Source organism: Podarcis pityusensis (assembly GCF_964106645.2).
Source record: "Podarcis pityusensis genome assembly, chromosome: 11".
Lineage (NCBI taxonomy): Eukaryota > Metazoa > Chordata > Lepidosauria > Squamata > Lacertidae > Podarcis > Podarcis pityusensis.
The window spans coordinates 38,025,113-38,097,201 of NC_138036.1; the positions used below are offsets into that span (position 1 = coordinate 38,025,113).

Here is a 72,089-nt window from a genome sequence, read left to right on the forward strand (position 1 = left end):
CTCTCCTTCTTCAAAATAAACACATAACAGCCTCTGCACACTTGAGCTTGTCATTTTCCCAATTGTTAACGCTGCTGACACAACCCAGGCGAGGTTTCATCGCTTTGGACTGAGAGCGCTAAGGGTAGATTAGTCGTGCTTTGGCAGTCCATCCAGTACAGTCAGAAATGAAGTGTCCCTGAAAAAATACAGACACCTCCCTCCCTGCGCTAGGAGTTGGAAGGCGCAAAACTCTGCATTCACAGTCCTATCGCAGTGAACTGGTAGAAACCAGCATGGACTGGCCTTTTCTTAGAGGTTTTGGGAACAGAACAGATTCACAAGGACAGCAATCCACCCCCCCCCCGCCCTTATGACAGTTTCATCTGTTGAAATGATCCTCTGAAAACGGCAGTTTGGGGTGAGGAGAAAGAGAATATTTTCAACGCTTCCTCTAATTGTCTCTTTGGTGATCTATCTGAGGTTTTATAATGAACAGGTTTTAGTGAACTGAATACATTTCTTGAAATGCAACCCCTGGGCACACTTGAAACAATTCTCTGCTTCAATCATACATGGGATGTTTCCATAACAGCAAGTAATTTGTTTTTTTAAAAATAATAATAATAAAAATAACACTGCTCTTTGTTTTTCGGCAAAATTGCCTATAGATGGCTCCCCTTTCCCTCTGTTTCTGAGATTCATTGATCCCCCAAAATGTGTACATGCTATTTTTGCTTAGAGAAGCAAAGTCGTTCCCCCCTCCCCATTTAGGAAATAGCTTTCCCTTGGAAATGGAATTAGGGGTTTGTTGTCATGGCAACAAAGATTTCAGCACTTCTGTTTCCTACAACATATATCTCTCTGGGTTGCTGCAATTCTAGTGCTTATCAGTGTTTTATCCATTGTGAGTGAGCTTGGTGGTGCTGACATGTAGAACAAACTTCAAAGCAGTGACCTAGGATATTCTCTGAGGATCAGAGCAGCTGTCACTATATCCCAATTATATGGGGTTTTTTTTTTAGCATTGTGTCCAGTTCTTGAACAAAGTATCATTAAACTATCAAGCTTGCAGTTGTTGCTTTGAAAAGTAATCTCGATGTAAAAATGAACATAATACCTTTATGTACAGAGGTGGGTAGGGAAACTGATTGGCTAGAACAACCAGTAAATATTGATAAATAGCGACACAAAGCTTACCTGGGGGGGGGGGGCGGAATAGGATAATGATGAAGACATGGGCAGCAAACTTCAAAGAATGCTAGGTGCCCACTTAAATCCTGTATTTGAAAATGTAGCAATTATATAGAGAACACAGACATAATCCATGACTACTTTCTGTGGTGTCGTCGGAGTAGTGATTCCGAAATTGTGTAGGCCATTTGACATGGCAATTGTGTTTGCCATGGTTCCATGAGTGCTTCTTGCAGTGCTTCCGTGTGCATAATTTGTCAAAGGCACATATTTGTCACAGGCCCCCTGTACATTTAAAGCAACAACATACCACTTTAAATAGCCATGGCTGCCCCACTGCAAAAATCCTGGGAACTGTAGTTTGTTAAGCGTGCTGAGAGTTGCTAGGTGATCCTTAATCCCCTCACAGAGCTACAGTTCCCAATTCCCTGGGAAGAGGGATTGACTGTCCAACTATTCTGGGAATTGTAGCTAGGAGAAGGGAATAGCAGTGGCAGAATCTAGGGTGTCTAATTTCAGCGGCACCCTGTGAAACACCAAAGTTTGGCTCTCCCTGCCTCTCATCTTCCATTCTATATCATAGCTGCAGCACCCCCCGGTGCCCGCACCCCAAAGGCCTGTGCAACCAAACCGGTCAAATTCTCCTAAATTCATCTCTGGGAATAGGGTTCTCTTAGGAGCTCTAAGCACCCTTAACTACTGTTCCCAGAATTCTTTGTGAGGGGAAGCCATGACAGTTTAAAGCAGCATGATACTGCTTAAATACATTCTGAAGATGGGGCTTTGTACACCAGGAGGTTTGTCAGGCGTCCCAGATGAGTGAGAGTTCTCTGCGGACAACTCTACAGCATATTTCATGCATTTGCCTTTCATGCTTTAGATCTCTTGAAGGAAACACCAGTTTAACACTGGTGCAGTGTGGCAAACAACCCAGTCGTTTTACATGGTGTGTGAAAAGGTCGTCTTGAGGCAGACCTTAGCCAAGTGCCAAAATTTGACAGCAGAACCACAAGCTCTTTACAGACCTCCGTGATGGTAGTGTGGAAGGATGATCCCACAGCTATCCTAGATGAGATTCTGTGTTGCTCTGCTTGCCTGCTTGCTAATATTTGAGGGAAACCTAGACCAAACTGCAACCGAGTGTTCAGAGAAAAACAAACTTCACTTGCAGAATCTTTAACCTATTTTTAGAGTTCAACCTATTAAGTGTATGAAATAATGTTATGTGATTCATCCTGAATCACATAATTCCAAAGGGCCCTGAAGTTCCATGGAGTAGCAGAGATTTGGATATATTTATCTTGTTTCATGTTGTCATGTTAGGGAATGGGCATCTATTAAAGGCCAGAAAGTAGGCAAATTCTAGTATTTCCTGCTCTTTCAACATGGCCTTTTAACTTCAAAATAACATCAACCTCTATCCAGCATTTCTTTAGCTGTGCATGCAACAATATAAAGGAGGGGAGGCTGTGTCTGTAACTATAGGACTCCAGACCACACTTTGTCGTATGGTTCCTTTTTTCTGGGTGTTCCCTCCTCCCACATTGCTCACTTGCTCCATTCCATCCTCTGGAATGGAAAAGGGTTTTAACTTGGTGGTAGAACATCTGCTTTGCATGCAGGAGGTCCCAGGTATAATCCTCTGCATCTCCAGGTAGAGAGCCACTGCCAGTCAGTTTAGACCAGAAGTGGGGAGGACCTTTGGCCATGTTTGCTGGGGCTGATTGGAGATGTAGTTCAGCAACATCTGGAAGACCAAAGGTAGACAATACTGAATCAGATGTACCAGTGGTCTAGGTCAGTGCTCTGTGTTCCTATCTAAAGCCTATTTTCTTCCTAGGTCTGTACAGACTGACATTGTTTATACATCAGGATAAACCAGAGGTAATGGCATATCATGGTTTATTGAGAATGAGCATTGTGCCCATGCAGGCTGCCTGTTTTCACTTTGCCTACTGTGAATACATACCCTCCAAGTGTCCCAATATTCCAGGGACAGTCCAAGAATTATGAAAGCCATCCTGGCTTTTGATTTGATCCTGGAGCATCCCTTTCCCCCTTACCAGCACCACTGTCAGTGAGCTTAGGGAAGAGGATGAGCTGGCGTTGTCCTGAGCAGCCCATTGCCTCTCCATAGCCACCACTGCTGGACAAGGGGACGCGGGTGGCGCTGTGCTCTAAACCACTGAGCCTTTTGGGCTTGCCAATCAGAAGGTCGGCGGTTTGAATCCCTGCAACAGGGTAAGCTCCCATTGTTTGGTCCCAGCTCCTGCCAACCTAGCAGTTCGAAAGCACACTAGTGCAAGTAGATAAACAGATACCGCTGTGGTGGGAAAGTAAACAGTGTTTCCGTGCGCTCTGGTTTCCACCACGGTGTTCCAATGCACCAGAAGTGGTTTAGTCATGCTGGCCACATGACCCGGAAAGCTGTCTGTGGACAAACACCACCTCCCTTGGCCTGAAAGCGAGATGAGCGCTGCAACCCCATAGTTGCCTTTGACTGAACTTAACCGTCCAGGGGTCCTTTTACTGCCGACCTCCTCCTCCCTTGGGCACCTTGTAGCAGCTTCAGGAGCGTGGGCAAGGAGGAGGAGAGGCTGCTCCCACCAAGGTTGACATGCCAGCTCTAAGGGACAGGCCGAGGGCAGGGCTGTCCTGGGCAAGAAGAAAGGGGGAGCAGAGCATGATGCATCTCGATTTTTAAAAAAGTGCTTTGTGCACTCATGTCTAATCTTGCTCCTTTCTAAAATCTATTTATTGGTGTATGTTTTCCTTTTTGTACATCTACCAAATAATAAAATAAAATAATATCGGGATTAAGTTGTTTTCTCAGGATGGCAAACAGTGTGTGTGTTGTGTCCTTTTGGAGTAAACGGGGGTGGCAATCGCCTTCTTGTGATAGGAAATGCTCTGCGGGCAGATGAGATGACAAAAAATGGGGGTTGGGAGTGAGAAATGCCACCATTTTCTTCTGAGGAATGTTGGATGGTACGTGAACAGGAAATACAAAACAGGAAGCCGGTTAAGCTTCCTATGACATATAAATCCAGGATCGTGGTTGTTTCTCCGTACAATCCAGGATGACTTATAAATCTGGAAGGAAGACACCAGGATCCCACATTCAGATGCTGTGAGAAGCCAAGACGTCCTGTTTTGTTTCTCCCCAACACACCAGGGAAAGAATGATGTGGGGGTGACTGGGCAGTGAACACCAACATGCTCTTTTTTCCAAATCAAACACGCTAAGCCAGCAACCGTGGCACCTTGTGACATGCAGTTGTGACCCCTAAGTTCTACAAGAACAACTAGGCTGCATCAGAATTATCTAACTTCAGCAGATATTGTTGTGATGAGGAGGCCAACAGAGACAGGACTTAATGCAGAAGAACAGAGGCTTTGATATTTTTCAAGGTATTGCATTAAATCTTAATAAGAAAATGTTTAAAGGTTATATAGTGGGTTGTTTTACAATGCCCTAGTGGTTGTGAGTTATACCTGTGCTTTTGCACTCATTGCACGAAACACTGGAAGGTGAAAGCAACTTTGCTTCTTAGCAGTCAGGTAGTCTATTTGCATCCCAGGTTATTATATGGGTTGTAAACAGCCATTTCCTTCATTCTAAAATGTGTTGCTGAGCGAGTTCCATCGTGCCCCATCACTACACTGATTCAGGTGGTTGGCGAAGACCTGGCCTTTTTTTAAAAAAGTGTCAAATTTAACAAAGAAACAACAAATAACAAAGATAGATTTTTTTAAAAAAGTTGGGGGGACGACACCCCCCCCGACAATACACACTATGAGTTCATTTGAGACTGTAATAGCCACAAGCTTTTCCTTCTAAAATTAAACATATAAATCAATATAAGCCTCCTAGATGTCCAAACAGGTATCCACACAGAATTGGTATTTATTAAAAATATATATGTTCAAATGCAGCAAGGGTGGTAAGGTCCTCAGACCATTGCATAATGGATGGTGGGTATTGATTCTTCCAGGCTCAAAGTGCAAGTCTCTTGTCAACCATAAGGGATTCCAACATCCACTTTTGTTGTGCTGCTATTAATCCCTGTACTGTAGAAATATAGTTCAAAAGTACATGAACATCTGGCAATACTGAAGATTTTGCTGGTACACAGTTCATATTGGTAACAATTTCAGGCTAGGATGAATATATCTCCAGATACATCATATGCCTCAATGAGGCCTTTTTAGCATTAGACCTTCAGCATATAATTATTAGACAGTGCCTTCCAGTACAAACACTGTGGACTCAAATTGAGACTGGTGGATCAGTATCTCATCCATCCATCCATCCATTTAATTTATATACCACCCTTCATCCATGGATCATAGGGCAGTTTACAGTATAAAAACACATAAATATTTAACATACAAACAAACAAAACGATACCCAACCCCACATTTCAACTCTAGAGAAATGTTCTGTGTAGATTCCAAAACAATTTCCCATTGTTTAGGTTGTACAGCACATTCTAATTCCCTGTTCCAGATCTCTCTGAATAAGCAGCTGTCATGGCTTTAGCTTTATTAGGATATCCAATAATTCACTTAAATAATTCAGGAGATACTGAAGCACTCAAAGCAGGTGTTCCATAAACAGACACTGTAACAGGCATTGTCATTGACAATTTTGCCATTCAGCACTTGTCAGTAAATGATATTTAAACCGCAATATGGAAAATGGCAAAAAAATTACATCTGGAACTATGAGCTGATCTAATGTATATATCCCACAATCATTCCTTCTACAAAAAGCTGCCTCCCTATCCTCAAATCTGGATTACCCCATAAAGTGAATTTTTTTCTATCATATGGGTTGAATTGTAATTGACCAGACAAGATACACTATGTCACTCTAGTTGCAAAAATTGCAGGTGGTATAGGTCCCTTCCTTTTATGTACTTAAAAGCTAGTTATCCTGGGAAGGGTGTTCATGCAACCACCTCTAAAATTACTATGCTGTGATATTAATAGAGGAAGGAACTTGCCCATTGTTTGTGTTAAAAGATATGCCTTGTGGTATAAGCTAAGATCTAGAAAATGAAATTCTTCTTGTACTGGTAGTTGCATTCTCTCTAGTGAGAAGTGAAACGGAGAGTTGTCCCACTGATCTTTGAAAAATATATTCACTACACTGAAATATCATTATACTACTTCAAATGGTTGGTGAAGAATCCCCCCCAGCCGTGTATATTTTGCTGGTTCCCTTCCATGTTAAGTTTATGCTGCTGAAATTTGTTCAACACTTTCCATATTACTTGCCTCCAGACTGCCCATATTTTGCAGGAGGGATTCAGTCGCATAGGTTTGTGCAATTAAAGTTGATTAAAGCACTCTGATGCAACAAATCCACACAAAAAAACAACAACCCAGACTGAATTTTTGTGGTTAGGAAAGTGACAGGTAAATGTACGTATAACCACCATGTAATAAAATCACAATGAACTCAGGATGAATGCTCATTGTCACATGTTTGTGAGAGCAAGCAAATCAGAGTGAATGCTCCATAAAACTGGACGTTGTCTAACCTGCTCATAAGTGTGTTGCAAGCAAATCGAGACAAATCTTCAATAAACAGGAGGAGCACATTGTTACCTTATTAGTTTCAGTGCACATTAGTTTTTGTTTCCAAGGAATTATATTTTCTTCTGTTTTCTTCTGTTTTTATTATTGTCTGTTTGGAGAAACAATTCGGATTATTTCTTTAAAATAATAATATTAATAATGGTGATGTGTTTTCTTCCAAATCATTTTTTACCAGTACGCAAAATTCTGCAGAGTCAATTGTTTCATCGGTTCACTAAGATTCCTTTAACCAAAATAAAAAATTCCTTCCAGTAGCACCTTAGAGACCAACAAACTTAGTTGGTCTCTAAGGTGCTACTGGAAGGAATTTTTTTATTTTGTTTTGACTATGGCAGACCAACACGGCTACCTACCTGTAAGTATTCCTTTAAACCAGTCCGAGTCTGCAACCCAGGCACCACTTAACTGGAGTAAGCCCCATTAAAGTCAACGAGACTTACTTCTTAGTAGACATGGTTAGGCTTGTACTGTGGTGTTTGGCTTCGTCTCTGAACATCAGTTGACCTCCGCTTTTCTTTGTTTACTGTCAATGCCTATGCTTATAATCAGTTGCCTGTTCTAAGTTTAGAATACCTGTGCCTCATTAACTGCTCTGAGTGCTTCTTGCTCATCTAATGGTGCATGAAGAACGTTTCTCCCCATGACGGAGGTGAGAGAGCATCTTGGTCTTGTTAGAGGCTGAAGTAGGTTTACAGGCTGATGATGCTTCAGTTATAATTGTGTTTGGAGCAATTTGCCCTTTAGTTCTTCCTTCTCTGAAAATGGGGGGGGGGGGCGCGCGAGAGAGAGAGAAAATACATTTTTTAAAAGGCTATAAAGAAAAACAAGTTGAGGGATGTGTATTTTCTATTTTAATACTTTCCAATCTTTGGAATGTGAAAACTGTATTATTATTATCATCGTATTTTTCGCTCTATAAGACGCACCAGACCACAAGACTTGGATGAGGAAAACAAGAAATTTTTTTTTATGAATCTCAGAAGCCAGAACAGCAAGAGGGATCGCTGTGCAGTGAAAGCAGCAATCCCTCTTGCTCTTCTGGCTTCTGGGATAGCTGCGCAGCCTGCATTCACTCCATAAGATGCACACACATTTCCCCTTACTTTTTAGGAGAGAAAAAGTGAGTCTTATAGAGCAAAAAATACGGTATTTAAAATTTATAACATGCCCTGTGAAAGCTGAATGATGATGATTTCAATTAACTCAATGCCTTTTTAAGATGTGTTGGGGGGGCGTTATTGGGTTGTTTTGTTTTTTATTATGTATTTTGTGTTTTTAATACTGCAATTCTACATTGCAACCACCCTAAGACCTGCAGGTATAGGGGCAGTATACAAATTTAATCAATAATAGCAATAATGTATACACATTTAATCAATAATAGCAATAATTTATAACTTGCCTTTCCTTCCCAAGGAGCCCAGGGCAGCAAAATGTTTAACAGCAAATATCATTTAAAAACTCCCTTAAAAAATCATTCTATCAAACCCTTTGTTTTTGTGCCTCTTTTCTTGCAGCATGTGGATTCAAATCAGAATACCAAGTCATGATATTCACAGTTTTTGCACGCACACTTTACAGGTATAAATGAATGGAAAGAAGAGATGGAAAATGTCCTGCTGGTAAGCTAGGGCAGGGGAGCAGGGGTTTGGTGAAACTTTATATAAAGACTGTAATTTGAAGACTGTAATCTGCTCCTGAACAACTTGTGACTTTACAGCCATGCAGCGTAGCCGACCAGGTGCTTGAAAACACTTGGATTTCCACTGTTTAAGGCAGAGATGAAAAACAGGAAGTTTATCAAGCCCCTACTGAGCCAGCATGTATGGATTCAAATTGGGCAGGCGTGTTGTAAATCAAGTGTATTCCAGTGTGATGCAAGAGTCCAGATGTTTGTCCTACATTTGGAGGTGTTTGTTTGCCATGAATGAAAAATCGAGTCAAATAGGAACCATTCTATTCAGTTTCCATTGGTTCTGAAATAAGAAATGGAAACTCTTTCGTCATTCACGTCTATACTAAGTTTCATATGAATGGCTGGGCTTATCTTTCTGTGGTGACACCGACTTAAAGTGAGATGTTCCAGAAGTATGACATGACAGGATACAATATGGTAGTTTGCAAACTGGAACAGTTACTTCCGGGTTTGCGGTGTTTGGGAGCCAAAACGTTCGAGAACTAAGCTGTTCGAAAACCAAGGTACAATTGTAGAGTTTTCTTGCTTCATTGGAAATGATGCACCTGGAATTGGAGTTCAGAAATGTGAAACAAAGAGTACAGAGGAAAACATGTAGGGGCAGTTTTTGTGTCAGGGATGCCTCCACCTGAATTTTGGCGACAGGAGCAAAGAGTGTTGCATAACAGCTAGATATCTTTGTGTAAGAGTATCTCATAAAAAAAGGGACGCGGGTGGCGCTGTGGGTTAAACCACAGAGCCTAGGACTTGCTGATCAGAAGTTTGGCGGTTCAAATACCCGCGACGGGGTGAGCTCCCATTGCTTGGTCCCTGCTCCTGCCAACCTAGCAGTTCAAAAGCACGTCAAAGTGCAAGTAGATAATTAGGTACCGCTCTGGCGGGAAGGTAAACGGCGTTTCTGTGCACTGCTCTGGTTCGCCAGAGGCGGCTTAGTCATGCTGGCCACATGACTCGGAAGCTGTATGCCAGCTCCCTCGGCCAGTAAAGCGAGATGAGAGTCGCAACCCCAGAGTCGGTCACGACTGGACCTAATGGTCAGGGGTCCCTTTACCTTTACCTTTATCTCATAAAAAGGAAGGTGGGGAACATGTGGCTCTCTAGATATTGTTGTATTTTAGCTCCCATCAGCCGTAACCAGCATGGCCCATGGCCAAAGGTGATAAGGGCTGTAGTCTAATAACATCTGGGAGCCATGGGTTCCCTACTCACATATTAAAACCGTTTTATTTAATGGCTTCTCACTGCAGGCTCCTGGAGTATTTTTATGGGGCTATAATAGCAATGGAATAAATAATGCATTGAGCTCATCAATAAAGCTACATATCAACCTCAGCAATTTGTAACATTGGGTATTTTTATTTATTTAAAATATTTGTATCTCCCCTACCAAGCAACAGTTCACAAGACAGCTCTGTAGAATGTCTGGCCATTGCCCGATGATAGCTATGCCTCCTGACTGCTAAACAAAATGTGTGAGTTATTTCTTACACTTAAAAAAGGCAAATTAAGAATTGTGGGGCTAGATGGGTTCTATTTCTTTACGCAACTGATTCCACGAATGAGAGTTATGCATTTTTGCTATGTAATCTTTGCATCAGCACTTGAAAAAAAGAAAACGAGAGAATTAGGATCAGATTGTGTTAACTTAAGTTTGAGTTCTGCTTTGCAACAAGTTCTGCAAGTAAAAACCAAAGAAGCTGAAAGCACAAACCAATTCACTTTGGTTTCAATTTCTGTTGCACAAAGTAAGATATCATTTGTAGCACAATGTGATGCTTCTTCTGAGCTGACAGAAGGACCAGAGGCCATTAAAAGCATATAAAATAGGTATTTCAGAGGGATCTCACTGTGTGCATTAAGTATGTTATTTAACACAATCCTGAAGGCTTCTACAATAAGGGCATTTACACAGGATGTGGTTGCCATGTTGAAGCCTCTTTAAATTGCCTCCTGCGGTAACGAGTTCTGCGTGGCAAGCTACCTGCATCCAAGCCCACCCAGGGATAGCTGTGGGTGGGATTCCTGCATTGTAGGCGGTTGGACTAAATGATCCTTAGGATCTCTTCCAACTCTACAAATCTATGATTCCATGATTCTAATGAGTTGCCATGTGATATGGTGATCTATCCCATATCTTACAGAAATGATTTGGTCTCAAAAACTACCTTCATAATTTCTTCAGCAAGTGTTAATGTCAAATATAACTTGATATATTCTGAATATTCAAGTAGTTGGGAAATCATCAGTATTTGACACCTGGTGACATTTGATTTCAGTACTTGACAGCCTTTTATCATTGACTTGCAGTGATATTTAGCACTGGACTGTGGAACAGGTGGCATGCAATGATATTTAGTATGTGACAGCCCCAGACAGACAACATGCAATGGTATATATTATTTGACAGTTGGGATATTGATAGCTACCCTATTAAGCACCTGCCAAACACAAAACAATCAAAAAGTGGCACTTCCAAAATTCAAGCTTGAAACCTAAATGCAGAAATTAGGAATTCTTTTTATAACTTGGTTAAATTATCAAACTTGGTGAAATTTGACTCCGGCTCCATTTTTTACAATATGGATGTGATAATGCTTTTTGCAGTTCTCATTTTATGAAAGTTCTTTTTATAGAATCATAGAATTGTAGAGTTGGAAGGGATCTCAAGGGTCATCTAGCCCAACCCCTGCAATCTCAACTAAAGCATCCATGACAGATGACCATCCAATCTCTGCTTAAAAACCTCTAGTGAAGGAGAGCCCAACGCCTTCCAAGGGAGTCTGTTGCCTGTCTAGACCCCGCAACCACCCCCTCGTTGAAGAATAAAATGCACCAGGACACAGATATTAGGTTAATGTTATTGGGCAAATTTTGGCCATAACTTTATTGATTACAGAATGTGAGCGGTAATTGGCTTAGGCATTGAATGGACCAGACTATATCTGACTCCTGCCCGTTGTGCAGGGAGTCCGGTAAGGGTAAATGAAATATACTCAGAGTCTAGTGTGGATTTCATGCTCTTTATTCAGCTCATAGTACAGTGGTGCCCCGCAAGACGAATGCCTCGCAAGACGGAAAACCCGCTAGACGAAAGGGTTTTCCGTTTTGGAGGTGCTTCGCAAAACGAATTTCCTATGTGCTTGCTTCGCAAGACGAAAATGTCTTGCGAGTTCCTGCGGGTTTTTTTCCCTCCCCCCCCTTTTTCCCAAGCCGCTAAACCGCTTATCAGCTGATCGGCTAAGCCGCTTAACAGCTGATCGCTAAGCCGCTTATCAGCTGATCGTTAAGCCGCGTATCAGCTGATCCTTAAGCCGCTTAACAGCTGATCGCTAAGCCGCTTATCAGCTGATCCGCTAAGCCCGCTAAGCCGCTAATACTGTAGCGCTAATCCGCTAAACCGCTAATGGGCTTGCTTCGCAAGACGAAAAAACCCACAAGACGAAGAGATTCGCGGAACGGATTCTTTTCGTCTTGCGAGGCACCACTGTAGTGAGGAATGGAATTTCCCCCGAAATGCCTGCTTTATATACATTATTTACACAATGGGCCCCACGTGATTGGCTAGTTCCGGGATTCTCCTGTAGGCCAATCAGGTTGCGGATTCACTTCCACCTGGAGTTGGATTGGGTGGCTCCTGTGGACCAATCAGACTACTGCATTCTGAATCCTATTGTTCTAGGACCAATCAGACTCCTGCAATTTGGATCCTATTCAACTCAGTACATAACAGTAAACCACCAGAAGGGGGAGCCCCATCGATGCAGACAAACTCGAGCTCCCCCACGTGCTCCCGACGGGGTCGTGTCATGGCCCTAGCCCTGCCCCGGGCTTCGGACAAGATCCACGCCCCCGGATTCCTTTAATGGAATACCCTTAAGCTTGGAGGGGCAGGTGATGGCCACACCTCCCCTCCCCCATCAAAAGGTCAAACAATGCCTAACCGCAAAACCTCACAAAGTTGTGACGATTGCTACGAGGTAGGCAAAAACCAAATGGCCCGTGCCAATTTTGCCAAGTGGAAAAATTCCAACCAGGCCCCTCAACGGCGACCAACCAAGGTCCATAGCAAGGCCAATGAAAACCTGCAAAAGGGAGGGAGGGCAGGAGATTGAGGAAGCCCCCCGGCTAGCGCCCTCACTTAAATGGTCTCGGCCATGCCCCCACCAGCCGGCGGATTGGCTGGCTGTGTGCTGATGTGGCCAGGATCCCCAGGGCTCCCGCCCCTAAGGGAGTGGGTGGCCACGCGGTCCACCGCAACGCCTCCCCACTAGGAAGTGGAGCGGATTTCCTGACCACTCTTACTGCCAGCTCTTACTTCATGAAGTAACTTTTAAAGTCCATTTCAAATAATGCCCCGCAAAGCACCTGCACTTAGCTTCTGTTCATTTCATACAGAATTTGGAATAATGGCAGGGGGTTGGACTAGATGACCCTCGGGTCCCTTCCAGGTCTACAATTCAAGGAAAGCTGCATTGATTCGGAACACCTAGCACTAAGCTGAGGCTTTCTAACAGAGCTTGTGCAATGAAACGATCATGAATTGTTGATCGAATCGGCCCCTTTCCTTTAAATTATGCTGAGTGGTGGTGCGAAAGTAAGAAAAACCTCAAATGACAAACAGCAGGCTACAAGGACTCAGCATCGCTTTTCATTTCTTTGCTTTTGTCAGTGTTTGTCAAAAAGCTTTAATGGTTTCCAAAACCATTTATTCCTTCCATTACTGGCTTTTTCAAAACCTCATAATATTTAAAACACTTACCGTAATTTCATTTCTTAAAAGAACATCATGCAGGTATATAATTAGCGTGGGATCAAACTGGATTTTTCCCCCCGCCTGTAAAATACAGCTGCAATCAGCTGAAATGCCAGCTAAGGCTGTAATCCTTGATGCATGTACCTCAAAGCAAGCTCCATCAAACTCAGAGGGCTTACTTCTGAGGAAATAACAATAATTTTATTATTTGTACCCCACCCACCTGACTGAGTTGCCCCAGCCACTTGGGGGGTGGGCTTCCAACACATATAAAAGCATAACAAAACATCTAAGATTAAAAACATCCCTACATGGCCTTCAGACATTTTCTAAAAATTGTGTAGTTACTGATCTCCTTGATATCTGATGGGAGAGTGTTCCACAGGACGGGTGCCACTACCGAGAAGGCCCTCCATCTGGTTTCCTGTAGCTTCACTTCTCGCAGTGAGGGAACCACCAGAGCTGGACCTCAGTTTCCGGGCTGAACGATGGGGGGTGGGGGGTGGACTACAACTCCCATCAGCCCTGACCATTGGGCCATGCTGCCTGGGGCTGACGGGAGTTGGATTTCACCAACAGCTGAAAGTGCCCCATCCCCGATCTAGTCCTACCACACCATGTCCCTGCTGTTGCTGATCATGTCTATTTTCCTCTCCTGAGTTCCTCGCTGTGTATTTTCCTCCCCGCCTTTCTCTGCCATTCCGTCCCACGAGTGATTTGCACCATTTCAAGTTAAGATGTTGAGAGAAGAGCTCGGCAGGAAGGCGGATTGTTTCTAAGCTCTTCAAGGCCACTTTTCTTTTCACCCATCAAAAAGCGAGAGAGATTTCTTGAATAGCACGGAGCCTAGGGCACTGTTACGTTAAATGCATTTTAATGACATACAACAGACCTTGGCAAAGATGTTCCTTTAGAAACTCTCATTCTCCCCACCCTCCACCGCCCACCAACCACCTTACAAACAGCCATCCCAATATTAACAAAGTTTGGGATGGCTGGAAAATGGTTTAAGATGTGCATTAGCCTGGATAAGGAGTTGGTTAGAGCATGATGCTGATAATGCCAAGGTTGCAGGTTTGATCCCTATTTGAGACAGCTGCATATTCCTGCGTTGCAAGGACCAGATTATCCTTAGGGTCCCTTCCAACTCTACAGTTCTATGATCATATGAATGAACTCTGAGATATGCATTAAAAACAATAGAACTTATGAAGCTGCCTCTTACCGAGGACTCAGCTACATTAGTAGAGAAATAGTTTTAAATGAGTTATAACACCGTTGACACCAGATGGCGCTGTAGAGTTCTGTCTTTCACAAATGTGATTTCTCATTATGAGGTTTACAACGCGTTTTCCTGAAATGCTTTTTTTTATGTGTCTAGATCCAGCCTGAGTCAGGTCGTTGGTCCATATAGCTCAATAGTGTCTATACTACAGGGGACCCTCCCAGCCCTACCAGGAGATGCTGAGCACAGGAACTTTCGCATCTCAGAGTGGGCAAACAAATGTTATGCACACACGTGTCTGTCAATTTTTATTTATTTATTTTTTATTTTATTTATTTTTTATTTTAAAAAGCAAGCCACTTCTTTAAAAACAATGGGTTGGTGCCGAACCCTTTTCCATTCACATCTTCCCCATTCCAAATGGCCCCAAACTGTTTTCATCCCCGCTGTGGTGGGTTTCAAAATGAACGTCTGCATTTTGAACACCGTTGGGACGAAGTGTGTGAAAGTTGTTTTAAGGACCAGTTTGGTGTGGGAAGCTGTAGTCAGAGAAAGGGCTAACCACCATTTAGCCAGTGTGGTGTAGTGGTTAAGAGCAGTGGACTCGTAATCTGGTGAACCTGGTTTGCTTTCCCTTTCCTTCACATGCAGCTGCTGGGTGACCTTGGGCCAGTCACACTTCTCTGAAGTCTCTCAGCCCCACTCACCTCACAGAGTGTTTGTTGTAGGGGAGGAAAGGAAAGGAGAATGTGAGCCGCGTTGAGACTCCTTTGGGTAGTGATAAAGCGGGATATCAAATCCAAACTCCTCTTCTTCTTCTTATGTAGCATCTCAGCTCCAAATCTCGCTCCCTTCCTGTGACTATTTAGTTGCAAACCTTACAACAATCTGGTAAACAGTGCTTTTTTTTCTGCACCAGAGTGCAGTTCCAGCACCTCTCAGGTGAGTGTCATTGAGGGCTAGTGCTGCCCCAACCCGCTTCTTGCCTTGACATACTTCCAAGAAGCCCAAAACGAATATTTCAAGTCAAAACAGAAGCTGGCCAGTCTACACTTTTTTTTAGATCTAGCTCCTAGCCACTCCTGGCCATAATTGGTCAAGCTATGAAATGGGGCCAATTCATATTTCTTTTTCTTCAGTCCATCTCCTGTGTACCAGTGGTGCACTTCAAGCTTTCCCGCCAGGCCTCTACCATTGCACACACTGTGTGTGTGTGAGGGCCCTTAGATGGCTGCCTTAGCCATCTGCCTGAATCTAAGATATAGAGGGAGGCAGCAGTGCATTTATTTGTCCTGTACCAGAACCAGGGGTGACCCCCAAACCAGACAGGGAGACAGCTTGTTGTAGTTCTTAGCACCTCCACAGGTGGTGAATGTGGCTGTGGTCAAACCGGCATCTGTTCAGGGCTGCCCCGAGGTGTCCGGCAACTTACTGTAACAACTTCATGGTGAGTTTTGGCACCTGTTTTTCTTGGGGGGAAAGCACTGCCTGTAAAGTACAGTGGTACCTTGGGTTAAGAACTTAATTCATTCTGGAGGTCTGTTCTTAACCTGAAACTGTTCTTAACCTGAGGTACCACTTTAGCTAATGGGGCCTCCTGCTGCCATCATGCCGCTGCCGTGCAATTTCTGTTCTCATCCTGAAGTAAAGTTCTTAATCCAAGGTACTATTTCTGGGTTAGCTGAGTCTGTAACCTGAAGCGTCTGTAACCCGAGGTACCACTGTATTATAATCGCAAATGGCAACACTGAGGCTGAGAGAAAGTGGTTTGCCTTAGGGCCGACTAGTAGGCATATGGCAGAAGTGAGATTTAAACCAGTGGCTTTCTGATTCACAGCATGCTATGCCACACCAGCTCCACAGATTCTAATCCAGAGACTTGTGCATAATGTGCAAAAAGTCCCTGACTTGCACTCAGTCTTAAACACATTACATAGCTTTCTCTCTCTCCAACCACTGCAATGAATGTGGGGTTGGAAAAAAAGAATGTAGAGAATAGCGCTTGGAGTTTTTGCTTTTTGGGTAGTTTTAAACATTTGTTTTCTAAATATCCTTGGGCCAGACCTAACACACAGAGTGAAAGAGAGCAGGAAAAATATTCAGCTATCATTAAAAAAACATGTAAAGCTACCAGTGTGATTTTTATTTTCTTCAGGCTTCAACACAAAGTCTAAACATTACCTGACAAAGAAAACAACTTTCGAAAATTTGCTAAACTCCACCTTGGCAACACTTTTCAACAGCAAAGGAATCTTGCTGTCACACTCCAAACAACATTCAAGGTAACTCAGATCTGGATCAAGCAAAGAATCAGCATTAATTTCATAGTAGCTTGTTCTGAGATCTCCAGCCTGATTTCCACATCAAAGAAGGTACACTCTTTTAGTTAGGTTTTGGATACTCTTCCAAACCAAGTCCTCAACTCTCTTGAGCTTTGCCCATCATTAATATTTACCCAAGTCATCATCCAGAAAAACTGGAGGCAACTATTAATTCCTTCATACTGACTTTAAAATGGAAGATCATGCTTGGGGACAGAACCATAGGCTGCCTCTGTTTCAAGAGGGGAAAAATAGCAAACCCTCAGAACCATTTTTTTTTGCATCCTCTTTGATGTGAAAACTTCCCTACAGATATTTCAGTACGGTTTCCTAAGTTATATGAGATGTGGAGAATCTCCACATCTTCAAAGTCAGCTGACCCAAACCTTGCTTAACAAAATCAACATCTCTGAGAATATTAACATAATTTAATGTTTTTATATATATATTTTCTTGCAGAATATTATGATCTGAAGTAATTTCATCTGGGGCAGAGTTTTGTTGATTATTATTAAAGGTAAAGGGACCCCTGACCATTAGGTCCAGTCGTGACCAACTCTGGTGTTGCGGCGCTCATCTCGCTTTATTGGCCGAGGGAGCTGGTGTACAGCTTCCAGGTCATGTGGCCAGCATGACTAAGCCGCTTCTGGCGAACCAAAGCAGCGCACGGAAACACCATTTACCTTCCTGCCGGAGCGGTACCTATCCATCTACTTGCAGTTTGACGTGCTTTTGAACTGCTAGGTTGGCAGGATTATTAATAACTGTCAAATGATTAAACAAAAAAGTTAACAAAATGGCTATATATTTGCTCGACTGTGTTGCAGGCAGAGAAACAGTGGTTTACGTGGAGTCACGGGTCATTTCCCTGTGTATACCAGAGGGAAAGAATAATCTGAAGACAAGGACTGGGGAATGCGTTCTATGGCAGACCAGCTGGAGGGGTAAGTCGCCCCCACTTGTCTACAGCATCTTCAGAAGCAGAGAGAGAGAGACAAGAGCTGAACAGCTTAGGGGGGAGTTACCCAGTTATGAGATAATGATAACAGAACCAGAAGGGAGGGGGCAGCTAGTTGAGAGCGTGGGGGACCCCTCCTTCACCACGGACTCGGAGGCCCAAACATATGAGAGAGCAAAGGAGTCAGAGGGAGGGAGGAACTCCCCACTGGCGCCCAAAATGCTGTGGAACGGGGGATTAGACTAGCCAACTGCCCTCCTTGCGGAGAGCTGTGTATCTGTGCTTGCAACAGATGCTGTAATAAATGGACCATAAATCTTATCAACTGCTTGTTAATTCATATCTGTGAAGTTGCCGAAGGGAGGGGAGGACTCTCCACGTCTGACAACATTGCTTCTGGATTCTTGGCTGTAATTCTGGGAAATCTCATGCCAGACTCCTGCTGACTTCGTTTGGACTACTGAGCTGATTGCCGGGGTCATTGATTGCAGTGGATGGCGATGTTTGCTTTAGCTTCAAATGGACTTTATTCATGATGATCACTAGTGATCGTTAAATATCTCATCACGGCACTCAGCCCTATCCATCAAGGCACTTGCTGTTGTAACGACTGCATAGAAATAAATTACTCTCTGCTTTATGTTGTCCTAGTGGAGTGGCCCAATATAAAAATATTTCAAAGGAGTGCCATAAATTAGCCCCAGTCCTCGAATTAAATACGGGAAGCAGAAGAGGACTCGCGGTGCTTCGCTCGCTCCAAATGGCAAGGGGGAGTGGAGCTCCTGATGCAAATTGCTGGAAAGAAACAAAGCCTGCCTTGTTGATGATGAAACGAGCATCTGTTGAATTGTCAGAGCATCAGTATAGTTTTACGAGAGTAGCTTTTATTCACAGTGCAGCTCAAATTCAGACTCAGCATGGGTCTGTGTTGCACAAGCCAGCCCCATTATGAAGTTCTGATTACACAAGGAAGGAGCATTAATGGTCGGCATCCTCTAAGGAAGTTTCTCTGGCCATTGGGCAATACCCAATTAACTCATTCTATCAGAGCTAGGATTTTGAGCTGCACGCAACAGGATTTCCCACCTCCTCTCCCCATGCATGGACCACACTCTCCCCAAATCTGCCCCGGAGGGTTGGGGAACCCCCAGAACAGATTTAAGGAGCATGTGGGATGGAGGCAGAGAAGACGCTCCATTGTGCAAGCGGAAATCCATGGATGGAACAAGTTAGTTGAATACGTCCCATTGAAGTGAATGTGGGGCTAGGCTTTGAGTGTTCCTCAGTGGTGCAGGGATGGCACTTTGCATATGCTCAGAGGCAGGATGAATTGCTTTTTCATTAGCAGGGGAAAGAGTTGATTGATGCCACTGTTGTAAATTAAGTTTCCCACTGATATGTCATCTGTTTCCTAAATGGTGCATGCTTGACTAAAATCTACAGCTGAACAGAACATCAGCAAGGCCATTTCAACGTTACACCCCTTTGTTTCATTGCACACATTTTGTGTCCTTCCCATATTTGCCTATACAAGGAATGACTTTCTTTCTATACACATAAAATGCCCTAAGCAAAAAAACAAATCTAGAAGTGTATTGATGGTGTGCCTTTTTTTTTTTTTTTGTCTCAGCCAATGTTAACCACTATATTCCAGTGTCCTCTTCCTGTCACAGCACATGGGATATTTTGCTACCTTGAGAAACACTGGAATTTGGCTCAGGGTAGTAAAATGGCCCCCAAACTGGGTATGTAATTTTCTTTGTCTATGTCCAAGAAGATTTAGTATGAGCTGTGCTATTTTTCTAGAAAAAGAAGTGCCAGAATTCATCACAAACACCTCCCTTGTTCTCTTATAATGGCAATGGAGCCCATCTGAGAGGTGATGGAACTGAATTCTGGTGAACTCCAGCTGAAAAAAAGTCATGAGTATGAGAATATAGAAATGTGAGCACAAGTACAAAGTAGTAATCAAGAATTAAATGCCTGGTAGCATGGAAACATTATCTCAAGGACCACCACCCTCCGTTGATGTGGGTGGGAGACTATGCCATAGCTCTGAAGTGTGTTAAGACTTAAGCTGTGTGTGTTGAATCTTGTGTGTCAATCATGAGCACAAAAAAATCAGATTGGAATGACCCATTTATATGAGATATTGCTCCCATCTAGAAGTACCCTTGAAAACAAACCAACATCCTCAGTTCACTATTTTATTATTATTTTTGTCAAATTTAACTATCAAAGCAGAGTTCTTCCACTTGAGGGCATGAAATTATTTGATTGTTCATCACAGAATATTCTTTCTTTTGCAGACATTACTGTTTCAGACCATCATCACTGACCTCGACGAATGGGGACAGATTGATCTTTTTATTCTGTAGAAACTGATGACACAGACTTTTGAAGTAGTTTTTCTGCACTTTCTGCCAGAGGAGCTGTGCCAAATATCAATCCTTAACTTGAAAGAAATCTTTTTTTATTTTCAAGTGAGACGAGTTTTTGTATGGCGATCAGTCAAATTCCAAATCACTGCAAAATGTGAACTCTGCTTGTTTCTATGAATATTAATGATGCTTCATTCTATGGGTTTACTCCCCCCCATTGTGTAACTCCAAAATGACATTTAAAATTGTTCATTAAAAAGACAAATTGCTACATGAGGACTGGAGTTGCTTTTAGTGTAACATCACACCTTCGTGTATTGGAGGCCGAAACACTCACTGGTCAAATGGCTTTAAACTTTCTTTACGTTCATACACTAACAGTTCGAGGGCTACACAGGAGTAAATCCTGTGGCAATCAATTGGCACTTTTGCCCTTGTAAATGCATATAGGTAGAGATGGGAGACGCTGTCAATTTCAGTTTCTTGTTTTTCCTAATCTTAAATGCAATTCTCCACATTTTTTTAAAAAATGAAAAGGCCTTATGGAAATTCACCAGCATTTTAGCACAAATTCCTCCTAACGGCCACATTTTTGTATGCCATTTCCCCTAACATACACATTTTTGCAAAACATGTTTTCCCTAATATTTATATTTTTTCAAAAATATACACATTTTAATGCACACGTCAACCTTATTATATGTGCCTGTATACACATGGCTACTTGGCTGGAGAACTCTGAATTTCAGAGGATAGGTTTTGGTTTGTATTTGGTCAAAAAATGCAAATTAGGTAGATTTGACTTGCAATGCAAACTGAATCAAAATTCTCCCTCAATCCCTCCATACAGAATCATACCCCAGAGCTGCAATCCTATGGACATATACTCGGGAGTAGGTTTTTCTGAACTCAGAAGGGATTTACATCCATGTAAATATACAGAGAACTGAAATGCATGCATGCTTTGGGCTTTTACTGTGTTTTCTGTAAATTATGTTGTGTATTTAACATGTTGGCCTTTTAAAAAAGTTGGATAATTGCCTACAGAGTGATTGAAATAAACAACAGTGAATAGGATTCATGTACTCCAAAAACTTTTAGCTATGAAATGTTTAGCTTATTATTTTGCCAATAAGGTGATATCTGTGCCCAGTGAACACTCATGTTTACTGTTCTGCATTTATTTAACCATTTGTCAATAAAGGAGGATCCTTGGCAACATCTGCTGTGTGCAGTGGATCAGCTGCAGATGTTTCCCCACACATTCAGAACTGCAAAGAAAAAAACACATTTGCATAACAGATTAGCTAGCTCCCATATAGCAGCAGTTCAGCTGCTTTCTCCCTGAATTGTCTCAAACCATCTGGTTGGCATTATCCCATACTCAGTGTGCCAACATATATTCCCTGAGTGTCAAATACCACAGCATAAATATACTCTGGTACCTGTAAGAAATGAGGCTTCCCTAATGGGCACTATCACTGGCCCATGTGTGCTAAGAGGCTCAAGTGCCTGTATTGAATTGCGGCATGCAAAGACACTGGCTGATACCATTTACACTCAGTGTCCACCTTTTGTTTCTTCTTACAGTCCCCCCCCCCCATGTAAGTTCAGGCTGAAATAGAGTTGCTTTGCTTCTAATGCCTTTTCAAAATCTCACAATCTAATTCAGGGGTCGTCGAAATTGTTTAGCAGTGGGCCAGTCCACTGTTCCTCAGACCTTGTGGCGGGCCAGAGAAGCAGCACCGGCGGGTGGGTGGAAGAAGAGGCGAGGGGGGCAAGCAGTCCTCCTCCCCACCCCCCACCCCTAGCCCCAGCTGCTGTGCTTACCTTCCCAGTGGCTGCTGCCGCCGCCACCACTGCTGCTGCCTCTCGTGGGTAGGCAGAGTGAGCTCATCTGCTCTGCTCTCTGGCCCAAAGGAGCACTAGGGTGGCGGCAGCAGCGGGAGGAAGAGGCCGAGCGGCAGTGGCTCTACCAATCGAATGCCGCTCCTGGTTTACCTCAGTGCGGCGTGGGGATGTCTCCGCCAATGAAACACCACTGAGGTAAACAAGGCGTGGCATTTGAGTGGCAAAGCCGCCGCCGCTTGGCCTCTTCCTCCCGTCACCATCTCCGGGAGTCTCGGCTTCGCAGTGGGTTCCGGTTTCACGGTGCAGGCTGGATTTAGGACCCAAGTGGGCTTGGTCTGGCCCGGGGGCCTTAGTTTGCCGACCCCTGATCCAATGCTTCATTTCTGCTGAATTAACTGCCAAGTTGCATTGGGTCCTTGGTGATACATGTGTGTGTGTGTGTGAGAGAGAGAGAGAGAGAGAGAGCGCATGAAAGAGAGACATATATAATAAAAATCTAAGGCTATTGTCACACTGCAGTCTGCTTGATCACAGACAGGTGCTGCTGCAAGAGATGATGGATGGGTAGGCCAGGAGAGGCAAGAAGGACAGCTAGAATAGGATGCATCTGTCCCTCAGCAGTCCCCCTGCTCTGCCAGCTCCTCTGCCTACCAACCCCAAGGCTCTCTCTCTCCCCCATCCCCATCCCCTGCCGCAATCCAGACCTGCTGTTGGCTGCCTTCCTCCTCCATGGCTGATCAGGAGATCTGTTGCTGCCACCTCTGCCTCTGCAGCCACTTAGGATACAGGAGGTGCAGCTTGGCAGTGAGGAAACTGGCCATAGAACTTTTCCTCTTTACACGTGAACTGCCATTTCCCTTAAGATACTGGCTGCAGCATTTTCTGTATCCTTTCTGCATTTTTCTTCTTGGATCCAGTAGTTGTTGTTTCTGCTATAATTGGGATGCTAGAATGCCCCACTGCACCTGCCTAGAACCCTGGTCTCAAAGACAGTAACTGGTCACAACACTGTGTTAACACAGTCGCTACTGTGACTTATGGTGACCTTCTTTTTTATTTTATTTTATTTTATTTTGCTTGTACAGTCAGTCTTGAAATCAGGCTATAAATACAAGGATGGGGGGGGGGAGAATAGTTGCCTATTCTTTCTGTCTATTTCATTACGTAGCTGAGCTAGACAGTAAATAGGTGTCAACAGCAAATCGCAACAGGAAAAAGAGAATTTCATAACATAAAATAATGCATCAGCATTACTGCAACACAAATGTTGTTTCTATCCAGGTAAATAACGACAGGAAAGTACCAGAATAAAATACTGCAGATATGGCTTCTTACTGCATCCATGATTGTTGTCTTAACATTTCCACGAACCGGATATGCAAAAAGGTATCGTGAGCAATGTTTGTTTTTTGCAAGCAGTTCAATACAGAGGAAAGCAATTACAAGTTTTCTACTCGCAACGTAGCTGAAATTGACTACAATCCACTCACCTTTGCTTCTGCACAGTCCTCACGGAGTTGTGCCATAATGGTATGGCCGATTGTTCTCCATAAGTCAGTGGCCACACAAAAGATTTATGCAGGGTGACTACTTCAAACCAGAATATGTGGAAGCTGCCTCCCTTTTTTGCGGTGCTTCCTAACACCACTTTTATATGCTACCCTAATATGCAATCTACGCTAGTGAGAACACACTACTTTTTGGACCTAGCAGCCTAACCATTTTTGTTTGGTTTAAAAATAACGGGTGAAAGGCTCTGATCTTTGGAGTTTCCTTTTCAGGAAAGTGCCGGGGTGGCAGAGATGTGACTCACCCCTGCCAGCCTGGTCTGTGTCCTGCTGCAGAGGCTGCCCAGCTCCTCCTTGAGATCAGGGACAAACACGGAAAAATAAAAGCAGGGAAAAGAGCAAGGACAGCCGATGTAACCTATGATTAGGCGTTGCTCCTTGCTGTGCCCAATCTCCACACATTCTTTAGAGTGTGGTATTGAGGCATGCAGTGGATTTTCAAAATCTGTAATGTGTGAAATAGCTGCAGGTCCGTTGTTTGCAGGCGCTATAAGAAAGGACAAAAAAAGTCGACGATATGCACACTGTGTGTTTGGAAAAATAAGAGGCCTTCTAAGTCAGAGAATCATTAAGCGGATGCCCTCTTTGCTCCAAAAATGTGCCTCTCCAAATTGCTTCCATAAATTTTCTCACCGAGGCAGCGTGATATTTGATAATTATCCGCTGGTGTCATAAGGCATAATGACAAAAAGTGATAGCAGTTGGGAAGCCTTTTATACCGAGCCAGCAATTTTAACCATCTGCTGCATAATTGTAGGCTGAGGGTTATGGACAATGGACATATAAGATCATTAGCGCCGATGCCATCGAGGTGCAACAAAGGTCCTGTTGGCAAAAGGCCTAGCAAGAAAATGGTGTGGGTTGTTAATAGAATGGTAATGGAGACAAGGTGCAGCAATTATGTTATCGTGAGACAGTCTTAGTCGGTCCATGTTCTCTTCGAGCTCCCCTCCCCTCCCACTGTGATTGCTTGCAATACTGGCGGGAGTAAGGAAGCCATTGAGAGGAACACACGGGCCATTCCTAGCATAATTATCAGCATAACTTTTAACGACACCAAAGAAAAGACATACCATGTAATGCACTATTCATAAGGCCCTTTTCACTAACCACCTGTGTGCAGGTAGCCTTCACAGAGAAGTGCTTTGCTTGCTTAAGGCTATCTAAAGTGCGCTACAGTAGAATGGAGCTTTAGACCTGCCTTCCACTTCTCATACCAACGGTCTATACAGCATCACACCAAACATATTGAAGTTTTAGCAAGGAATATTAGATTCCATTCCATTTCAAAAGAGCTTAGAGCAAGAGCTTTCCTACCACAATAGGAAAGTCTCCCCTTCCTGCTGTGACCAGATCCCCTCCGCCATGGTGTCCCAAAGAGGAATGAAGAGGGTGGAACAAAGAGAGACAAGACAAGTCTTGCGCTGCTGGGGAAGGATCTGGGAGAGGAGGGCCTTAGAGAGCAGTGGAAGGTGGGGACCTTCAGTCCTCACAACTGCCTCACTGGGGCAAGAAAAACTTAATTGATTATATGATAGCTCAGTTGGTTGTAGCCTGGTGCTACAGGTAACACCAAGGTTGCAGGTTTGATACCTGTATGGGATAGCTGCATATTCCTACACTGAATGGGGCTGGGCTAGATTATCCTCATGGGCCCTTCCAATTCTACAATTCTATGATTCTGTGATCCTAGTACTGATCCCCAACAATTCCTCTGCAACCGCCAGAACTGACTTACACTCGCATCGCTCAGAATGAATTTGGCCTGGAGGTTTTTCCCCAGGATAATACTAAACATGTGGTATTGCTTGAATATAGAGAAGAGAAATCTGGGGCCCTTTTTTTGCAGAATGAACACAGAGAAAGAAAAATCTATTTGAAATTTGCTGTAGGGCTGCATCAGGCTGACACGTCTGAGCACCCCCTTATTTAATTGGGTAAGCCTGAGCTTAGGATCTGCCTTCTCTTTGCTGCAACTTCAGAAAGCAAAGACATTTGGCAATTTAAGCCACAGCTCATGAAATGGATTTACAAAGAGTCAACAGTCACCTTTGACAGGATTACAGTGCAGGAGTTATTTGTGCTGTTTATAATGTTAAAAGATCAAGCTCTACCCAATGCGCGAAGCAGAAGGATAAATACCCCCTTGTACAGACCTGACTGCACAGGACAAGCCAACCTTGTCAAAATTCAGCATTATGCAACTCACAGTTCAGTTGTTGCCATCAAGGGGAATTAATTTTGGAGAACCTGCGGCAGCAAACAGAGCAACGCATCTGGGGGTCCGTGGCAGAGAGGCTGTGTACCAATTCCTTCCTGATTGTACGCTGTAAATTACGCCTCACCTAGCAGCTTTAGTATAGTGATTTAACATTGACTGCCACAACCGGATCCCTGCAGCTTCCATCTTAACTTGTTAGAAGCCTGTAATAAAATCTTTCCTCCTCGACGGAGGAGAAAAATAATTAATTTGTTGATGTTGTATGGAAAAGCATAGCATGTGGTGAATGGGCCATTCTTTGGATAAAAAAAGAACATAATTGCACTGAAACGATACAGCCTAGAAAGCAAAGACAATTTTGCTCTCAGAGGCAATAATATGTAGCGGTAACCTTGGGCTTCCTCCTAGGTGACAGTCGCTATAAATTCTCTGTTTGCTTCCACATACACCCTGCTTTGCCTAGATCACATTTAGTCAATCATGGCTGTTACTTGGTGAGTCAATCACAATCTTTGAATGGATGCTGCTGAATCTTTGACAGACTGGGATCTGAGCATGCTCAGAAAATATGCCCATACAAACCGTCCCAGACTCTGCACTCATCATCTGAGGCCCTTCTTCATTTGCCTCCTCCACGTGAGGTCCAGAGGATGGCAACATGAGAACAGGCCTTCTTTGTAGTGGCTCCCCGTTTGTGGAGTGCTCTCCCCAGTGAGGTTCGGCTGGTGTCTTCATTATATATATTTTAGATGCCAGGTGAAACTGTTGCTCTTTAACCAGGGCTTTGGCTGATTAATATTCTACAGACTATTAAATGTGTCTGTGGAAAGGGGGTGGGGTATTGTGTTGCTGTTTTGTTTTACTAATTTACTTGTTCTTATTTTATTCTGTGAACCGCCCTGAGATCTTATGATGAAAGGTACAAATCTAATAAGTTAATTAATTAATTAATTAATTAAAATTCAATAAGCTGCTTTGAGAGATTAGGGAATTTCTCAGTGGACACACCCAATATATGACTTATTTGCTTTTGGGAAGCTGAGGCAGCTGCGCTGGCATGTTTTCTCCTCATGCCCCAGTCACCGTACTTGTGGTTGCACATTCCTGTTTCACCTCAGAGGGTGAAATGGGATGCGCCACTCTTGGCATTGCCTGTGAACCTTACTTTCCCATCTCATGCATTGAAAGCTATCATTCACATGACACTTTTAGTGGGTGCAACAAAATGATCTGGCAAGCCTGAAAAACTGGCCTCGGGAATTTTCAGTGGTGGCTTATGAGCAGGGCTTTTTTTCAGCCGGAACTTGCCAGAACTCAGTTCTGGCAGTGGCGTAGCTAGCTGCTCGAGTGCCCAGGGCAGCGCAAATGCCCTGCACCCGGGGCAGGGCAAGCCGGGGCAGAGCACGTTATGTGGAACCAACCTGGAGTCTGTAAGCCCCACGTTGCCGTTTCGGGCAGCACCGAGCCTGCAGGTGACCGAGCCACCGTGTCACTCCCCAGGAGAGACATGTGGCTTGGGCGCACTGCAGGCCAGGCCCCACAGTCACCCCCTAGGTAATGACACCAGAGGCGGACCGCACCCATTGCACCCCCCTTCCTGCGCCACCAAGTTCCGGCACCTCTCAGATGGGCACTATTGCCATTATGAGAGTTCAAGGGAAGTGTTCAGTTCTGGCACCTCTTTTTCTAGAAAAATAGCACTGCTTATGAGGGATGGGCAGAGGGAATGGCATCCTCTGGGGGGCATTCATTAGGAAAGGGATGGAGTTGGCAGCAGTGAGGGGAGCTTGGGAGTTCACATTGGCATGAGAGCCACTTTCTCATGGCATAATTTTATGTTGTTCTGGGAACGCAGGGATGAAGGAACAATGAGGGTGAGGCCAATGACCAAGTCCCTTGATATGAATGCCACCTCTGAAATTGCAGCACCCAGGTTTTCTTTCTTCTTTTCTTTAATGCAAGCAAATGTTGTTTGTTTACTATTATCAGATCATCATAAAAAGGGGGCAATACTGTTGTTTAGTCGTTTAGTCGTGTCCGACTCTTCATGACCCCATGGACCAGAGCACGCCAGGCACTCCTGTCTTCCACTGCCTCCCGCAGTTTGGTCAAACTCATGCTGGTAGCTTCGAGAACACTGTCCAACCATTTCATCCTCTGTCATGCCCTTCTCCTTGTGCCCTCCATATTTCCCAGCATCAGGGTCTTTTCCAGGGAGTCTTCTCTTCTCATGAGGTGGCCAAAGTATTGGAGCCTCAGCTTCAGGATCTGCCCTTCCAGTGAGTGCTCAGGGCTGATTTCCTTAAGAATGGAGAGGTTTGATTTTATTGCAGTCCATGGGACTCTCAAGAGTCTCCTCCAGCACCATAATTCAAAAGCATCAATTCTTTGGTGATCAGCCTTCTTTATGGTCCAGCTTTCACTTCCATACATCACTACTGGGAAAACCATAGCTTTTACTATACAGACCTGTGTTGGCAAGGTGATGTCTCTACATTAGCACAATAATTATTTCAGCTTTCCCAAGAAATGCAGAACAGCACCTATGGTTAAAAGAAATGATCGCAGGTACTGATATGACGCACCTACTCTAAAATATAAGCCATTTTACACTAGAATAAAGCACATTTGAAATAACAAAAGCATCATTTCCCAGTTGTCTGTTGTGAAAGTACCCACTCAAACGTAAGCTGACACATCCTAAGCTCTCAGAGAATCCCCTCATTCTCACCACTGTCCTTAACATACTGATGCCAAATGCTCTGTCACCCATCCAAAACCTCAGATCTAAAAAAGGTTACACTTAAGCTACAGCTCAGCTCAGCTTATTTGAAAGGCTCAGCAGAATCGTTTGACAATAGACCACTGCGAAAGGTGCACTCAGACATGAGTGGGTAAATTCTAAACCCGAGGAAAAATAGCAACCAATTTTCATCAATATCTTAGTCATGTGATTCTCATAACGCTGCTTAAGCAAAATCCATGCTCTATTATTATTTCTAAAATCAAATAACACACACATATAAAATTAATAAACAAAATTAATCAGTTGAAGCCACTAGTAAGCCAAAACTGGTATCCGTTTATGGATTACGTCAAAACAAATAAATGAAATATGTCACAAGCTTTTCACTAGCTCTGGGATAAACCTTGATTTTCTACTGAAAAGACAAATCACAAACATTTTTACTTTTCCTCCGTGTAGTTCTAAGCATAGCATGCATGTTTTCCCATCTCACATTATGTTGTTGTTGTTGTTGTTTAGTCATTTAGTCGTGTCTGACTCTTCGTGACCCCATGGACCACAGCACGCCAGGCACTTCTGTCTTCCACTGCCTCCCGCAGTTTAACTATACGGACCTTTGTTGGCAAGGTGATGTCTCTGCTTTTAAAGATGCTGTCTAGGTTTGCCATCGCCTTTCTCCCAAGGAGCAGGCGTCTTTTAATTTCGTGACTGCTGTCACCATCTGCAGTGATCATGGAGCCCAAGAAAGTAAAATCTCTCACTGCCTCCATTTCTTCCCCTTCTATTTGCCAGGAGGTGATGGGCCCAGTGGCCATGATCTTCAAAGCCCTCAAGTAGAACTGGAGCACAGGAGCACTCGCTCCTCTTTTGGTTTCCATGAACTGGTAAAGTGGTCCTTAAGTTGTCTAGTGGAAGAGGATGGGATGAGAGAAGCTTGCTGACTATTTCAGGCTTATTGTTTTACTGTTCCTGAACTGCTATGACTTATCAGATGTACCTGAATATTTGTATCACCACTGTTACTTACCTCTGGCACTTGTACTCATAAATCGACACATACACATACACACACACACTTAAATAAATCCAAAATAATTACTGTAGTTTTTGCTAGACATTTTCTTCAGGTTTAACCTGAATCAAAAAGTAATGATCAACCAATAGTACATGTCTACTCAGAAATAAGTCCTATTAGTTCAGTGGGGCTTACTCTTAGGTAAGTGTATAACACTGCAGCCTAAAACACTGAAATATACTCAGAGTCAAGAGTGGATTTCATGCTCTTTATTCAGCTCATAGTGGTGAGGAGGGAATGGAAGTCCCCTCAAAGTATCTGCTTTATATACATTATTTACACAATGGGCTGCATGTGATTGGCTAATTACGGAATTCTCCTGTAGGCCAATCAGGTTGTGGATTCACTTCTATCTGGAGCTGGATTGGGTGGCTCCTGCCGACCAATCATACTGCTGCATTGTTCTAGGACCAATCAGACTGCTGCATTCTGAATCTTATCGTTCTAGGACCAATCAGACTGCTGTAGTTTGGATCCTATTCAACTCAGTACACAACAAACACGTTATCTTAGTCATTAAACCCTCTACCACATTTTTCTCAGCTCTTTGTCCAAACCAGGAAGCAAACTGCCCTTCCAATATTCTGTCAGCAACATTAGCTTTCAATACAATACATTATGCATCATTCTCACAGTACTTTTAAATAACCTGCAAAAATACTGCTGCTGCATTTTGTGGGATTTCATAGCCAATTGTTTCTCTTATAATTCTTCAAACACTTCTCCGTCATAATTTTTCATCCTCCTACAGCTCTGCCATATATGAAAGAAGTTGGCATACAAATTGATTTCTGAGACCAATGAGCTCATGCTTTGAAAAAAAGCTGCACTGCAGGTTTTTTCCCCTTAAAAAAAGGCCTTTAAATTAGTTTCTGCAGCACAATCAGCAGCCAAACAATCCCTTTATCTGTAGAAAACACAAATATACAAATTAGAGGAAGAAATTGCAGTTCGTTGGAAATTTATAATCGTAACAGTTTGTTTTGGCATCCTGCTTCTTTCCCCCACCAAGTCACTTGAGTCTAACACTGTTAAGAGCAAACTCACAACTCAAGTGTGCAACTATATATCTTAGTACTCACTGAACCCAGATTTTCTCTTCTGACAATTGGCTGAAGCTGATATTTGTATGCATGTATCATTCTAACACAAAATTCGCAGAGCAATGTTATTCAGCGAATGGCTTTCAGAACACTCCACATATATCAGTCCTGACTGTTCAAGTGGGGTGCCCGGATTTTTATTTTCCTCCAAAGGAAAGGACACTAGTTTAGTGACTATCTTTGCAACACTGTAGATGAATCTTAACACAGAAAAATAAAAATCTAGACACTTGCGCAATTGATTGTAGACTTAGATGTGCTCTACACCTATATGAATGTTTTATTGATAGTGTTATTGATTGTTTATGAATTTTCCATGTTGATCTACAACTCTGGATCTTGTATCATGTACAGTTTTTGCTCTGTTATGACCTGTGGTCAGTACAAAGTCAAGTACAGCTATTTTCCTCCAAAGACCAATTATTTGCTGTAGGTCTTACCCCAAGGTTGATGCGGATTTCCAGCAGGCCTATGTAGGCAAACTAATAGGTGAATCACAAACAGGGAATCTGGGCCTAGCATTAGGCAGGGTTGGCAATGCCATTAGGCAGAGGGAGGTGGCATTCTCGGGCAGCTGGTTTTGGTTATGCAAATAATCCAGTATGCGGCACCTAGACTGGTGACTAGGAGTGGGTGCCCAGGTGATATAACACCAGTCCTGAAAGACCTACATTGGTTCCCAGGGCATTTCTGAGCATAATTCAAAGTGTTGGTGCTGACCTTTAAAGCCCTAAATGGCCTTGGCCCAGTGTACCTGAAGGAGCGTCTCCACCCCACCGTTCAGCCCGGACACAAAATATAGACTATACAAAATATATACTATGAAATAATATTCAGTTCTAAATGTTGACAATAGGACCCATGGAGGGGGTGGGGGGAAGTCTCGAGATTCAGAGTAATCTCTACATATGGATATGCATTTGGACTGTTATATTTGTAAAATCAAATAAAAATGATTTCAAAAAAAGTGCCATGACTTTTGCACATCCCCCACCCCCAAATAATAATAATAATTTCTCCTCACTACCACAAAGGTCCCGTGAAGGTGGAGGGAGATATTCGGGCCTGTACTAATTGGAAGAAACTCTTTCTCTTGCATACCTTGTCACATTGATGTTAAAAACAAGGTGTTGTTTCTGCTCGAATTACTGTTACAATTTCGATGGCATCATTTTCGACAGTGTATACTGACAATGACTTAAAGAGCACAGGAAGTTGGTTAATGGCGTTTGTGGCAAAGGGAGAAAAATGGCTGCAGGCAGATTAAAGTGCTGCCTAGTACAAAGGCTGCAAATGGCCCTCTCTGGTTTAGCAGGTGAAAGAGAGGGGAGGGGAGTTCAAATAGGAAAACTGTTTCTAGCAACATTCCTCCAGTGGGAACAGCTTTTTTTTGCTTGGCTGGCCACACCAATAAAATCTGTCAAGGAAACTGGGCAGGATTGCAAAACCTCACATGTATTCTAGCCTTAGCAATGAAAAACAACCTTCTTTGTCTTAGCCTATATTGAAAAAAATATGAGCTAGACACTTTCGGATGCTGGCAGCATCCTCGAAATTAGACATCTGCTGACATTTTATTCTCTCAAGGTGTATTTCATAGTCCATATCCAGAATTTCCCACTCTTCTTAGCTCATCTCACATTTCTTTCTTGCTTTTTTTTGGGGGGGGGGTCCTTGTTTTTGGTCAGTGAACACTTTTGATAGTAGGGCTTTTAAACTCTGATTTACTATGCACCTTGAAGAAAAATTAGGATATAAGCAGGGGCTGCTGAATTGGGCCAGCTGTTCTTAGTAGCCAACTGGATGCCTGTGGGGAACCCTCAAACAGGACCTGAACACAAGAATACTTTGTGTACTGAGTGCCTGGAGTGGTTGGAGGATGGATGGCGGCTAACAGATTGAGGTTGACAAGACAGAAGTACTGTTTTTGGGGGACAGGAGGCGGGCAGCTGTGCGGGACTCCCTGGTCCTGAATGGGGTAACTGTGCCCCTGAAGGACCAGGTGTGCAGCCTGGGAGTCATTTTGGACTCACAGCTGTCCATGGAGGCGCAGGTCAATTCTGTGTCCAGGGCAGCTGTTTACCAGCTCCATCTGATACAAAGGCTGAGACCCTATTTGCCCACGGACTGCCTCGCCAGAGTAGTGCATGCTCTGGTTATCTCTCGCTTGGACTACTGCAATGCGCTCTATGTGGGGCTACCTTTGAAGGTGACCCGGAAACTACAATTAATCCAGAATGCGGCAGCTAGACTGGTGACTGGGAGTGGCCGCCAAGACCATATAACACCGGTCTTGAAAGACCTACATTGGCTCCCAGAATGTTTCTGAGCACAATTCAACGTGTTGGTGCTGACCTTTAAAGCCCTAAAAGGCCTCGGTCCAGTATATCTGAAGGAGCATCTCCACCCCCACCATTCTACCTGGACGCTGAGGTCCAGCGCCGAGGGCCTTCTGGCGGTTCCCTCAGTGCGAGAAGCCAAGTTACAGGGAACCAGGCAGAGGGCCTTCTCGGTAGTGGCGCCCTCCCTGTGGAACGCCCTCCCACCAGATGTCAAAGAGAAAAACAACTTCCAGACTTTTAGAAGACATCTGAAGGCAGCATTACTGTATTTAATATGCTTAATGCATTACTGTATTTAATATTTTGTTGAAAGCTGCCCAGAGTGGCTGGGGAAGCCCAGCCAGATGGGCGGGGTATAAATAATAAATTATTATTATTACTTTCCCCACTGCATGTTGAGATTTCTGTATTGCAGGGGGTTGGACTAGATGACCCTTGGGATCCTTTCCAACTCTACAATTCTGATTCCTGTCGTTTCCACCAACTGGCATTCAGAAGCATGACCATGCCTCTGACAATGGAAAAAAGTCACGTCCAGTGACTTGGATTGCTTGTAATGAACCCAAGCTCATATTAGTTCATACAAATATATAAGGAAGTTACTTGTTAGGCATTCAATGTTTTCATAAATTTTAGAATTATACAAAGTTCCAAAAGGAACCAAGTACTATTGCACATTAGAGCAAACAAATATGTGACCTTTGTGTCTTCAGGACACAGAACACCAGGTCACAATAAATTTGGCAATTTGCTTCAGAACTCAGAACTATAAAGTTTTCCCTCAATTAATTCAAAAGTGGTGGGAAGAATACATTTCTGTTTGTAAAGTATCACTTGTGAAAGTTAGGTAAGACACAAAGTGGAAGGGAGCTGTTTTTAATTAAATTTACTAGGCTAGGCTCCAGATTTCTGAAAGCTCAAAATAAACTACTCAGGTTGGATCTTTCTCCCCCCCTGTTGGGGCAGATGGATCAGCCTACGTCCATTCCATGCCAGTTTTGCAACTGCAGAAAATGGGATAGAACGGACCTACAACTGAACGAAAACAAATGTATTTAAATTGTATGCACTTTAACATATTTTGTACACATGTACCCCCTAAAATATGGATCTTGTGTGGACCTCATCCCAATAAAATATTCCATTTTGCACAAAAATTGACCCAAAACTGAACAGCAAAATTTTAAAAAGCATGCAATCCGATTGGTAGCTGCATTCTGATCTGCATACAGTGGTACCTCTGGTTACATACTTAATTCATTCCGGAGGTCCGTTCTTAACCTGAAACTGTTCTTAACCTGAAGCACCACTTTAGCTAATGGGGCCTCCTGCTGCCGCTGCACCGCCGGAGCACGATTTCTGTTCTCATCCTGAAGCAAAGTTCTTAACCCGAGGTAATATTTCTGGGTTAGTGGAGTCTGTAACCTGAAGCGCATGTAACCTGAAGCATATGTAACCTGAGGTACCACTGTATAAGTCCAGAAACTGTGTATGAGCTTAGTTTGCTTTAAAATTCTATCCAAACAAGCCTTTTCTCCATCTCTACCCCAACACTGACTTACCCGTGGGGACCCATGTGGCAGCACATCTGCATCCTGTTGCCTTGTGCTCCCCATCACACCTGCTCATGGTCTTACCTGGTGGTGGTGGTAGTACAGGGATAGTGCAGGAGTCAAACAGCCACTCAGCTACCCACCCATTATAGCACACTGACTGTGTACGCCAACTCATGAGCATGTCATGATCCCAGACCCAACATCCTCCAACTTGGAATTTCTAAGCAATAGTAGCTTCGAGGAGGAGGATGGTCTCCAGACCATCTTGTTTAGACCCAGCAGTCCTAGATGTCAGACCAGTTCCCAAACCCAGAAGATGCATGTTTGCCTATGAATCAAAGTATTTATTCTTCTGAGGATCAGGAATGCTTTATAGCCCAGGCCCCACAGCACTGAACATCACTGCCTAGAAGGAACTAACTGCTTCACCAGTAGACCCTTGTCCTTTAACTGGCAGGCTGCAGTTCTCAGAAGGCAGGGCTTCATTCTTGATCCCCCAGGCCAAACTATAAAGCTCTGGCAGTTTGTGCAAGGCAGTGTGGACACAGCTTGTTCTTCTGGTAGGGTTGCTGTCCATGGTCCTGAAACCTGTGTTCCTCTCCAGGGTCCTGACCTTGTGTGTCAAGGCCCCCAAACCAGCCCCCCCGTTAAAATAAAATTCATACTGACACAGAATTTTGGTTTAAGGTTAATGGGCAAAACATTTAGGCCACAACTTTATTGATTACAGAAATGTGAGCAGTATCGGCTTAGGTATAGGTAAAGGTCCATACCATTAGGTCCAGTCGTGACCGACTTTGGGGTTGCGGCGCTCATCTTGCTTTATTGGCTGAGGGAGCCGGCCTACAGCTTCCAGGTCATGTGGCCAGCATGACTAAGCCACTTCTTGCGAACAAGAGCAGTGCACGGAAACACCGTTTACCTTCCCGTCGGAGTGGTACCTATTTTTCTACTTGCACTTTGATGTGCTTTCAAACTGCTAGGTTGGCAGGAGCAGGGACTGAGCAACGGGAGCTCACCCTGTCGCGGGGATTTGAACCGCCGACCTTCTGATCGGCAAGTCCTAGGCTCTGTGGTTTAACCCACAGCGCCACCCGCGTCCCTTTAGGCCACAACTTTATTGATTACAGAAATGTGAGCCGTATTGGCTTAGGCACTGGCAAAGGACTATATCGGACTCCTACCCCCTCTGCAGGAAGTCAGTAAGGGTAAACCACGCAAAGAGGAAGCCACATTGGGGGAACCCACCTGTAGCTCTCCTCAGTGTCCTCAGAGGCCTGGCCTGGCCCTAGCCCCTCAAGCGGACTTCGGACAAGATCCTGGCTCTGGATTCCTTTAACGGAATACCCTTGGTCAGTGGAGGGGCAGGTGATGGCTGACCTCCCCCACAAATCAATGAACCAATGCCTAACTGCCAAACCTTACAAAGTTGTGATGATTGCTAAGAGGTAGGCGAAAACCAAGTGTCCAGTGCCAATCTGCCAAATGAAAAAGTCCCTACTTGGCCCCCATCCCAAGACAGGTGACCAACCAAAGTCCAAAGCAAGGCCAGAGGTCACCTAAAATAAAGGGAGGGAGGGTGGGTGTTCGGCAGCGTGAAGCAGGTGCCTGACATGCGTCACGTTGCTGCTTTTATTACCCCCCCCCATGATCACCCCCCACAAAAGTGATTGGCCAAGAGGCTGGGGTGATCATGGTGCCACCCTGGTGTGACAGCATTACCCCACCTACACGGGGGGGGGGGGGAGGGTGTGGGTTGGGGGCCTGCCCGCAACCAGGACCATCTTTTAAGATGATCCCATTTATAGACCGCCGCTTGTGCAAAATACCAGAGCAGTGTATAAGACAATACATAAACAAAGAAAGCATAAAAACATCACAAACACAATGCAGAATAATCATAAAAAATGATTGGCTTGTTTAAGAGCCAAAACATCTGAAAATTAGGAGTGAGGATGTCTGCCAAATCTCTGCTGGAAGAGTATTCCACAGCGTGGGACTGGTGATGCTAAACGCCCAATATCTAGTTGAAGCTGGTTGAGCTTCTGAGACATCAGGGGTGTCTAACAGTGCAATTTATATGCAAACAAAAGAGTCACTTATGAAATGAACCTAAACTAGGACAGCATCTTCTGAAATTATTTTGAAAAGAATTATCTGGATGTATACAAACATCACACACATAACCTACTCAAATATTTACCAGTTTAATGTGACTGCAAATTATCATTAAGAAAACACAGTCTTCCTAATGTGCAGCCTAAGCTCTTAAATTCAGAGCATTAGGAAGGGATTAAATAGCCTTTTACTAATATTCTTTTGGGCATGTTCTTTAACATTATTTATGCTTCCTGTAAACACACTTCTCACAAAGCGAATGTAAGGAATTAACAGACTGTTGCTTCATTAATTTCAAAGATCCCGAGTGTCCCCCTGCCATTATTAACATGTGAAATGTCTGTCATTGCAGCAGGTTAGGTGTTTGTGGATGTTAGGGGCCTGTATGCCGCAAGGAACCCTGGGATTTGCCTGCCCAACACATAATATATGCATCTCCTTGTTGCTGAACAGGTTCTCTCCTTTGTGCAATCTTATCCTGAAGTATAGCAATTTACTTCCCCCCATGGAAGTGACTGTCAATCATTCTTTGGTTGGGGAAAAAGTGAAGGATTAAGGTTAGGGACACCAATGCAATGTGAGCTATATTGGCTCCTCATCCCTGATGATGCCATTATTGGGAGTGAGAGGTAGATTTCCACCCAACTGAATTCCAGACTGCAGTCTCTTAATATTGCCCCATAAAATTTACATGGCACCACATTGCAGTTTGTTCAAAGTTCTTATACTTGTAATAGAAAAACCCTTCTTGGAGATCCTATGATAAACTTTGTTGTTTAGTCGTTTAGTCGTGTCCGACTCGAGAACACTGTCCAACCATCTCGTCCTCTGTTGTCCCCTTCTCCTTGTGCCCTCCGTCTTTCCCAACATCAGGGTCTTTTCCAGGGAGTCTTCTCTTCTCATGAGGTGGCCAAAGTACTGGAGCCTCAGCTTCATGATCTGTCCTTCCAGTGAGTACTCAGGGCTGATTTCCTTAAGAATGGAGAGGTTTAATCTTCTTGCAGTCCATGGGACTCTCAAGAGTCTCCTCCAGCACCATAATTCAAAAGCATCAATTCTTCGGCGATCGGCCTTCTTTATGGTCCAGCTCTCACTTCCATACATCACTACTGGGAAAACCATGGCTTTAACTATATGGACCTTTGTTGGCAAGGTGATGTCTCTGCTTTTTAAGATGCTGTCTAGGTTTGCCATCGCTTTTCTCCCAAGAAGCAGGCATCTTTTAATTTCGTGACTGCTGTCACCATCAGACTGGTTGACATCAGAAGAGATTGCCCTAGCTCCCCCCCCCAAAAAAAACACATTAATAAATAAAAATAAAATGCATTTTAATTGCTCTTCATCAAAAGTGTTCTTAGGGCAGCATACAAAAGTGTGTCCAAAATTCATGCGACATATACATGCAATTTAAAAGCAACAAATAAATGCAACAAAATAAATGCGACAAAATAAAACCCCTGAAGCTAAAAACAGAGCAAAAACTTCTTTTGTTCTTATAAAGAAGCATACACACATCTTCAGACAATGGATGGATAGAGATTCTATTGGATGCATGACAAATGACAGTGTGGGAAAGACAGAACTCTCACCCCTCCCCAATGAGACACTAGGGTAGTAGGAGAAGTTAAGCTTTGGGGACCATTGGCTCCATCATCTCCCAAGCAAGATGAGTTCAGTGTTAAGTGTCAATTTGTGATTAGCCACTGTTAACAAGATTCCTATAGTCAGGTGTCAGGTGAGTGGATGTGATAAAAGTAATTTCCACAAAAGTCACTTAATATGTTGATTGCTGTTAAATTAGATTCCTCCCACTGAGGTTCTATGCAAGATTAAAGTTAGCAGGCAAAGTTCATTTACATTTGACACACACTTCTCAAGAGTTTTCATGCAAGTGAAAAGTCACTGGATAATTGATTTGAAATTCACATCAGTTTGATCAAAGATTCCGAAACTGTGGTCCACAGACTACCATTTGTCTGTGAGCTCCCTTTAGGTGGGCCAAGACATCTCTGTGGCCGAAGTGAGGAGATGGCACATCCATCACATTAATTAAATTCAAATTTAAATGGAATTCAAATTGTAACAGAATTTTAAAAAAATCCAATATATAAGAAATGAAAGATTTGTAATACAATTAAAAATCATATAGCATCTAGCACAGTACATTACAATTGCTGCAACAGGCAGAAAAATCAATATGCCATCTGCAAAGTCCCTCAGCAATTTTCAAGTGGTCCATGGGGGGAAAGTTTGGGAACCACTGGGCTAGGTTAAAAAGGTAAAGGTAAAGGGACCCCTGACCATTAGGTTGCGGCGCTCATCTCACTTTATTGGCCGAGGGAGGCGGCGTACAGCTTCCGGGTCATGTGGCCAGCATGACTAAGCCGCTTCTGGCAAACCAGAGCAGCGCACGGAAACGCCATTTACCTTCCCGCCAGAGCGGTACGTATTTATCTACTTGTACTTTGACGTGCTTTCAAACTGCTAGGTGGGTAGGCTTCCTCAAACGCGGCCCTCCAGATGATTTGAGACTACAATTCCCATCATCCTTGACCACTGGTCCTGCTAGCTAGGGATCATGGGAGTTGTAGGCCAAAAACATCTGGTGGGTCGAATTTGAGGAAGCCTGGGCTAGATGATCCGACTAGGATGGTGGGAGTAAAGAATAAATAAATGAAGGTGAGGTAACAGAGCTCTTGGAATCAAGAGACACTGGTGGATTTTTTTTTTTTTTTTAATGTGGGTTTCAGGATTTGAGTACTAAATCTGAGATTTATAAGTGCTGTGGAATATTCTAAGCATTTTGACATCCCAACCAGCCCATGACTGATGCCCATGCGGCTGTAGATTTACGATGACAGAAGACTGCCCCTACTTGGGTATTCTGAGAATGCTTCCATGCTGCCCCTGGTCAGCAGAGGCCTCTCTGGACTTCACTGAGCAGCTCTGTCAGTTTTGTTAGGGTGGTGATGTCAAGTGCTTTTGGCATTTTCCCTGTGATTTGATTGTTTCCAGCAGCTTCGTTTTGTAGCTTGCTGATTGCAGGCTGCACTTCTGACATCTCTACTGAACTGGTATGAAGGTTACCCTGCTCTGCACAAGTTTCATCAAGATCTGCTGGTGGTGGAGGGCTACACCTGTCAAGGGCTGCCTTGAAAAGCTCCACACACCTGCTTTTATTTTTTACCCCTTGTACAATAAGTGTCTGAAAACATTGCTTTTCAACTGGGCCACTGTCTAATTTGAAATTTCCACTCTGGCTTTTTGTCACTTTGAAAACAGCTCTGAGCGATGTTTGGGAGCAGCGTCATTCAAGCTTCATCCACTGCAGCCAAAATGCAAGCAGGACTAAGGAATGGACATCACTGGGGTGGGTGGATGGGTGTGTCCCACATTCTATAAATAAATTTGGGGAAAGCAAAGGGAAATGACAAGGAGGAAAGAAAGACTAAAAATGCAGTGGAAAAGTGGTGAAAGAACCAAGAAAGGTGTGTTGAATGTTGATAGGATAGCAGAAGATAGACTGAAGGACGAATACTCATCAATACACTTGCAAAGGAAAATCTGATGGATGGTGTGTTACTACATCCAATAATGAGGCTGTGGAGAAAGGAAGAAATAAAATTACTTTATAAAATTGGAAGTGTTTCAGCTTGAAAATATTTACTGGATCCAACTAAGGCTAAACCCACATAGCTGAAAAAGCCCCCGTGAAAGCAATATGACTTGTTTCTGAGCAGGAACATATAGGATAGCAGTGTTAGTTGAATGGGTAGTGTCCACAGAAGTCAGTGGGAGTTTGGACTTTTATTAATTTACCACAACAGTTTCAGTGTGACCTAAGTTCAACTAAATAAGTGTCATGTACTGGCTAGACACAGAGGAATGGTGGGAGGCACCAGCTGGGGAACCCCTAAGGCAAGAAGGCCCAGGGATTGTTGGTGGGATGACGATGAGTGGTCAGAGGGAGAAGAGGGAGACGACTGGGAGGATGAGTGTTGGAAGCTGAAGAAGTAACAGGGTTTAAGTGAGAAGGGAGAGTCTGTGGCAGAGAGCAGTCCAGAATCAGAAGCGGAAGCAGGAAAGGAGGGAGGCGTGGGGCAGAGATGAGTCAGACTGGTGAAGACACAAGGGACAAGATTCCTTCCCCCCGGACTCCCAGAACCAGGAAAGTTATGAAGCAGGAGGAGCAAAGTCAGGTGCATTGGCAGAGTCTCGTATTGCTTGGGAAAGACCCAGGAGAGGAGGAGACTTAGGAAGCTGTGGGAAGGCAGGGGCCTTCACTCTCCACAACTGCCTCATAGGGGCAAGACCTACCAAAGAGGAGTTACTGTGCTCATTAGGCTTGGCACTCCTGAGCAGATCCTGTTCCTTTTAATAAAGAGTTGACTTACTCCATGTGAGTTCTTGCTGGCTCACTCTTCCTGACACTAAGGCTGCAATCCTATACACCAGGGTTGGCTGCCTTAAGCTCTTCAGATGTTGCTGGACTACACATCCCACCATCCCTGACAATTGGCCATGAGGACTGGGGCTGAAGGGTGTTTGAGTCCAGTACACCTGGAGGGTCACAGGTCAGCCACCTTTGCTATATACGAGATTGGACTGTTGTCTGGATCCAACATCTAAAGATTAACAAAAGACATGAGCTAATCCAGCTACATTAGAGGGTGCTACAGAATATATTTGTGTAGTAACAAGAAAAGAGAGTAGAGAGGTTGGATTTGGAGCATGAGAAGAGAAGAGAAGAGGAGAGAGAGAGAGAGAGAGAGAGAGAGAGAAAGCAGAAAAGCAGAAAAGAAAACATGACCTAGAGTTTGCATCTACTGAAAATGGAAAAGCCAGCCACAGTTGTATATTCAGACATATGAGACAGTGGTCTTACTGAAATCTAGCCTACATTACAGAGAGTTTTCAACAATTCTGATATGAATCTGGAGATGAGGCACTCACTGGAAAAAGGAGAAACTAACCCCCTCCACACAAAAAATACCTGAAGTCACTCTTATCTCCATTGGGAGATATCTTGCTAAATGAGCCCACCCAAGCATATGCAGTGGTGAGTGTAATTATTTCTGCTTTAAATTCCACCGACATGCTCCCTAATGTTGCTAACGTGAAAGCAGATCTCAGGTGCTAATGGTCTCAGAGGTGGCTCACTACCGAGATGGGCAAGACTGAAGATACAAATTGCCCTTTGCTGGAAAGTAATGAAGCCGTAGAGACCTGTGTGGTTGTGAAAGCAAACCATTCTGAATGCAAAGAGAAGGAACACTCTTCGGGCAGGGGAAATGCAGAATGTGAGTTGTCTTCTGTGAATTGCCACAAAATTCAAAGCAGAACAGAGCCATACTAAATGTTCAAATGAATCAAATAATTTTGAGCAAGGTAAGACACCTGGGTAATAAAACATGTAATATTCCCATAGTGAATTATGGCACGTCTGGAGATTCTGTGAGATCTGAGATGCAAGAACAGAAACTAGCTTCTAAATTAGACTTACCTGGCTTGCATATTGCAGACACACTCCTCCTAGAGTGACACTGAGCTACAGAGCTGTATATAACTTTAAAAAATGGTAAATAGCAAGTTTTAATTATTAACTTGAACCTAACTGGGCGGACTTGAATGTTCTCAGGTGTAACAACGATGCTATTATACAGCTTAGTCACTAGGTGGCACTGTACTTTGTTGTATATGAGTGGCAGTACACATAGTCCTTCTTGCATTGATATCACCACCTCTTACTGGGAGTGGGGAAGGGCAAGGCAGTGAGTGCTGTGCAAGCACAATATAGGAGCATTACGGTTTGGCTTTGCCTCTCTTCTCTCCCCCTCAGTAAATGACGGTTATGACCACCTCTAGGAAGTCAGGTCTATGACACTGCACCTTCTCGTCAGCTGCTTCTGCTGCATGGAGTTAGGAGTTTCCTGTTGCTCTTCCATTTATGCTGTGTGAGAGAGAATAAACCTATTGTCTATTGGCGTATAAAGCTTCCACAACAACAGCAAAACAGACAAATTTCTGTGCCAGGGAGCTGTCTTTTGTGTAAAGGAATGGCTACTTTTGTTTCTGCTTTTCACAACTTGGGTGTTATGAAAATTGGGATAAATAGCCTTGCTCGTTTCCTGTAGAAGATAAATGTGCAATACAACAAGGAATTGTGTGCGCATATGAATTATCTGCAAATTGGCTGCATCCTACCAAAGGCTACAAGGGAAAACTAATTCGTTGGCACTTGGTTCTTCAAGGATTTGGGTTTGATTTTGTTCATGGAAAAGGGAAGACCCTCGTAACAAGGCCACTCCACAGAAAACAAATATTCAGGGTCCCGGAGCAGTTAAAGATAGGATGTTTGACTGGGCCACGGGGAACCATTCCAGCATTCAAGATTTAAATTACAGCTCTCAAATCAATTACTCCAAAGTAACTCAGTTGACATTACTGATATCACAATACAGTAAGTGATTTGGGACATTGGCTTTATTTTATCAAGAAATGTTTATCCGTTCTTAATTTCCTCCAAGGATAATTGTGAAGTTCACATGCCAATTAGAGATAGGCTAATTAAATTATTTTTCTTGTGAAAAATAGATCTGCTCTGAGGCAATGGCTTGACCTATCCATTTAACAAGCACAAAACTTTCCTTTCCCTTCCCTTTAACAATCAGCAACACACCAGCTTCAGACACTACTCACACAGGGAGGAGAATTCAACATCATTCCGTCAACTCAAGCATTTCAACCTTGCAGATGAAACAAATCTCACCTCTTCTTGCCTTGTGTCCTGTTCCCCAGGCACGTTTTGAGGCATGCAAGTAGGGAGTCCCATTGTCACGCAGCGTAAATTAATAACGCAGAGTCTTCTTCAGTAAAAGAATAAAATTTTTACTGAGTTAAAATAAACTTGTTTGCAAATAACAGCATAGTGAACAGAAGATTAAACTAGCTTCAGAGCATATACAGAGTTACTGAGTCACACAGAGTCTCAACTGAGCACAGGCTTCGCCTTCACACCCCCCCTGATTGACTGACTGACACTGAGTCTGCCTGCCAGCAGATACAATACTTATACAGAGAATGAGTCATCCTCAAAATGAGTCACAGTGATTCAGAAGCTAAATGGTTCTGCAGCTTTTCAGCATTTCACAACATTTCTAGACTCCTTTACTGCTTCCTTTACGGCTTCTGCTCTCAAATACCTTGTCACATGAAACCCATTGCACCAGTGAGAGCCCTCATGCATTCTGTTGAGGGGATTCATTAGGTGAATCTTTCCCTTCGTTTACAAGTGAAGAAATCAAATATGAGTGGCTATTTTCTTTGTATGGGCAATCTATCCGGAAGATATTTGTATTTACTCGGCTGCCCTCTTCCTGCCCTGTTCCTTCCTTTCCCCTCTCTTTTGTTAAGCTCTTTGATGGCTGAAAACAGCCTTTAGTGTCCTAGTCCTAATCTGTTGGAAGTGATATTGCTGGGTACCTTCTAGACATTGGAGAATGTGAGGCACTGGGAGAGGTGGCTAATGAATAACTTAGTCCAGCACTTAGTCCAGCAAGCCAAACTGGCTAACAGGCTAGCTATCTATAAATCAGATGGTGTTGGGCATATTTTTTTTAGAACCTGAGGCTACCTGGGCGGGGGGTCACTTTGCTACTTCTTGAGGGCTTCCAAGTGGCAAATTGAGGTGCTTGATTGAGGTGCTCGCTTGGTATGCATATATTGCATGTTGTTTAGTATAAAATCTTTAATATTCTCTCACTTGTGTTTGCATTGCCTCTGAATCTCATTTTAAAAGGACCACCTTGCATTTGGCAAGACGCTCTTCTAAATGAGCCAGAAGATACATTTGAAAAGTATAAGCCAGCATTCCAGGAAGCTATAATCTATTTAGGGTGCCGTATATAAAAGAGGACAGGGCTCTTGTGCATTTATTGCTAGCGTAGAAGAGGAAATTTCACCAGGAGGCAGATTTTAGTCCTCCCTCTGGATAACAACATGTGTGTGGGGTGGTGTTACTACGGTGCAGTTATCTCAAGGGAGCCTGTGAGTTGCGAGATCCTGTGTGAGAATTCTATCTCCCCTGTATCATGTGCAGAAGAGGAGAGTGGGGAATAATATATTCTTGCCATTTACTTCTGCTGCTGCTATCTGTACTGTCCAGCTTCAATGAAAGGAAAAAGAAGAGGGGAGTGTTTGGGGAAGGTGCAGGCAGTGGGAGCCAGGATGTCTTCTCAATCTTTTTTTAAAAAATCCAAGCTGGAGAAGAATTCCCAGGCTTGTTAGGCTCGTCTCTCATTTGAGTCAGACTTTATGAGTCTCCAAAGTTCAATTCTGGGGCCTGAGTTTGGGGAACCTCTCTGGTATCTTTAATAGGTTAATGGCATTAAAAAACCCTGAAGACTCAACCCACATATACAAAGGAATAATTGCTTTGGAGAGTCTTCCACGTATGTAAATCTGACTCCTAATTATCTTTCTTTGTTGTAAATCCAGTCTTGTTTTAAGAACTGGAATATGAAACTGTACAAAGACTCTGCCTTGCACTCCTTGAGAAGCATGCTTTGCTTTATATGGTCACTTATCTTTCAAGAGGCTGGGTTCCTCTCGGAATTCTTAATCTCAAAAGTGATCCTTCAAATATCTCCTGGAACAAAGTATCAGTGCTGCGACTCATCAATGCGTGGCATTCTAATTTGTTCTAAATATTTTATAATCCGGTTCTCAGGCAAAGATGTTCAAATTTTAATGAGCAGGACTAATGATATTCCACTGCAATTTTTTATTCCAATGGATAATCGATACTTTGTTTTCCTTGTGGTAACATTATGTAATCCTATTTCGTCCGCTTTTATCATTTGAACAACCTTTTAGATTAAAATATTGCATATTGGAATCCATTAAAGAATTCATTAAATACATTGGATTTTAAAAAATGATAAAATACCAGTTGGATCCAGAATTGCTTTTCTGCAATTCTGAAGTGGTCCTTCCATCCACACAAGGGCATCTAAGCTAATGGAGGCTTGTGTTGATAGAAAGGGCTGAGAAGGCAACTTACTCCTCACAAATGGAAAGAAGACGTGAGATGTGCAACTGGATTATGGCTATATTACGGTAATTAAAATATAATGAAAGTGGAGCATCTACATTCCAATCAACCAAGCTGATGCAATCAAACAATTTAGGATCGAACAGGTAGGTAAGGACTTTGTCGAATTCAGAAACAGGGAAATCCAACCCCTGGGAATGTGCTGCAGCCTTTGTGCTGTGGCTTTCCTGTTAAGGACTGGGATGAATAGACTCTCTCCTTTGCTGGAAAGCCTGGCACGTGCTTCTCACATGCACCCCTGTTAACCAATGTTCACCAAAATCCACATGCCAGGCCGCAAAGGGCACCCCAAGCCCCCCAGGCACAATGCATTGGCAATGCTGCCTAAGTAAACCTAGGATTTCCCTCCCCCCACACCCTCATCTGCCTGATCTCAATGCCAAACTGGGGAATGAGCTGTACCTCTCTCTAAGAGCCTATTCAGTTAAGCCCAACAGTGTGAAGCAGGTTAAAAGAGAGGGGCACTGAATTAGGGAGCCCACCAAAAAACCCTACTTAGCCCCAGGATACCGCTGACTTTCCTAAAGTGCCCACACTGCTCAATGAATGTGTGGGGGGTGTGTGTGTGTGTGTGTCACACAGCAAAGAGGAAGTGGTCTAGGGCAGGAAGAACCACTTTAGAACCTTCCCAGAGTCCCTCTTACTTGTCCATCACCACATGTCCATCTCCTCAACCCCTTCCCTACAGGAGCAGAAACTCTCATGCTTCTTTCCCAAGGGAGGGCAAATCTCTCTCTCCCCACCCCCCGTGAACTACGGGAACAATATTCTCCCAATTCTCAATTCATCCCCCTTCCATCGCTCCCTTTGCTGTTCTTCTTGGACACTGAAATCCAGTACCGAGGGTCTTCTGGCAGTTCCCTCACTGTGAGAAGTGAGGTTGCAGTGAACCAGGCAGAGGGCCTTCTCGGTGGTGGCACCCACCCTGTGGAACACTCTCCCATCAGATGTCAAGGAGAGAATTAACTATACAACCTTTAGAAGACCTCTGCAGGCAGCCCCGTATAGGGAGTTTTTAATGTTTAATTTTTTGTATGTTGGAAGTTGCCCAGAGTGGCTGGGGCAACTTGGTCAAATGGGTGGGGAACCAATAATAATAATAATAATAATAATAATAATAATAATGGAACAGATTTTGGGGGTGGGGTGCAACAGTCTATAGGGAAAATTGGTGCGTGATGTTTCACATAATTTTACTCAGAATTGACACATTGAAACTGATTGACATGACAAAATTATTATTTGTCATTAGTTAAAAAATTTAAATCATATTAATAGGCCTACTGTAAATAAAACTTGAATACCACCCAGTAAAATATTCCTCCCACCTTCCATCAGTGGGATTATGCCACTGGTTGAACTCTACTGACAGGATCTCTGGATCCAATTAATTGCCTTTTGACTTTTCCCTTCAGACATAAAAGGGATGATTCCTACCATTAAAAAGGGCGCCTCTCAGAAATTTGGGGATATCTCTTCTCTGTCCCAGACTAAATGGGCATCCAGCACAGTGGAGGATTGGAGGGAAAAGGTATGCTGATCCAAAAACGCCCACATTTTTCTTTTCTTTTTCTATACAGAACAACTACGCTAGTGTGTGTGTGTGTGTGTGTGTGTGTGTGTGTGTATTTGTGTGTGTGTGTGTGTGTGTGTGTGTGTGTGTGTGTGTGTGTGTATCTATCTATCTATCTATCTAAAGGAGAAAAATGGGAAGAAAAGTAAATGAGTAATAAAAGTATTGTCCCCCTCCCCCTAGGAATGGAAATTGACTTTTGAGAAATTCAGAAAGGCTATTCAGGAGGGAAATTCATCACTAGGCCCCCAGCTACAATCAACAGAAATCCATAAAACGTGCAAGAAGCTTTTAAACTAAAGGCACAGGAGTCCTTCTAAGCCTTAAGCCTGGGAAAGCTGGTCTGCAATTGCATTTCATTATACACACAACAAATCAGGTCTGGGAAAAATATGGGAGAACACAGAAAGCCCTGGGAAGCAATGGCTGACAACAACAAGCTCTGTAAAAAGTAAGCAAACAAGAAATGTCAGTTCAAGAGAAAAGAGCTAATGTGGACCATTGGGAAGGATGAGCTTAGAAAGACCTGTGCACACCTTTCCTTTGACCTCAATGAATCCTGTTGGCACCTTGCTCTTAGCAGGTCTATCTCTTAGTAGAACATGAGCATCATGTTCTTTTTAAAAGGTTCTGAGTCAGGGACAAGGTTGAGGATTGGAAATAGTACTGCATAGAGTGTGTAGGAGGCATATGAGGAAGCTACTGAGCTACTGAGCCTCTTGGGCTTGCTGATCAGAAGAACAGCAGTTCGAATCCCCGCGACAGGGTGAGCTCCCATTGCTCAGTCCCAGCTCCTGCCAACCTAGCAGTTCGAAAGCACGCCAGTGCAAGTAGATAAACAGGTACCGCTGCAGTAGGAAAATAAACGACGTTTCCGTGCTCTCTGGTTTCTGTCACTGTTATGTACTGAAGTTCTCACCCTGGGCCAGCAGGGGGATACTGTAGATAGTTTTCACTCAGGTCCGCATATACAAATAAGGAATTGAAAGTGATGTTCAGTGATTGGATAGTTACAGAAAGTTGTTAGTGTTGCGTTGTAGTGGAGCTCTATATAAGCAGGCTGGCTGAACCCTTCAGTTCAGTTCTGTTCTGGGTCTGTGAATAAACAAGAGCTGTTTGTAGAATCGCTGTGTCGTCTGATATGTTCACCCACAACTTAACAGTCATGGTGTTCTGTTGCACCAGAAGCAGTTTAGTCCTGCTGACCACATGACCCAGAAAGCTGTCTGTGGACAAACCCCGGCTCCCTCGGCCTGAAAGCGAGATGAGCACCGCAACCCCATAGTCCAGAAATTATTTCACAAGGTCTTCATATAGGTAAAGGCAGGCATAGGCAAACTCGGCCCTCCAGATGTTTTGGGACTACAATTCCCATCATCCCTGACCACTGGTCCTGTTAGCTAGGCATTATGGGAGTTGCAGGCCCAAAACATCTGGAGGGCCGAGTTTGTCTATGCTTGCCTTTACCTATATGAAGAAATATTGTGAAATAATTTCTGGATTTCAGTCTCCCTTGTCCATTTGCATTACAGGAAATTAGCAGTCTGAATTACTATGTACTGCTGGGATTGGGAACCTCTGACTCTCCAGTGCTCATGCTGGCTAGTACTGATGGGAACTGGAGTTCAGCAATTTCTGGAGGGCCATAAGTTCCCTACCCTCAGTGAAAGGCCTGGACATCCTTTTAGTTAGAAACAGCAGATTCAGATTTGTTGCAGTACTAGGAACAACTTTTGTGAAAGTCAATGAAAGTGATGTGATAAGATGTGTCAAGGGCAAGGTTCTTTACGAAGAATTCTAAAAGCAGGATAATGAAGGGAACTCAAGACCACTTATATCCCTACTCTACCCGCTACTTTCAAATTCTGTAATTGGCATTCAGTAGTTTCCCAAATTACAGGTGATGACTTATTGAGAAAGAGCAGACAGAAAGAGAAAGGCTGTAGAAAATTCTGATAAGTTTTCTACTTTATGAAAGTTTTTGTTCATCTCTGGTAACAAGGGAGGGGAATAAACCTGGGCTTCGAAAAAGCTTCCGTTCCAGTTGTGTTCCTTCAACATCTCCTAAAAAGAAGAGTTGAATCAACATCATGTATGTTTGGGACATCTAAAATGCTTGTTTAGATTAGCTTCTTGCCATCAGCAGAGTACAAAATAACAATGTATTAACAAGAATGACCGCTCCCCACTTAAAACGGGGGGCGCCCTTTGCGTGGACGCGCGCAGCCCTGGATCTGGAGCGGCCCCATCAGCATAGGCTTGGCTTTGCCTTCCCTCAGGTGGGATACCTGGAGGTCCCCGCCTACCTCAGTCAGTTGTCCAATCCCACCTGGGGGAAGTGTTGCCAAGGAGACCAGGCCAGGTAGGGGGAGGGATTACCTGCCCACACAATAGAGGGAGGATCTTACCTGGGAATCCTCACTTGGCTCCAGTGTATTAACAATGTATTAACAAGAATTGGTGATGATATGCATCATTGCATGAGAGGACTTCTACTTTCCTGGTGGGATACCCCTTTCCTCTCCAGCCTTTGCAATCTCCCCAAAATATGTTCTGAAGGGTCCCACTGGGTGGGGTGGGGTGAGTGAAGATGGCTGTAGGGTGTAAGAAGAAATACACTGTGAGGTAAAAGACACTTTACCATGTACTCTATAAGTAGCATATCTAACAGAATGTCAAGAAGAATATCAAGGTATCCACAAAATCATCACTACCCCAAGAAAGTCATAGTACCACTCTATTCTGCCTTGGTCAGACCCCACCTGGACACCTGTGTCCAGTTCTGGGCACCATAATTTAAGAAGGATATTGACAAGCTGGAATGTGTGCAGAGGTGGGCAGTGAAGATGATAAAAGGGTCTGGAAACCAAGCCGTATGAGGAATGGTTGAAGGGATTTGGTTTGTTTAACCTGGATTAGAGGATCACTTAGAGGAGATATGATAGCCATCTTCAAATATCTAAATGGCTGTCACATGGAAGAAAGAGAAAGCTTTTCTTCTGCTCCAGAGAACAGGACCCAAACCAATGGCTTTGAGTTACAAGAAAAGAGATGCCGACTAAACACCACGAAGAACTTTCGGATGGTAAGAGCTGTTTGACAGTGGAACAACTACCTTGGAAGGTGATACATTCTCCTTCCCTGGCAGTTTTTAAACAGAGGTTAGGTGGCCATCTGTCAGGGAATTTTTAGCTGTGATTCCTGCACTGTAGAGGTTAGACTAGATGACTCTTGGCATTCTTTCCATATATATTTGGTTGATAGCATTGCAATCCACCCCAGAAACCAGTTTTTATTTTAGCCACATTGTTCAAATCTTGTAATTTATGGTACACATTTTCCACCTCTATATGAAATGTTGCTGTGTGATTACAGTAAAACAGCCCCACAAAACTATTTTAGGGAAAGAGTCCAGCTTGAGGCATATTTTTGCCTATGGGGTGCCGAGTTTGAAACCTAACAAATAAGAAATATTCTCTTGAATGGATATCAAGTACCCTAAGGTACCATATTATAGTAAGAAAATGAACTTGAGCATATGCATTATTGAACAGCCCGAGTCATCTTTAAATAAGACACACATTCCGGTTTCATATTTCATCCCTATATTTTATTAGGAGCCTGCTAATCCTTTACCCTAAATGTCCGCTTTTATGGATTACAACAGTGACATTTATACAAGACTTCATTACTGCCATGCAGTCATCTCATAAATAAATCCTGCCGTTTTCATGAGAATGAGCACAAAGTTTGAACACACTCGGATTCCACCCCCCCTCCTAAAAAGATAATAAAATGACTTGTGGCTATGGCTCTTATAGCTCCCTACACCCTTGTTTCACATTCTCCTCCAAATCATATTGCAGCAAAATTCTGGCCCCAATGCCCATTGGGCCGATGCTGGAGCAAAGAAACGCATCTGCTATGCTCCAGTGCTAAAGGTTAACTGCTAAAAATATTTCACAGGCTCTTTGAATTTTCCATGTCTCAGCCTGTGATGTCACACTGTTTTATGTGATTTCCACACAGAGCCACCTCAGCTATTAGGTGGACTGAAGCAGCAGCCCCACAGCCTTCACAGGAGTATGGTAGCAGCAGCAGGCCAAGGCAGCACTTCCCATTTCACCTCAAGTGATGAAATGGGATGGGCCGCCCCTGTTCCAGACTTAAATACAGCTAATTATGCCGCTCGCTCTAGTGGGGATGAGGCCCAAGCTATAGGAATAACTCCAGGAAGCTGTGTAGATTCTCTGAAGTTGAGAAACCAAAACTGTATTTTGGGGAGATTTTGCCAGCGCAGAGGAGCAAGAAAATGGGGACAGGGGAGAATTTCAATTCAGTTTGCATTTCAAGGTGAACATGTCTATTTCACACTTTCCAAAGCAAGACGCAAACAGAAACACAGCCATCCTTTGAAAATGTGCTGGGCTCGGGGGTAACCCTGAAACGTGGTCCAGGTCTGGTCCAGAATCCAAAGGTTCCGCTGGGAGACAGTCCGACAGGGCCGAGGCAGGAAACCAGGCAAGGACAGGTGCCGGGTCTAGCATACAGCAATGTTGCTCCCGCAACCTGGGGCGGGGTCAGACAGCCTTTTATCTTTGTCGGGTAGCGGCTGGTCCTGATCCCCTGGCGACTCACCTCCCTATTTCGCCCAACGGCGAGCACTCCTCCTGAGAATATTCAAGTCTCTCCTTCTCTCAGACTTTAGTCGTCTCTGCATCTCGGGAGACGTCGGTGGGTTACTAGACCCAGAGGCCACCTCAGACTCCCCTGACCAAACCGGTAGTGGAGCAGCTGTAAGTGATGGCCCAGCTGAAGGCAACGCATCTGGAGCCAGGGCAGGCTCAGGCCCCTGACTCGGCCCAGCTGGTGTTTGCTGCAGGGGAACCTGTGCAGACTGGGACTCTTCAGGATCAGGCCCCAGACTTGGTTCAGATGATGCCTGAGGCAAAGGATCAGGTGCAGACTGAGTCTCCTCTAGTTCCGAGTCTGAGCCCGAGTCCCAGGCCATCACAGAAGAGCACCCTCCCTTGTGGAGTGTTCCCTCAGCCTCCTCCCTTCTCCCCTCTCCTTGGGAGTCCTCCAGGCATCTGCACTGCCGCCCGTGGTCTCTGAGCTGCCCCCCACCCAAAAGAGAGGTGCCTTTCAGAGGCACCATTCACCTATGGAGCTTATAGCCAGGGCTGCTGCAATAAAAAGCTGTTCAAGCCTTTGGGAGGCAGAGATGTGAGAGAGCATCAGAAGACGGAGGGAAGGAAAGAGCGACACAGGCCACGGTTGCCCCACGGCACCCCTGACCATCATTCATGACACCCCAGGATGCCACAGCACACTGGTTGAAAACCACTGCTGTATAGGATTGCACCCTTATCATCTCACTGAAAATGTGCTAGGACTTTTAGCAGGCTAGTATTCTGTCCCCTCGTGCAGGCACTGGCCATGCTCCCCAGTAAAGGGAAGTGCCAGCCTGCTGTCTGTCTGGCTGCCCCATTAGAGCATGGACTCGAAGCTGTGATGCCATCTGGCTCCCCTCAGGAGCTACAGAGTCCATTTGGAGCCATTCCAGGGAAATAACACTGGCTGGGAATGCTTTTAAAGAGAACTTGTGATCTCTGGGCATAAAATAAAGCCTCAGGGTGTTTATGTGCTATGTATATCTGGGAACTGGCTCCAAAATATAAAAGAAACCAGTTACTAAAAATAAGAGACTTTCCACAGATGGAGGGAACTCAAATTAAGATACTATCGATGTTGCAAAGAAAGAGGATGTATATATAACAGTGACATATCTCCAGTTTAACATCCCAAATAGCAAACTCGCACATGCATGTCTAGATAATAAATCTTCTCAGGGAAGCAAAAAAGCAAAGTATATTAGAATAACTGGAAAATGGGTGGATGGGTATCCAACTTCCCTCTTTTGGACACTTTCTGCATGTCCAGAACCCCATTCACGCCATTTGCAGACTACAATCATGATCATTATTGAATTTTGGATAGTCCATACATAGATTAAATTTTGTCTCATAGCATACATGCTTATCAGTTTGAAGGATAGGGCATTCCCTAGGTACACAGAAATATATAAATGTGCAATTTATACCCTGTTGTGCTTAATGGACCAGCTTTTGATACCATTGACCATGGTATCCCTCTGGACCATCTATGGGAATTGGAAAATCAGGGGCACTGTGCTGCAGTGGTTCCAGTCTTATAACCAGGAATGGTTCCAGAAGGAAGCATGGGATTGGAGTGCTTCTCAGCCCCCTGACTCTCCAGGTATGGAGTGCTACCACTGGTGGCATACTGTCTCTGAGATTACTTAACATCTACATGAAGCTATTGGAGTGGTCATCATGAGTTAACCCTCCTTGAGTGTTTGTTAATAAAAAAATATGTTTTTTTGTTTCCATCATGACTCGGCTCTAATTTATATCTAGTTCAGGGAAGAAGTTGACACAGAAACGTCCAACACCAAGAGTCCTTGCTGCGGGTTTAGATTATATGCTACCACACACAGATAACCACTGAATTCTCGGTTGTTAGAGACAGAGTGTGACCAAGGTTAAATTACCCCAGACTCGGTCATGCTTTCCACTCCCATCTGCACTGAGGGAGTGTGTCACAATAGTAATAAGAAGAGGAATAACTTCAATGAAAATAAAATGGTCCCAAAGGGACCTGTGAGCTTCCAGGGCTTTCAGAAAGTCATATAAATTGGGGGAAAGAAAAGACACAGGTGAAGGATGTTTTGCACACAGGAAGTCCCAGGTCCCACAATTAGTCAGGGTAGACAATGTTTGGCAAGATGGATCAATGGATTCATATCTAGCTGCGAACAGCTTATAGTATCCTAAAGGGAAGGGATTAATGGATTTGTGTCATATCCCCATGCTATGTAGTGAGGCTTCATTAGGATTTCCTTTGGAATTCCCCCAACAGGTGGCTTGCCATGTTTACCAACAAGAATTGACAGCCATGCAGTCTTTTTAATGGTACTGAAAAATCTGACAACCAACCAACAGGGGGTTGCGCAAAAACAGTTTTGTTTTTAATAACACAAAACTAGTTGGGCTGATAGTTTATCACTTTTACCTGATAACTACATCATTTCAAACACACTCAGCAAAGGATGTCATAGGAAAACCCAATTCTCACGCCATTTATATTCCCAGAGGTGTCTAGAAAAGCAATTCTTACCAATCCAAGAAGAAAACCCTGGCTGAGTCAGTGAAGGCTCTGTCAGGGTTAGAGGCTGATGGTCATCAGTGAGTAGCACACAGCCATCTTTGGACGATGGCATAATTCTTCCTCCAAGGCCTCAGAATGAAAGTGGGTTGCAGGTTTTTTTGTTTTATTTTAACAGAAACAAATAATACATTAATCATACTTATTAGCTATGTGTTGTGGTTGAATTTGTGGTTGCTGTTTTTACAGCCAGTAGCCCAAAATCTAAGATGGCTTTATGAAGCATCTACATCTTAAGATAAGCCTTTCTGTGGTAAATAATTCCATATTTTGGAATAGAATTGTGCATTATTTTGTGGACTGAAATATATGTAAAAGGAATCATAGCAAGCATAATGCAATTGTCCTTGTTATGTTGTTTCTACCTACTGCATCCATTTTGAAGTCCACAATTCTCCTCTAATCATTACAATTTAATTTAATTACCTAGTCTGAGAGTTTGAGTCTCTCTAGTTTATCATTTGAACTCTTTTAACTGGGAAGAGTTGCTGTGCTCACCAGGCCTGAGCTATTGAATAAAGAGTTAATTTCACTGACAACTTGTGAGTTATTGCTGACCTGCTCACAACTCCCGCCTTGACAATTAATAAATTTTTTTTGCAAGCTCCCTGGAGTTCTCCTGCAGTTGCCCCACCCCACAAATTCACCAAACAGAGGAACATAACTATTAACACCAAGATGAGAACCAAAACCCCCCAAATTATTGTGAGGAAAAGGAGAAAAAAGTTAAGATTCTGTTCATACCAGCCCTCTAAGCCACCAGAGTTTCCCAAAGTAAATGTCATCCAAACTTTATAGTAGTATCAGAGAATTCAGGGATCTCTCAGCTGTTTTATCCCACAGTTACATGACAATTCTTTCGGATGCCTTTCTGTTTGCTGTGAAATTCAGGATGTTGGAGCAACTGTCTCAAACAAACATCAAATTCACACCCAAGAAAATCGGCTTGATTTTGGGATTGGTGCTGCAGAGTTCAGACATCCACTCACAGTCACATTGCAGAAACATCTGTTGATTTGAGAAGATGCATGAAGCAGTTGATTCAGAAGGGTGATGAATGCATAAGCAAATTAAAACTCATTTGTTCTCTCACATACACTTTTCCGTTCAGTTTTCTTGTTCAGATGCTGTATCAGAATAGCAGCACTGTGTTCCATTGAAGTTTTCATTTAAAAAATGCATATTTCCGCTAGAAATGATGACCTTCACAAATGTTCTCTAGGTGTTCATGGGAAAAATGCTGCTTCTGTTTGTTATGCACAGAAATGATAGCCTTTGGAATACACCACCAATCTCTGCAGCTGTATAGGGACAGTGAGCTGAATGGGGAAGTGTTTGCACTGTCACAATATGAGCAGACCAGGAAGAAGGCTTGCCAGGTAGCTCTTCAGAAGGGCAAAACTATACACAGAACTTCATAAGACCTGATGATTAAATGATTGTCAGTGCTTTGAAGACTCTGCTTTTGCCTGCACAGCTTGATTTCGAACCATGTGGGAACAACAGCTCACCCGACACCATTGTGGTGTCAGATGACTGAGGAGTAGCCAGCTGTATCCACTTGCCAAACCTGGCTTGTGGGATTGATGGAAAAGATAAGGATCCAGTTCCCCATCACTTGGCAAAAGGAAAAGGTCACTCCAGGAGAGAGGAATGGAAAAAGAAATGCCAAATCGCCCCTCAAGGCTTCTGTTCCCGACTTGCAAAATTTGTTGCAAACTAAAAGTAGAAAGCTACAAATTGCCACAATCAGCATTTTAGAGAGGACTCCCCAAATGCTCCTTTTTGGCACGATATATTGGCATGATATGTTCATTTAGAAAGAAAACATTGATTTCTAGAAACAGACTTGGAAAACATCTCTGAGTCAATGACATTCCAATGCCAAATGGGAAAGCATATTTGTTTGGCTGAAAAATAATAAGCAAATACTCAGAGTTAGCATGATTTCTATATTAAACATGTCTCTGCATTCTTAGTGCAATGTAGGTGGGTGAAGTAGTGAAACAGCCCTCTTGTATTATTAAAACCTCTTACTTTCAGTGTCACATTGAAGCAGCTGGGAATTCAGAAAGCTTTACCTTTTAAAATATTTACAAGTGTGGCCCAGACCTTGTCCACATGGGTTGCTGAGTGCATAAAAAACCTAATATTTTCTTAAAATTTAGATTACTGACAGTTTGGAGCTTTTCTGTGCATGGGTCACATTGATAATTATGCCTCAAATTAGCAATGCCAGTAATTATTATTATTATTATTATTATTATTATTATTATTATTAGGCTAATGTTTAGTCTACACTTGGTTTGAGTGGTATGTGTATTTGAGCTGTATGAGTATAAATATATATATATATTTAGTTAAAAATATGTCTCTAACAGTCATCATGATCCTGCAAACACTGGTTGACACTTTACTATAGCCAATCACCCAGCAGAATGGGAATTGCCCTTAGATCTTATAAAGAAGGGTGGTATATAAGTCAAAGAAACAAATTATCAGGGACTGGACTGAAGAGGAGGAGGAATAGTGGAGCTGCTTCTCCTATAGCTTCCAGAGAGGAGGAAGGCAGTCTCAATTTACAGCAGGGCTTGGAGGAAGATAACAGCTCAGAGATAGGCGAACAGCAGAGTTATGCTGTGTTAGGAGAAGGAGGAGGTGAAGCAGAGCAGCTAGCTGACACGTCTCTGGACAGGGCCTCTTGTCAAGATTCAATCGCAGTTTACTGGATGGACCTTCTACTTCCTTCTTCGTAAAAGTCTAAAAGAACTTGCAGCAGTAACCACAACTGTTAGTTAATACAAAATGTCTTCAGGTGAGTTACATAAACAACTAAAAAACCACCATCAGGTTTAGCAACAATCCCCCGTCCCCATGAATGTGGTTGCTTCTTGCCACATAGTAGGGTACTTCTTTGTCTAGATCTGGAAAAGAACCAGTGCTATTTTTTTTTATAGAAAATGAGGTGCTGGAGCTTATCATTAACTTCTCACTTGTTCTTTTAAAATGGCAATGGTGCCCACCTGAGACGTGCTAGAACTGAGCTCCAGTGAGTTCCGGCTTTTAAAAAAAGCCCCCAAAAGAACTAATTAATAGGAATTTACAGTACAGTAGTACCTTAGTTCTCAAATGGCTTAGTTGCCAAACAAATCGGCTCCTGAATGCTGCAAACCCAGAAGTAAGTGTTCCAGTTTTTGAACATTTTTTGGAAGCCAAACGTCCAATGTGGTTTCCGATTGAGTGAAGGAAGCTCCTGCAGCCAATTGGAAGCCGCGCCTTGGTTTTTGAACAGTTTCAGGAGTCGAATGGACTCCCAGAACGGATTAAGTTCAAGAACCAAGGTACCACTGTATATCTATATTGAGATTCATCTTCAAGTGCTCCAACACCACTAAACATATAGAACACACTTGGAAAATAAAGTAGACACAGACCCCCTCACAGACGCAAACCTTTGGATCCCATTGTGACTGATTAGAATTCTTAAATGACTGATCTTTATGCTCTATGTCTCCCATGCTACCAAGATGAGCTCCCTAAATGAAGGCATTTATTTTGATTTTTCTCTAATAAAGCAATAGTGGAGTGTTTTTTTTTTTTTTTTTACCTTATAGTCAGTCTCCTGTTTCTCTTTTAAGTGGCAGAAAATAAGCTTCTTACTCATTTCTCCTTCCTCTGTGGCCTTTCCCCTGTGTCCTACACTAACCAATCTTTTTTTTCTGGACTGTGTTTGATCAATGGGCAAAAGCTGTCTGTATGACGCCTACTAGAGGGTCAGCCCCCATCCTTTTCTTCTAATTGTGATGGCCTGGTATTCCGATTCAGAGGCTGAACCAGAGGAATCCCAGCCTGCACAGGAGTCCCCGCCTCCAGGGCCGGCTGAACTGGGGCAGGGCCTTGATTCTGAAGCGCCTGCACCTGTGCCGGATCCTCAGGAGCAGGCACCAGGTGAATCCACTCTGGCTCCGGAGGTGGTTGAGGACTCAGTGCCTACAGGTGAGTCTCCCCCTGGGTCCAGTAACCCTTCAGCCTCCCCTGAACTGCAGAGGCTCAGGGCAGAGAGGCGAAGGGAACTGGTTTCTCCCAGGAGGAGTGCTTGCCTTAAGGCCAGGAGAGGCGGGTTTCCTGGGGGCCGGGACCGCCCCTGGCCTCAGAGAAGATAAAGGCCAGTCAGCCCGGTCCCAGGTTGCGGGAGCAACGTCGTCGTTGAGTACCTGCTCCTACCCGGACCCAGACCTGACCTTCCAGTGTTCCTGTCCCCACCCGGCTTCCTGCTTCTGACCTTCCAGTGTTCCTGTCCCCGCCCGGCTTCCTGCTTTGGACCTCGCCTCACTCCTTGTGAACTGTTTCCAGGCTAGTGACTCAGGACTGGACTTTGACTACGACAACGGTAACCTTCCCCCCGGGACTAGCACACTAATTTTGTCACCAGCCATAGGAAAAAGCAAAGACAGGCTGGTCTGAAAGTGAAATGGTGGGAAGTAAATAAGAGAGTGGGGGGGAACACAAACCCAAAGGACTGCTTGTTTTTGTGCCCTGTGCAGCTGTGGTAATTACGCGAGTCCACAGGAGACCTAGATGATAAAAGTGAATGTCTGTCAGAAACGTTAGGGCTTCTGGGCTAAGGGTAAAAATCGGCCTAAAGGGAGTACATAAAGTTTTTCAAAGGCAGTTGAATCTTGGAATACTAAATAGTCATTCCTGGACAAATTTCTCTCAGAAGTGTGGAGGCAAGGTGTTAGGAAGCAGACAACAAAGAATTAGCCCGTGAAGCAACTGCCAAAGCTGATGTACACTTTCCCTCACATTGTTTCCATCACAGTTTTCGTACCTGAGTTCTGACTGAAGCACAGAAGCGCTTCATGTTCCTTGCAGTAGCTCTGTGTGGTGCCAAGACTTCACTTCGCCATCTCATTTAGGTTTTCAGAACAGACACTTTCCTTTGTAGCCTTCAAAAAGCTACCATAACAATTACAAATTCCTCTGAGAGGCCTTTCTTTCTTTCTTTCTTTCTTTCTTTCTCTTTCTTTCTTTCTTTCTTTCTTTTTTTCTTTCTCCAGAGGAATCATTATTGCCCGCCTAGAGAAGAAACTTGGTTTGTTACAAACACACCCCATGCATCAACCTTGAGCTGTTCCTCGTTCACCACATTGCCTCAGTCGAGGCATTTAAGTTTCCGCAGTATGAAAGAATGAGACCACAACCAATTGCCTTTGGTTCCCTCAACAAAGTGGATCTAATCTTCACTTTTAACTAGAAGTGTCAGTCTAGAATGTGACAAAGCAAACAATCCTCAAACCTAACAATTTGCCTACCTTCAGGCAAAATGAGCTGATTTTAGATGTCCCAAAAAGGTGGGAAATTGCTAAATACAAGGGGCTGTGTCCAGCAAAGGACTTCGGCTTCCACAACAGAGCTTCCCCTCCCTTCTCTCCATCTTCTCTAGCCCCATGACCCCCACATGCCCCTCATCCCCCTTATTTGCTTAGAGGATTGGGGGAAGTCCCAGAACAGATTTAAGGGTCCCCAGGGGGAAGGGAAGTTCTATTGTACAAGTGAAGTCCTTGTACTAACAGCACAGCTTAATAGGATACAGCCCTTAATTTATTATTGTTGTATTTTTGTTGCCAGGGAGGGAAAGAGACATTTGTGGAATTCTCTTCCTGAGGGACTAAAATAACCTTCCTTGTGGAGGTATTTGCCATACCACCTCAGGCAACAATTTATCTTGGGGTTGCCCTTATTATCACCACAAGCATTTCAGTCCCAAACCCGCTTCATTTTCCTGTACAGTAATGATAAAACTGGTCAACATGTAGCTTAAGGTAATCAGATGAAAATACATTTTCTTGCAGTTATATGGCTTCCTGGACTTTAATGCACCCTTCCTCAAGTAGCTATTTTTTTTGTAGTCTCTCCTTAAAAACCTTCAGAGAATGGGATTCCACAAGTTGCCAGGTCAAGCTATTAATCAGACACACTGTTTTACAGAAAATGAACAGTTTTTAATATTCTGTTTCAATATCCCCCTTCAGTTACCTAAATGAAATGAAACCTAAAGAGCACAGCCTAAACACTGAAAATCTCTAATTGAAAGTTGCCCCACTGAGTGCAATTAAAATGATTGCGCATTCTCAATTTTAAGCTAGAACACAAAGAAACCAACTACTTTAATTTAAAAAAGAAATACTCATCTTGGTGTGATAATTCAATTGCACAACTTGGGAGGTCATAATTTGTGAATATTTTTGTTAGCGATACACAGCAGTCAAATCAGCACAGTTATTAAATATCTGTAATTAACAATATTAAACTAAATTGCAACTCCATGCATAATTGTAATTAATTGCATGCGCACAAAACATTTTCACTTGAAGCAACATCACCCCCACACTTTGTATTAAAGACATAAATGAAGTCTTTTCTAAGGCCCAAACCCCATGCAAGGTTTATGATTTGTATCCCCCCACCCTCCAAATTCGATCAAAGTAGTAGTGCTGGGCAGGCTGTGCTTAACCCTCACTTCCCTGTACTATTTCTCCTTCCCCCAAAGCTTGTACAAGCAAACACTGAAGAGGAGGAATACAGACAACAACTGTTGTACTTGTTTTCTCCCATTGTTCCAGGGGATAATAACCACAATAGCAGTTTGTGTGTATGAGGAGGAGGAATTCAGAGTGGAGAAAAAGCACAATACTGTTTCTCCAAATAAAAAATAAATCAAAGCCCCTGAATCTGTTCAGAAATCACATGTGGTTTATTCCTCAATCTACTTTCTTTAATAGAACGCTCTCTTTTTAGGTAAAAGGGAGCAAAAAGATAAAGTTTTAAGGGTCCCTACTTTACTTTAGTAATTCATTCATTTGTTCGTTCGTTCATTCATTCATTCGTTCATGTCAATGGTCTGAGAAGTTTCATTTCTGGATTTCTATTTCCTTCACCACGTTTCAACTGCCACTGAAGTGAACAGCAGCTCCTGCTTGTCGAGAGCTCTGTGTATACTGAAGTTGGAATAGTAGATGATGTATACATAAAGAGACAGGTACAGGTATATTCCATTGAAATACATGATATTTAGGACAAAGTGGCCTGCTTAAATTGCACTGAGATCAGTGGCTGCAAGGGCTGTTTTGTACACAAAGTTTTCTTTGGTGCAACTTGGTTCAAGTATTTATTTTGTAGTGAAAACATGGGTAGGAGAGTGATGGAAGTGCCAGCTCTCAAACTGTATATTCACAGGAAATGATACTCTTGTGATGTACCGTGCAAGTGACTTCCCTCTACTGTTGTTGACATAAACCACTCAGAGAACTTGGTTGTATGGCAGTTCTGGATGGCAGATCTGTGCTGCTGGAGCTGTGTTGCTCTTCTGACTTCCCAATGCCATGTGTCACAGCAGGTTACCAAGAGGGAAAGAGCGGGGGGAGCAGAGCAGCAGGGAGCTTGGCTTGGTGTGGGAGCAGCAGCGGGAACAGTTCTGCCACTGCATCCACACCACGCCAACCCAACCCTCTCTGCTTTGCCCCTCTCCCTCTTGGTAACCAGAAGTGGCATTGAGAAGTCAGGAGAGAAACACAGTTCCACGCACACAGTCTCACCGGCTGCTCCTGTTGGAGGGGCATTTAAAAAAATGTAATACATAAAATAAAATATCCATCTTGATATCTGTGCAATGGGTTGAAATGAGCCTCAGGTTGGTGGTGTTTTGACATTGTTCCAGGGTTGTGCTGAGTAGCAGTGGCTCAGCGACTGCTCCTAAAAGCGTTTGCGGGCATTTTGCCACAATGTGACTCCTTGTAAGTGTCTGTAAAAATAGTTGCTGGATGTCACATCCCTTGACTCGTTCAAACACACCTTGTAAACAAGAAACAAACAACCTTGCTGAATACACAGTAGATTTCCATCTCCTGTCAGTTCTAATGACTGCGCTTGTTTTATAAATTGACTCTTTGCTTTGCAAGCAATGTTACAATCTTATGAGCCCTCCTTGCAGTCAGTCTGGGCGCTGTCTCTTGGACAAAAGCCCTCTGATTACCCTCTCAAAAGTGAGTAGAATAAGGAGACGGACTAGGGATGAGTTTTTTCTTCTTTCAGTCACAGTGTACCACAACATGACATGCTATTAATTGTTAAAGGAGAACATATTTGGGGGCAAGGGATGTCTGGTGTCTTCCACTGTTGGGAAAGAAATAACATCTTACAGAGAGACAGAATCACATCCACTGACTCAACGGTCACATTATTAATGCAACAGTTCTGCATTCTTTAATGGGCACTTTCTGGAACTAAGCAGAGAGAAGGAGCCAAAGGAAAATCTGTGCCTGGCTTGAGAGCTCTGCAGCCTGGTAATGTGCCCCTAAACTAATTCAGGGTGTCAGCATTTGTGGAAGGGGTTTAAGTATGTACTGAAACTTTGAAAAATGCATGATTAATATGGATGAAAGTGTTCTCTTGTCTTAGTGCAACAAATCTCCTTGTTTTGTTTTTTTAAAAGAGGACTCTCCTTTGCAGTTTGGAAAGTGAGGGTAAATTGCATTGAAAAGTGTGGAATGAACGGATGACTAACAAGAAGACATGTAAACATCCTGCAAGCAAATTGGGATGAATGCAGATTGGGCGTTCCTTGTCCTATAACCAGCTTGTCCTATAACCATTATATGACACCTGCTCTTTATTGAGTGAATTCTCAATAAAGAGCAGGCATCGTATAACCTCCCAATAAGGTTTATGCAAGCGAATCATGATAGATACTGAACAAACAAGTTGCATGGAGGAGCTCTTGACACAGAGGTAGGATGGCCATGTCTGTTTGCCTCTGCTGTATGTTGACTTGCACCAAACAGGCAGGTAAAATGCCCAGTCTGCAAGTGATGCCACATAGACTTCCATCAGAAGTCGCTAAATATTGCATAGACAGGGAGCTTGGCTGCACTTCCATTTCTCCTGTGGCTAGAAAGTATTGTCCTGTGTGGTTTCCCTCTTGCTCTATGCTGTCTAGCCACAGGTCCAAGTAGTTTACTGTTTGCCCCATCGTTTCTCAGGAAAACCCTCTCTTTAGTGCTGAATCAGAGCAAACATTAATCCGTGGAAAACCTGACTGATGTTTGCTCCAATTCAGCACTAAAGAGTGAGTTTTCTGGGGGTGGGGGGAGCAGTGGGACAAGCAGAAGTCTAGATAAGTCCTGACACTGGGAACATTTGTCCTGTTCAAAACAATGCAACCTGGCTTGGTTCCAAATACAGTTTCCAGGCTGCAGGCTTGCTGCTGATTTAATCAACTTCAGCTTGGTACTACCAGCTATCAGTCAGCTCTTCCTATAGTCATGTCATGAATCAGCAGTTGTAGCATTTGCTACTGGAAAATCTAATACGTTCAGCTTCAAAGACCAAGGTACTACTACCCATATATATATCATATTGGAACAACATGTAGTTAATATTCTGAAAGTCATCACATTTAATCATGTCCCTTATTTAGTATTTTGCCTGGCTGCTTTTATGGTTTTCAAGAGCAGCGTATTGATTTTTTAAAAACCACTTCATTTATGATTAATGCACAAAGGGGTCTGTCCCCCGTCCCCCCCATCCGATCAGGAAAGGTAAATTACCCACTAGATTATAAAAAAATGTTAAGACAAGCCACAAGAAAGAATACGATGAAACAAATTTAAACATTAGGATTCCAAGGCAGGATTGTTTTTCCATTTAAAATCCCTGTGTTCAAATAATTCTGCCACAGAGAATTCCAGTTGCCATTTTGCTTCTTTATTATTTATTTCTAGTATGTTTGTTTTGCCTTTCTGTAAGAAAGAAGCAAAGCAGCTGACACAGAAGAACCATAAATAAACAGTAGTGTGCATATCAATATACCAAAATACAAAAAAGAAATCCCCCTAGTAGATACCATTATAATGAAAAAAAGACCTTCAAATAGTACTGCTTTCTTGCGATTTGACAGCTAGTGCCGAGTGACTAATACTGGTTTGATTTGGAATTGAGCTAACTGCCACCGCCCAAAATGGGAAAAAAGCTTAGTTAATTCTGAATCAAATTCAGACCCTATTGTGGTCGCAATGACACAAGAACCCTAATCCCATAAATGCTCAGTCCTCCATATATTATTATTATAGCAGGTGCATTGGGGGCAGCTGCTGCTGGTTTGGCAGGAATGGCAGTGGTAACAGTTGGGGAAGTCTCTTACACCCCTCATCCCTACTTGGGATTTAGACTTGGTTGTTAAGGAAGGAAGAATTTGACGAGAAAGACCTCCCTCCACAATTCCTTATTACAGATTCAGCCAGGTAAGTGAGCAGAGGGAAGAGGAGTTCTTCTCCACTTCAGGCTACAATCTTAGTCGGAGAAGAATTAGGGAGAGATGGTCCAGTTCAAAGTTGTGGCTCTATGAGCACACATCACTATGTGTGCAAGGCCTCTTTCACATGTGCCAAAAACATGGATGATGGGAGTGTATGGCTGCTGCAACAGTCGCAGGGACTGGGCTAGTGTTTCTGTTTATACAAGTTCATCGGGAGTTCTCAGAAGACAGAAGAGGGCTCATTTGAATAGGTGTATTGTGGATATAATGGACTCTAGTACTCATGAACTCTTTTTGACAGAGACAAGTACTTTAACATACATTCTGAAAATGCTAATTATGTCACTGGGCACTTTCCCTAATATTAACAAATAATTCCATTACATGCATGTGTAGCTGCAATCCAGAATCTACATATTCCAGAGCTTTTCCATTTACTTTAATAGAATTGCAGTTGAATCAATGAGGTGTATCTTAACAACAACAACAACAACAACAACAACAACAACAACAACATAATACAATATGTTGATTTGATCCATGTTCTTTTGAGAGTCATTGGATTTAGCTTTTGACTGAAATTCTCCATACACACAAGTATGGAACATGACTATTACCGTGTGTGTGTGTGTGTATGTGTGTGTGTGTGTTGTATAGTGTTATATATTATATTATATATTACTGTGTGTGTGTGTGTGTGTAATATATGACAATATAATATAATACAAATTTTGGTCTGCCATTTCACTACATCAAAAGACTCCACTAACTGCATCCTCCCAAACAGTAACTCCTGTGGATATAACTAATGCATCTAACCATAAATTTTAAAAAACTCCCTTTTACAGTAATGAGATGTGCATATTAGAACTCTGCACTCACCTTTACTATAACTCTTTATCTTAGACTCTTCTTTCTCTCCTAATTATTTGTTATTCTGCTATCACAAGACATTCCTCTGTAATCGGGTAATTGCTTCTCATGGGTTCCTTTCTAATTAAATAACAAAAAGATGCACATCCAGTACAATTTGCTGTCTCTTAGCACCAGCAGGGGGGGGGGGAAAGCGCACACAGGTGAGCATAGCAACTTATGGAAGAACAGTTATTTTCCTTCTTTAGACAAAACAGATGCCTGTGGGGCAATGTGTTATGCAATTCCAGGCCACCATTGGCTGAAAAGAGGGAAAGGATAAAAACACTTATCGTCTACCACCATCAACACCACCAGGGAGATGTGCCTGGTGACATCCTTGTGAATCTTCAGGTGCCAGGCTAAGAGCTTATTGATCACTCAGTCCTTTGATTCACTCAGACGTCCTAGTGCGGGGGTCAGCAAACTAAGGCCCAGGGCCCGGATGCAGCCTGCCAGGCTCATTAATCCAGCCTGCGAACCTTGCGGACTCTGCCACCTGCTCAATCAGTCCCCGTGCTAAACCGGCATTGCGTGGAGGCCTCGCCATGTGTGGACTGACTTCCACGATGCTGGTGCAGCTTCAGAAGCTCCTGCAGCCAATCTGAAGCCGCGGACGCCTCTGGGCCGGTGGTGACGCTGGCGTGGCTTCGGATTGGCTGCAGGAAGCTCCTGCAGCCAATCTGAAGCCACGGACACCTCTGTGCGATGCCCCTTCCTTCCCGCTGAGGCGGCCACTTATGGCCAAGAGCCGAGTGGGAGGAAGCGGCGGTGGTGGGGAGGCTGCCTCTGCTGCCCAGGCCAGCGGCTTGGGCTCTGCACCCTGTGGACCCCTGGCTGAGGAAGAGGACCATGACGACGCTGCTAAAGATGATGAGGCAGCTGTGGCGTGAGTGGCGGCGGGGGGTTCATTTTGGGAGGGAGTGCTTTTGGGAGAGGGTGGATCTGGCCTCCCACAAGGTCTGAGGGACAGTGGACCAGCCTCCTCTTGAAAAAGTTTGCTGACCCCTGTCCTAGGGTGCTTCTCATTTTTAGTGGCGTGGGTAAGACTTGCCGTTAATAATAATAATAATAATAATAATAATAATAATAATCTATTTACGTGCCACCCATCTGACTGGGTTACCCCAGCCACTCTGAGCGGCTTCCAACAAATTAAAACACAGTATGTGATATGTGTGTGGTGCAGGAATACCATGCTTGCTATTTGGATACTAGAAATGTCATTTTCCCATGTCATATTTTTCTTTATAGGGGATGGTGAACATGGAAATGTGACTCTAGGCATAGATCAACCTTACTGGATTGGAGCACAAGCACATAGCACTCAGATAATAAATGGCCATTGCCACACATGTTGTTTCATGTAATTGAAGTATAATTTCTGCCATGCCTGCATCCCAGATGTTAAAATAACATATTGGGGAAAATGTGAATAATATAATAGATATAGAACGTGATTTACTTTTGGATATGAAGCAAATAACAAGCACTTTAAAACGAAGCCATAAAGAAAAATGCATTAGGCCTATTTTCATCACACTTAAAGGTTATATGCTAATATCTACCTCCATATATATATATATATATATATATATAATGTGCTTTGGATTTTGATGGAAGGTCAAAAGGGGAAATTCCCTCAGTCTTTAGCCAATTGATTGAACTGCTGCACATAATGGGATGGAGAGCTTATCTGAATATCTGGCCTTATTGCTTTTTCCGTTTTTGTCCAAGAGAGAAAGAAGCATCAGAGAAATAGGGTGCAAGACAGGAAGTGTTGGTGTAGAGAGAGATAAGAATTGAGTAAAAATATCATTAGGTAAATGGAGAGTCGCAGAAAGGAAAACTTGGGATATATAGAGATGTCGGAAATGTCCTTGGAGAGCAAAAGAGCACAATTAAAGCGGAAAATGCGCATATACCTACTTTGATGCATCTGTAGATAACATGCTTTGTATCTTAAAGGAGCTAAATAATAAGCTGATCCCAACCAATCAAGGTTCACGGATTTGCTGTGATGATATAATGACAACACGTAGGCAATTAGACCTAGATACTTGAAATGGCTGCTGAGAAGGAAGTGAAAGCCAACTGTTTGTCTGCACTCAGAATGGATGTTGAGGGAAGAGGGGAAATTCCATTACTGTGGAGGAAAGATGCTCTTGTTTTGCTGAAATGTGGTAGTGATTTTATTTCCCATTCTCATTCCTATGATAAAGACTGGAATGTTGTTCAGAGTGAGGGGTGTACAATGGGTAAAAACTGAACACTTTCTCCTCTATTTGCAACTTTGCTCCGAAACATCACTAGTGGGTGGCCTCTTTTGCAGCGTCCAAAACTTTATGGAACAATAGCTCAAATCAGCTAAATCCTAGTTACAAGCTGAGACTACAGGAGAAGAATCCACTGACAAATTTCATAACATTCCTTAAGGCTTGAATGAGGGTTATGCATTGCTTGCTTGCAGTGCTTTTTTTTCTGGGGGTACGCAGGGGTACACATACCCCTAAACATTTTGTGAATCTAATGGGAGAAGAAACGAAAAAATACATATTTTTTTTTAGTTTCTTCTCTAGCATGGTGAATCATCAGTTCCATTGCTACCCCCAATGGTGGCCTCATTTCCTGTCACGGTGTTTCCTGAGTCTCAGATGGAAGCGAACATTTAATGTGTGAAGTAGGAGTTGGAATCAAGCACAGTGATTGGTCAGTTTCTTTGTTACCACCTCTGATGGAGGCTTCATTTCCTCTCCCGGTGATTTTCTTGAGTCAAAATGAGAGTACCCCTAAACATTTTTAAAGAGAAAAAAAGCACTGCTTGCTTGTCAGAAATATAATGAAAAGCAACATCCTCTTTGTTTATTGATGGCATCCATGATGGGTTGGCTCCCAGCTCAGTCAGAGCAGACCCTTTGAAATCTACCCATTTACTACTTTAAGTCCCATTAATTTGAATGGTTTAAGTATGAGGAACTCTGGATCCAACCCAACACGTTTAGTACCCTCATTATCTTTAAGACCATAAGATGACCCCTAATGGATCAGACTAAAGGCCCAGCTAATCCAACATCCTGTTCTCACAGTAGCCGACCAGATGAAAAGCATTATAAGATAATTATCTTATTAACTTAGAGCCAATTCACTCATTCATTTTTTTGCCTGTTGTAACCGGACCAATTTCCCTTTCTGTTTCCCCCTGCCAATTCTATATTTCACTCTAATGCCCTTTTCACTTATCCAGTTCTCTCTCCCACTTAGCATTCTCCCTGCCATCCAGTAAAGATTTTGATCTGTGAAATGAACCAATCTTCAAACAAGACCAGAAACAACACACACACACACACACACACACACACTGCCCATCTGGCTGGGTTTCCCCAGCCACTCTGGGTGGTTCCCAACAGAATATTAAAAACATGATAAAACATCAAACATTAAAAACTTCCCTAAACAGGGCTGCCTTCAGATGTCTTCTAAAAGTCAGAGAGTTGTTTATTTCCTTGACATCTGGTGAGAGGGCGTTGCACAGGATGGGCACCACTACCGAGAAGGCCCTCTGCCTGGTTCCCTGTAACCTCATTTCTCGCAGTGAGGGAACCGCCAGAAGGCCAGCAGAAACCACCAGTCATCATGGAGGAGGAGGAACTAACTGGAGGAACGTGTAGCTACGCTCCAAAGAATTAGAGAGCTGGAGCTCTTCTTGGAAGCAACAGAGCACACCTTATCCACCGAGGAGGAGACAGGGGACTCCCCTGAGAAGGAGGCTAGTTCATCAACACAGGAGCCAGATATATGGAGAAACGTGACTCAAAGAAGTAGGAGGCCCAGGGTTCGCTCTGATTGTTTAGAAATACATAATCGCTTTGAGGTCCTCTCCCCTAGCATGGAAGATGAAGAGCAGACTCCATTTGAGGATCTCTCCCTCATTACAGTTGATCAGGTATATGAAGACGAGCAGCAAAGTCAGTCTTCAGGGAATGTGCAGGCGACCTTGGAATGGACAGCTCACGGAAGAACCCCGACCAAACCTAAGAGGAGGCGTGTAGTGGTGATAGGGGATTCCCTACTTAGGGGAACAGAAGCAGTGATCTGTGGGCCTGACAAGATGTCTCGGGAAGTGTGCTGTCTCCCCGGGGCTAAGATCCAAGATGTAACTGAACGGCTGCAAGGAATCATAAAACCCACTGACAAATACCCCTTCCTCTTGGTTCATGTGGGAACCAATGACACTGTAAGCAATAGCCTCCAGAAGATCAAAAGAGACTACGAGGCTCTGGGCAGGAAACTGAAGCAATTAAATGCACAAATTGTCATCTCATCTGTCCTCCCAGTTGAACGACGTGGCCCAGGGAGAGAGGGAAAAATAGTGGAAGTGAACAGCTGGCTTCGCAAATGGTGTAAACAGGAACGGTTTGGATTCTTACATCACGGACTGCAGTTTCTTGAAGATGGACTTCTGGCAAGCGATGGGCTGCACCTCACAACAGTTGGGAGGAATGTTTTTGCCAAAAATCTCAGAAACCTCATCAGGAGGGCTTTAAACTGACTAATGTGGGGGAGGGAGACAGTGCTCCTGAAGGTAGGAGTCTATCAATTGATGAAGATGATCATCCAAATGTCATAGACCAAATGGAGCAAACAGCACGCAGACCTTGTGGTGGGAGGAAAAAATCCTTAAATAAGAGACACGGGGGAATGATTAATGGACTTCAATGTCTGTACACTAATGCGCAAAGCATGGGAAATAAACAAGATGAGCTTGAGCTCTTGGTACAGCAAACTAAATATGACATAATAGGCATCACTGAAACCTGGTGGGATAAGTCCCATGATTGGAATGTAATAATGGGGGGATACAATCTATTTCAGAGAAACAGACCAGACAAGAAAGGAGGAGGAGTGGCGTTATATGTCAGGGATGTGTATACCTGTGAAGAGATCCAAGATTTAGAACCTCAAAGCCAAAGTGAGAGCATTTGGGTCAAAATTAAGGGAGAGAAGAATAACAGTGACCTCATTGTGGGAGTTTACTATAGATCCCCAAGCCAAACGGAGGACATAGATGATGCCTTCCTGGAACAGATGGCCAAGCATGCAAAAGGAAGGGAGATAGTAGTAATGGGGGACTTCAATTACCCGGATATTTGTTGGATGTCAAACTCAGCCAAGAGCATAAGGTCAAACAGATTCCTCACTGGCCTTGCAGACAACTTCATTGTCCAGAAAGTGGGAGAAGCAACAAGAGGAACAGCCATTTTAGATCTGGTCCTAACCAATGTTGATGACCTGGTTAGTGGGGTAGAAGTGGAAGGATCATTAGACGTGAGTGATCCTGCTCTTCTGAAGTTTACTATACAGCAGAAAGGAGCAGCCAAGCATACTAGGACTCAATTTCTTGACTTTAAGAAAGCCGACTTCATAAAACTTAGGGAAGTGCTGGGTGAGATCCCATGGACAGTAATACTAAAAGGAAAGGGAGTTCATGATGGCTGGGAGTTTGTTAAGAGGGAGATAGTAAAAGCACAACGTCGGGCAATACCAATGAGACGGAAACATGGAAGGTGCCTAAAGAAGCCAGGGTGGCTATCTAAAGAACTTTTAACTGAGTTAAGATTAAAAAAGGATCTGTACAAAAAATGGAAAAGGGGGGGAAACCACCAACGAGGAATTCAAACAAATAGCCAGCACGTGTAGACACAAAGTCAGAAAAGCTAAAGCACAGAATGAACTCAGACTTGCTAGAGAGGTTAAAAGTAATAGTGCCACTGTATTCTGCTCTGGTCAGACCTCACCTGGAGTACTGTGTCCAGTTCTGGGCACCACAATTCAAGAAGGACACTGACAAACTGGAACGTGTCCAGAGGAGGGCAACCAAAATGGTCAAAGGCCTGGAAACGATGCCTTATGAGGAACGGCTAAGGGAGCTGGGCATGTTTAGCCTGGAGAAGAGGAGGTTAAGGGGTGATATGATAGCCATGTTCAAATATATAAAAGGATGTCACATAGAGGAGGGAGAAAGGTTGTTTTCTGCTGCTCCAGAGAAGCGGACACGGAGCAATGGATCCAAACTACAAGAAAGAAGATTTCACCTAAACATTAGGAAGAACTTCCTGACAGTAAGAGCTGTTCGACAGTGGAATTTGCTGCCAAGGAGTGTGGTGGAGTCTCCTTCTTTGGAGGTCTTTAAGCAGAGGCTTGACAACCATATGTCAGGAGTGCTCTGATGGTGTTT

The 72,089-nt window shown here is 43.5% G+C and overlaps 2 long non-coding RNA genes across 2 annotated transcripts; one reads left to right on the top strand and one right to left on the bottom strand.

The window, feature by feature from the left end:
- The first annotated feature begins 231 nt into the window (after positions 1–231).
- Positions 232–16,730, top strand: LOC308458509. Its single transcript, XR_013977499.1, has 3 exons — positions 232–400; positions 8,298–8,402; positions 16,610–16,730. It is a non-coding gene; the product is annotated as an uncharacterized lncRNA (long non-coding RNA).
- A 38,672-nt stretch (positions 16,731–55,402) lies between these two features.
- LOC308458578 lies at positions 55,403–58,364 on the bottom strand. Its single transcript, XR_013977577.1, has 2 exons — positions 58,235–58,364; positions 55,403–55,635 (listed from the first exon to the last, which is right to left on the bottom strand). It is a non-coding gene; the product is annotated as an uncharacterized lncRNA (long non-coding RNA).
- Between the last annotated feature and the right edge of the window lie 13,725 nt (positions 58,365–72,089).